This window comes from Lutjanus erythropterus, chromosome 12, assembly GCF_056507025.1.
Source record: "Lutjanus erythropterus isolate fLutEry1 chromosome 12, fLutEry1.hap2, whole genome shotgun sequence".
Taxonomy (NCBI): Eukaryota; Metazoa; Chordata; class Actinopteri; order Lutjaniformes; family Lutjanidae; genus Lutjanus; species Lutjanus erythropterus.
The window spans coordinates 17,392,603-17,457,091 of NC_139328.1; the positions used below are offsets into that span (position 1 = coordinate 17,392,603).

The window sequence follows — 64,489 nt, forward strand, 5'->3', positions numbered from 1 at the left end:
GCTGGTCTAGGACTGCCTCAATCGGTTTGTTTGTTTTTGTTACTGTGTGACTTTGGTGTTTTAAAACATTAGTTTGGATTTACTGTAGAAACACAATAACACAGATAAACTAATTGACCAAGGCAGGAATAGATGAGCAACTCCTGTGTTCTGCAAGGTAAAATTACTGATTTCACCAATGGGTTTGGTTTGTTTGGAGAGTGCAATATTGGGTTTATATAACAATGGTTTCTTGCCACAAAAGTCTGTCTGACAGCAAGGTAAACTCGTGAAAATATTCTAAATACAGCATATACTTGATTTTTTTAGGGTTTTTTTTGTAGCTAAGATACGTTTGGATGCTGACCCAAACAGGAAGTGGGCTGACCACCATCTACTGTAGATAATACACCAACTATAGATAAGTACCTCAAACAATCCCATTTCAAATAATCTGAACTATCCCTTTTAATGGTTGGCTTGGTCTGCTCAGTGAGGCGGAGCCCACTCTCTCAAGTGTGAGTATAAATAGTGAAGTGGGGTTGTTTGTTGGGGATGTTATAGGGTGCTCTGCAGCATAGGCTCAGGTGGAGGAAGTAGCCCTTACAGCCTGATGCCTGTTTCTGCCTCCTCACAGCTCATCTCCAGTGTGGCCGCGCTTGAAGGCGTCGCCCGTCAGCTTCTCCTGCGCCTCCTTCATACCAGACACAACTGAGGAGGAGGGATGGAAGCGAGACAGAAAATACATGATTATCAACTACTTTAAGAGAATGTACATATTCAGTTACCTCAAATGGTTGTTTTCTTAACGGGTAACTTTAATATTTTCCAACCTGGATGCTATTTTCCCATGTCCCAAGTTACTAACAGAGACAATCAAGTTACCTTGTTCTGCGCTGCTGTAGAAGTACTTGTAGTTTGGATTTCCATTCTTGTTAGTGATTTCAGGATGGACTTTGCCACTGGGATCTGTGAAGGTGTAAGAAATCAAAGGATTAGTGAGGTCAGTTAAAATTAAAGTTAAAATTCAAACAATATAAGCCTGAAACTCACCGTTATTTTCTGACAATTTTCCCTGAATTAATCTGACAAATATTTTCAGGACTGATTGATTATTTTGGTTGATAAAATGTCAGAAAATAGTGAAAAATGTTTCAACATCTTCAAATTCTTGTTTTGTCCGAACCAACAGTCGAAAATCCAAAATTTAATTAATTTATTATTATAGAAGACCAAGAAATCCAGCAAATATCAACATTTGAGAACCTGGAACATGTATATTTTGCACTTTAACTAAAAATTACTTAACTGTACAATTGTTGCCAATTAATTTTCTGTCTCTTAAATAATATAGTGATTTACTGACTACAGTAATCATTTCAGCTTTGAAACTATATTTGCTATGCTTGAATTGTTAGAGAAAAGTTTCAAAATGTATTAGAGCAATTTTAACAGTAATGTTCTACGTTGAGGTGTAAAATTCCTGTGATTTGTTCCTGTAACCTCTTTATACACTGTTTACTATTGTATTTATCTCAACATACAGGTGTTATTCATTCATTAGTCCATTCAAAGGTTGACTGGATCTACCTGCTATTTATTCTTCTGTTAAACACCTGTAAAGATTTGTGATGCACCTGTTGAATGATTTTTATTTGTGTTATATATAATATGCATTACAGTTAATCCTGCCTACTGAGACTTTAACAGTTATTTAGAAAGAGTAACTGTGCAACCAGGAGTCCTACGTGTGTTTACATGAAGGGTGACTCAACCCCCTCCTTACCAAGGAAAAGAATCCGAGGAATGTATCCACCGTCGGGACTGAAGGCTTCATCCTTTGGCTCCTCCTCATCCTGTTCAAATAAGAGATAACTTATCTTTTACAAGCCTGGGAGCGAACCTCAGCCACTTCATAGTATACAGTTTGTTCACACTGGCTGCTACCAGAATCATCATCGCATCACAATCAATTTGAAATAATGACCCTGATTAACTGAAATGAACAGTTTGCTTGGAAATGCCATTTCACTTGTCCTTACCTCCAGGTTGATCATAACAAAGTTGTGAGCAAGTTCAGAGATTTCCTTCGACACAGCAAACTTTGGCTTCAGCGCTGATGTAAAAACACCAAAATACAAAAATTACAACATTATCTTGTCATCAAATCCGGGACAAATCATATTGATTAATTTCATATTATGTGTCCCTGCTTCTTTGATATTAGATGATTCATCTAAAGGCGCTCGTCCACTTTCCCAGCAGTCCCTCAAGACCCAGGATCCAAGCCATTACTCCACCCAGCTTTAATTATAATTTCATGTTTGAAGTGTTTGCCCACACCACACAGATGGTGATTTGGCTCAGCGTGTAGGATAGACTTGCGAATGTTTATTCATCTGCTTATGATGTGGTTTGAGACAGATGAATGGCTCATTCTAATTCTTCTTCTCAGTGGCAAATAGTATTGTTATGTCAAAGGGATATTTTGGATTTTTTTTAATGGGTTGTACAAAGTACTTAAGCGTATTACCTACAGTAGATTTTGGTTGGCACACTGCCAGTGTCAGCATAAACCCCCCCCCCCCCATCCCCAACAATATTAGTTTAAGTGTTTGCAAAATTTAGAATCCTTTCACTGTTTTACCTTGCTGTCATACAGTCCCCTGTCCTTCCTGTCAGTTTTCTGACAGGAATCTGCAATGAGGTAAGCCAAATATAACTTTCTCCAAAGCCACCAGACTCCTTTAGCAAAATCAGGTAAATTGACTGATTTTACTGCAGTGGAGTTTGGAGTGATATTTGACTTAGATAACAGCAGTTTCCCATCAGAGAAAAATGACTGACAGCAAGGCAAAGTGGTAAAAAAAAATATTCTAAATATAACACTCATTTAAACTGATATTGTTTTTTTTTTTTAGGTGAACCTATTTTTAGGTGGCTAAAATACATTTTGCTGCTGACCCTGTCCACAGCAGTACAGCTTACAGTAAGCTTCCTACAGCAGCATTCCTGCTACTTCTGGATAAGTATCTCATGCAACCCTATAAAACTGAACCTGATTTATGCAAAAACTACATTCCCCTACTTCCCAGTTGCTTTAAGGCAGAATTAGTCATCGTGGTGTCATGTGACTGGCATACAGGAGACAAATATCAGAAAATATAGCTTATATCAAGCTAAAACATTACAAGACTGTCCCCGTTTGGTCACAGTCCTTAACCTTCAGTTCAGTAACCAACAGTACCAAAACAGCAAAATAAAGTGTCTTAACAATAAAAACAAGGGACAAATGTCTGAAATACATGACCTGAAGCTTCAGTGAGGTAGTTGAATATGTCAGGTTCATCTACGTTGATGGAGGCAGACTGAATGGACTGGGGTTTTTTTTTATGCAACAACACCGATCATTGATCAGCAAAGACATATTATAATTGTTCACCTGACTGTCCTTATGATTTGTGCTCCTTATAGCTAAACAGTGATGCAGTTTGCTTATTTTATGTTTAAGCTGGCATAGACCTCAGAATCTGTATTCAGCACCAGTCAAATTAAAGTGACTGTCTTCACCTAAAAAGGGGTGGATGCCTGACACAGGAGCAAAGTACCTGGATGGGTTGCTCTCATCCATGACAAATCAAAATTTATGCTGAGAACAATGACTAATGGTCATGACTGCTCAGTGTTTGAAGGTGTCATGAAGTGTGGGTGTAAATGACTGCTGCAAGGAAATGATTTCTGAATAACAACTTTATTGCCTCTGAATGGGAGAATGATTTGGTTCACTGCAAAGCCTGAGTCACTTTTATATAAAAGTCATGACGGCAAACTCACCAAGCTGAACCTACTCAAGCCCTTGTAATTGACTATTATTTGTCTTTAAATCACTATCACAATGCACATATAAGCTATGTGCATTGACAAGCAGTTCCTTTTATTTGTGTGTGACTTTATCTTCCTGCTCTGATCTGTACAATGTGGTTTGTTTTTGAGTGCTTTGGAAATAAATTTGACATGACTTTAGTCAGACAGGGGTTACATAATATTGCAGGGAAAATTTATTTGTTAAAGTAATATATATGTTTTTGGTCGTTTAAACAATGGGCATATCATTGATTTATTCTGACATGGCAGGGCAGTTCCTAATTTGAGGCTTTTAAAATGGAAGGGAGAAAACATTGTTTTACCTTTGCAGGCTCCACACCAGCTCTTATGGATGATAAGCATGATTGGCAGCCCGCTGTCGATGCAAGCACATGAAAAAAAACTGTCAGGATCAAAATGGAACACTGAAATCTAGTAACTCTGACTTCAGTTTGTCATGGTTTGCAACTGTAGTAAATACTAATCTACACTCAGAAACAACATCAAGTAAAGGCTGCTGGTATCAACCTGTCTGTCTCCTCCAGTCATTAGAGGAAATGTAGGTTTCTTTCAAAATTGCTTTTAGGCCTCGGGGGTAAAGGTTGTACAAAAGGTAACAGGAAGTGTGAACCCACCTGGCCTCTGCTTCTTTCTTCCCATCGTCCAGCGTCCTCCAGTGAATGTTATCTCCAAATCCTGTGAGGGGAAAGAATGAGTGAGCACACCAACATTGTGTAACTGGTCTTACGTTTCTACAACAGGGTGGGGCTGCCCCAAATACAACTTTCATACAAAAGAACTTGGAGGAAACTTTGGCAAATGCACATGAATGGTGGTAATTTAATATGAAGCTGCAAGGAAATAACTCTGTTCTGCCACCTGGAGCTACTTAAGGTAACTGGAGCTTATAGTTCTACATGATGGTGGTGGGAAAAGTAACTAATACAGCAATAGACTATATGGTGAAGTGTCCTCTTGACATGCTGAGACAAAGGTATAGCCCACATTTATTCCAGCCCTTTTATGCATTCTGATAGTTTGTTGCTTTGCTGCTGCATGCCATGTGGGTTTTATCTTGGGTAACATCTCCTGTTATGACTACTGTACAATTTACAGTATATGAAACCCAAGTTTGTAAAAAAATAAATAAATAAATAAATAAATTAAAAAATACTCATGAGAGGCATGTGTGCAAGCAATTATTTTAGAAATAATTAAATTTTCCTTCACTCAAATGTGAAATATATGGGTAAAGAATGCCAGTTTTGTGTAGTTCTTTAGTGTATAGTCATACTTTAGCAAGTAGGTTTCAATAAAACCAAAGAAATACACATAATTAATTTAAGTAATTGCAGTGAGAAAGACAGCCACTGAAGGAAAGGCCATGTTTGCGACTTGTTTCTAAAAGTAAAGGGAAAGTAAATGTCATCTTGACATTTTAATATGTTTGTCTTGCTTACAGTTCATCTCAGTTATCTAAAGAATTCTGTGAAACTGAAAGCAGTTGATAATTTAGCAGAAAGTATGACTGATTCTTTCTTAACTTCATCTTCGTTTTGAGTGTTTATTTATCTCTGCTGGTTTCACAGTGTATCAAAGATCATCTTGCATTTGATTGCATTGCATTAGATTGTCTTTTCTGATCCCTTCGCTGTTATTATAGACAACACATAATGACTAATGTGAGTGAAAAAAAAAGATTAGAAGTAGAATATGCAGCATCTGTTAGTTGCTGTTTGTAAATACACCAGAAAGATAGTTGACTGTTGAATCTCATTGCCAGGACATCAAATACAGACGTTGCACCAAACCAAAGAATCAGTATTTGGTGACTCCACATTCAACCATCTTTATCCAGAATCACTGATACCAAGAAACTTTCCAAACACTGAAAAATAATGAGAAAATAAGAAAATACAGGCAAGATCTCTACACCACTTCACATTTCTAGTGGGTCGTTGATTTAGAGGGAATATTTTTACATTAGTCACTACAGTGTTTTGAAGGAAAATCCCACAAACTTTTCAGACTTTATCCTCCCCAGATCTCATTCAGCTTGTCAGTAAATGACTGCTTTTACCAGTGGCTCCCAAAATTATTCATGTCAAGGACCCTCACAATAGATGCACATGAGACTATGGACCCTCAATTTGAGAGAATTTTGTCTTAAGGAATCCTTTTATTTACTTTAGGTTTGGAGAAAATACAGCCTTTAAATAGAGATTTTTATGTTTTGTTTGCTTTCATGACATTTTGTCTCTTATTAATGCAATGCATTTAACTCAAAGAAAATAATATGTCTGTAGTGTTGTTAGTAGTCAAACAAGACAGTTAACCTGAGAACCAGGAATTGCATAATTCATCCCTGGCTGATAAAACACACCTCGTCACCCTCATTAAACTACCTGTCCAGGACACAGACTTTGTGATCCAGGACGCTCATACAAAGAGAGCTAGCTCTCCTCTAGCGGTGGTAACACTATCAGGCTACACACAGCTATCCTTCTCATGCTAGCTTCATTTTTTATATTCACTTAAAATACAAACTCACCTCTCCCGCTGGCTGCTTCCACAACCTCCTGAAAACACGTCAAGGACAACAAAACATGTAGGGATGAAAATAAAGCTATGCTCGCAAGAGAAGTTTGCATTTTGAATGGCCTTTTTCCACACAATTACAGAAGAAGCAGAAGCTAATGGCAGTGACTGATCGTGAACCAGAGACCCGGACGTTCAACCGGTACATTTCACAATAAAAGTCTGTTCAACAGACTTGTTGTGTGTGGGCGTGCAAGCGCACGCATGTCAGTTGAGTCCTCCCCCCTTTTCCTGATTGGCCAGCAGTGACTCATTTTCCATTTTGGGAGGACGTTCACATGGCGTCACATCCACACAACCGCGTGCTCCTGTCTGCGGCTTGAAATGGTCAAGTCAAACAAGGAAATATCAGCGAAAGACCGGAAATCACAGAGGAAAGAAAAGTTTAAAAGCCTCAACATTAAAAAAAAGTGTAATACAAATTGGTATTTCACGCATTAAATTATCCTTAAATATATTAAAACCTTTATGTATTACCTTTTATCGTTAATGTATTCTTTGTATAAGTAAAAAAGACCAGTTGTGAGACGCAAGATGATTTTATTGTGAAAATTTTAATAGGAAGAATATTGTATTGATGCTGCTTCTCGTGGGTTTAAGCTGCATTGCTTCAGCCTCATTAGTAGCAAGAACAGTTCAGCGGACTGTCAGCTAATTCCTTTTAAAAGGTAAAGAAAATAATCTCATTTTGTGGCTAACATTTAAGACGATTTGTTTTATCGTTTGATTTGAAGTTGACGTCAGCTGTTTGCTTCGCTAAGAACTCAAAGGCAGGTTGTTTTAACTTGTTTCTTTAGCCACTATGCTAATATGAGCTAAATTAGCCTGGTTAGCAATCTTACCTAACTAACTGGCAATAGACATGCATGTCATGTTAATATTGGGTTCAACACGCTTTTCTTTAATTATATGTTAAATGTATGTTGGTCAGTGTTGTCAGGATGCCTTCAGTGTTACTGTCAGCTGATTTGCAAGCAGTCGGTTAGCTCAGTGCTAACGTGTGAAAATGAGAAATGAGGATTAATGTGGCTCGCTGAACTTCTGCTGTCTCCACTGCATTTCCCTAAGTAATAACATGCGCTCTACTAAACTATTCGCTGATTTTCGTTTCTACTTGTCATTCCCTATGATGTGTTAACAACATTTTTTATTTACACAGAACACTATGAATCAAGAGAAGCTTGCCAAACTTCAGGCGCAAGTCCGGATAGGTGGAAAGGTACAGTCTGTTACTATTTTTTTTTGGAAATATTATTCAATTTGTTTTTTTTTAGTGCAGTAGTGTTGCTAAATGCCAAATGCCCAATCTCAATCAGAGCTCTCAGTTTTATCACGTCGTTTGCTCAGTTGTTGTTCATTTTAAGGAGTGTGATGGCATTCGGCATCTGCCAGGTCTGTCTTCCTGACCTCAGCATTCCCTTTATGGGGGGAGAGAACTGGCCCCTTCATCTGTGGCCTCTCTGGCTTTGTTCATTTCATTGTGAGGTCGTGAGCCACACACTAGGTGGCGTTATTTGTTATTTTTGCTCTGAAAGGCCCTTTGCGTCTTTTTCAGGCTTTGTATTGCATTTTACCTAAAATAAAAAGAAGATCCCACGCGCTATCGGCCATTTGTATTCACAGAGAGAGTTACTTCTTAGACGAAAGGTTTTGATCTTGGACATTTGTCAAATAGAATTTCTAGTGTGTAAGATTTTTGTTGAAGTTGGTAATTGAGTAGTAACGTCTGTAGTTGCATAATAACAAAATATGAATTAAAATTAATGAGAAGCTATTTTAGATTGAAGTATTTATCTTACAAGTGCATCAGGCTCACCTACTTGTTGATGTAGAGCTTCCTTCACTGTTTTTCATTTTATTTATTCATCTATTTATTTATTTGACAGACTATTTAAATAGGACTTATTGGACTTCATAAGTCTAATTTAAAATTTCTGGTCCTTGTCCAGGTTTTGGCTCGTAAGGAATAAAACACGATACAACACTCTTATACGGAAAATATATAGACAGGCAACCTCTACAAACGTTAAATGAGACAAAAATGACTAAAAATGACAAAGTCAATGTTTAAGAACAAGAAAAGGAAAAATGTATATATGCTGTATAAACCCATGTGTTCACATATTTGCCTTTGTTTGAGACAGCTTTGCATTAGCATTGAAAACTTTGAAATCATTTAATGTTTTTATTTCAGCAAAGGAGGACAGACCAAATTTTGTCCTTTCAACTTATTGATAGTATTAAAAAGTAGTTAAAGTCATGATATTTTGATTATATTTAGTATAAACACTCTTTTGGTAGAGTACACTGCTAGTAAAAGTGAAATTACTGACTTAAAATACTCTTAATAAGTATGCAAAAACATTTTCAGTGCAGTAATGGGTAATTTGTTGTAACTGTTTCTAGTATTGTGTTTGAAAAGGCTTCAGCACAGCTGTTATCTAGAGATGAGTAATCAGTCCAACATAGAATGTAAAAATGGTCGTGTGTACTTAAAAAAAAGTCTGTGACCCAGTGGTATTAAACTGTGTTTGACATTTTCGTTAATTCAGCTTTCTGACATCTCCACCTGTTCTGTCCTCAGGGAACAGCCCGCAGGAAGAAAAAGGTTGTTCACAAAACGGCAACAGCTGATGACAAAAAACTCCAGGGCTCACTGAAGAAACTGGCAGTGAACAACATTGCAGGGATAGAAGAGGTGAGTTCAGATATCAAAGACAATCTACTATCAGTGTTGTACTCTAACTGCACTCTTCAATTTTTTCTTTTGTCTTGAAAGTCCTGAAATGGGAAGATAAAAGAAAGGAAGGGCCTAATAAAAGTGTTCTCCGATCATATCATCTAAGCTTATTTTTGTGTTTTTATCCAACAAAGCTCCCACAAAGTGTTTCAGATAAATTACAACACACAAAAAAAATAAAACATCAGGATAAGAGGACACTAACCTGATGCACTAAATAAATTTTGTCACTGTCATTCATGTTGTGGCTCAATTTACCTTTAGTATTTTACAGTGGAGCGGTCTGAGGATGGAGGGCGTCATGTGCTGCAAAGCCTTTCAAGGCAAATTTTTGGTTCAAAAGATGTAAAAAATGTTGAATGTCAGTAGGTTGTTGATGTCTGGGCTGTTAAAATTGAAGCACAGCTGTGTTTTCCATGTCATTGTAATCATTTTTCAGTTGATTATTTGTAATTTGAGTTGATTTTGCTGTTGTACTCATCATGTGCATCACATTTTATGTCTAAAACAGACATCAAAAGTAATTTAGGTGTTAAAACATAAAGTACTACTGACATAATGTCTTGACCAGGGGTGGATATCATTCAGAAATTTGTGATATAGATACCTTATCTTCGATACCAGTACCTGAACAATACTTACTTTGATAGCCAATTTTTTAAAATCAATTTTAACAAACAGAAAACAACATTATATCCCATTACGCTACAATTACCCACTTTAAACAAAGAAGCTGTTCAAAGACCTGGGAGCAGCTGAAGAAAATGTTTTTACTCTGAGCTTCACTCAACTTTATAACAGGACTGAAATGAGGAAATTGATGGAACATCTGTACTGTATTGGACTATACTCAAAAAAAAAAAAAAAAAACATAAAAAACAAATAGCTGTCAAAACTCCTCAGGAAAACACCACAAACAAAGCAGTTCAGTCAGTACTGTAAAAGTATTGAAGTGTGGTTTGCAAAATCTTGCATATCAGGTTTTATTGGCTCGTCCAACTATTTTTTCTTTTGTTTTTCTCAGGTGAATATGATCAAAGATGATGGGACAGTGATCCACTTCAACAACCCCAAAGTGCAGGCGTCTCTCTCTGCCAACACCTTCGCCATCACGGGCCATGCTGAGACCAAACAGCTGACAGAGATGCTGCCAGGCATCCTGAGCCAGCTGGGAGCCGACAGCCTCAGCAGCCTGCGCAAGCTGGCTGAGCAGTTCCCACGGCAATGTGAGTACACACACACACACACACACACACACACACACACACACACACACACACACACACACACACACACACACTTTATGAATACTCAGATGAGAAAGAAGGTTGGTATAGTGAGAAAAGAGACCAAGGGACCAGAGTTCAGGTCTCCACTCTCTTAAACAATATACTTAGCTAACATTTAAATGACCCAGACATTAAAAGCAGCCAATCATGATTGAACCTGCCCAGAACAGAAAGACAGTTGAATATGCTTCCTGTACCATATCAGTGTACTTAAGCAGATTGTGTGACAGCTTTGTGTACCACTGTTTTGTTTGTTTAGAATCACTTGGAGAATCAGTGGTGATTAAATGTGTAAATATGAAACTGGTTATAGCAGCTATGAAGAGTGCATGAAGACTGTGAGGAAAGAGCAAAGCGCAAAGAAAATATTAATAAAGGGCTCGGATATCCAGCACACTGTGATGATGGGTGATGACTGGGTCTGAAGCAGCTGACCTTAGTGTTTGCATGTTGATGGAAATAAACTCACCGAAGCAGACTCCGGAAATAGGAGCAGCTTTTCCACGTGGTACCACAACTAATCATTCAGAAAGTGAAGACTGATAAGCGAAGGATTCAAACAGTTCTGCAGATAAACTTATTCACACTGCTGGGGATGGGAATCGAGAACCGAAACCACTTAGAGGCATATGATTCCAATTGAGCCAACAATTTGGAACTGGTTCTAAGTTTATCATTTCCTTTTTTCAATGTCAAAGATTCAACAAAAAAAAAAGGCCAACAGTCTCATTTTCTATGCAGCTAGAAACATCCGACAGGTATGAGTCATGTGGCTTCAGTTGTAATGTCTGTAAAATGATCATTTCAGATACTGGTGGAAACACCAGCAATATGATGAAACGTCTTTTTGCACAACATGGGCTTAAGTTCCAGAAATGCCATGTATTTGACACTCTACGACCAAGTGTCACTGCTTCCCAATCAAGCAGAAAGTCTGTTACTGCGGATAAATAACCCAAGTTACGATAATGCAGGCAGATTTTTCTCTTTGACTAGAGAAACTGAAAAAACTGAAAGCTATATTAATATTTTCCTCATTTCATCCATTTCAGATAATGAGAAACTGTTGCAACAGCTTGCTCAACTGAAAGTGATCAGTGATCAGTAATGCAATTGAAGAAGAGTCAGTACCATTACGTTGGTATCAATAAAAATGTCATCACTTTCAATCTCCACACACTGCAGCATTCAAAACAAGAGCAGCACCTGGAACGGTCTGATCACGAAGACCATTTAGTAACTTTTGTTGATGTTGTCATTTTTATTTTACTGAGTATTTCACATCCATGTTTAGCAGCACCTTTTTTTAAAATGATTTTTTGCAACAGTGTCCTTTTCAGTTGGCAGGTTTCCTCAGGAGGTTTTAATAAACGGGACAGAAACAGACATTTCATGGAATTTTACAATAAGAATAAAAACTTGGACCTTTGTTAACATAATCACCTGTAATTATGACAGAATTTACTTTTGCTGATTTTAAGTTCGAGGTTTGATTCACTGATTTTATTCTTTATATATTTTACAGCAATGGACATGAAAGCAGTTAAAGAGGAAATTGCAGAGGAGGAAGACGACGACGTACCAGGTAGATAATTGCTGCTTTAATCTGAAGTGTTCGTCATCATACTTTTCAGGGCTTATAAACAGTGCATCTTAAACATCACCTTTGTAAATTCTTAAAGGGTTTGTTTCCATAATGATTCACTTCATCTGTTTGAAGCAGTGTCTATTTTGTCAATCAAGACAAAAAGGACTTTGGAGATGTTTGTGGCTTTAGATAATTTTGTCTGTGTCCCTGGTTTCAAATGGTTTATATCAGCTCTTCAGTTGCAGAATGTTAGAAATAAAGATGTTTTGACAACAAAGGATGAATCACTCACTAATCCTTTCACAAATCGTTAGTGTCACTTTTAACAAATACTGTGCGTCTTCCCCCAGAACAAAATCTCTTGTTTTCTGTCTTACAGATCTTGTCGAGAACTTTGATGAAGCATCAAAGAATGAAGCAAACTGATGAGTCCTTTTTTCCTCTGTCAGCCGTTTATTATCTTTTTCTTTACCTCCTTACGGACTCACAAAGGGCATCTCCTCTTGTGGGGAAACGGTTGTTAAAGGTGCAATGCATCATCTCTGGAGACATGAACCACTTTGGTTTAGCCTGCCACGACAACACAACAACAACATCATGCAGATACGGAAGGTTTTGATTTCAGTAGGCTGTGGACATACTGAGAAACGAGGACTCAAACTCCTTTAGACATAAGCTTTCTACATGGTTAAACATTGCTAGTATTTAAGAGATTGTATATTAAAGTGAGTGGAGAATTCACTTTATGTCCTAGTGGTGATTTATGAATTTAATAAAACATTTTTGGGCTATTAATGTTTCTCTTCATTACTTGTCAGATTCGTTTTGGCAATTAGAACAATACTTGTCAACTCAGCGCCGGTTACAAAGAAAAGAAAGCTTGAATTTTAATGTTTTCAAGGTTTGAAAAGTGCTTGGACTTTGAATAAAGAGCATGAAACTGCTTGAAATTGTAATTACATTGCTTTCACAATAGCTGAAATCTGAGAATTTGTACTCCTTTTTATCGCTCTCTTAAAAAAATGGCTCAAAACTGATCCTGTCACAATCTTGTCACTTGAAAAAATATGTCCAAACATGTGGAGCTCCAACAGGATTCACTGTCCTGTAATGATTGTTTTTCTTTATCGATTAATCTGTCAATCATTTTCTCCATTAATCGATTATTTTTTTTGTCTGTAAAATTTCAGTAAATGGTGAAGAATGTCTATCAGTGTTTCCCAAGATGACGTTCTCAAATGTCTAATTTTGTCCATAACTCAAAGATATTGAATTTACTGTCAGAGAATAGTAAAAAACAAAAATTATTAACATTTACAAAGCTGAAATCAGAGAATTTGGACTTTTTTTTCTCTTAAAAGCTTACTCACACCAACTAAGCAGCTGCCAGAATAGTTGGTGATAATTTAATTATTGATTAATAATTGGTTATGTGTACAAATGTGTCCTTTACCACAGCTGTAAGGTGCTGGAAAACCTTGAAAATGCTGGAAAAGTGCTTAAATTTGACTTCAGAAAGGGTGTATGGACCCTGCAGATAATGGGGAAACAAGAAGTCGGCAGTATTTTCTTTCACTGCATGTTTACTGTGCAGTGATGGAAAGTAACTAAGTACACTTACTTGAGTAAATGTATTCTAGTACTCTCTTTTAGTACAGTTTTGAGGTGCTTGTGTCTATTTTATCTTCCTGCTATCACTGCCAGATGTAACCAGCAGACATTAGTTAAATTTTTGTCCCAGGCTGAAAGATTTCAAACTGAAGCAGTCGATCACTTGCAGCCCCTACTGAGCGGAGTGTCAAGTCAGCTGTCAGTGGTCGTATAAATATAAATATTCTACTCTACTACATTTGCCTGACAGCTTTAGTTACTAGTTACTTTTGAGATGAAAGATTTTATAAAATTTACTAAAAATAACAAGTTTTTACAACACAACAAATTGTAAACTTGTGGTTTATAACCTTTCTGGTTTCATGTCTATGATTTGTTAAAAGCTCCACCAAATGGAGAAACCAACCTTGTTTTACTTAAATACTTACCTGAAAGATATAACTACATTTACTTAACTGAGATTGTTCATGCAGGACGTTTACTTGTAATGGTGTGTTTTATATTGCTGTATTGGTACTTTTACCTAAGTAAATGGTCTAAATACTTCATCCATTACTGCTGCTGTGATGAGCACATTTGAAGTATAGTTGTAGCCTTTATATGTAAAATATCTGTGAGTGATGCTCATTTCATAAATAGAACAGAAATGTTTTTTTAAAAAAAGCCTCACTTCCTTTACACTTCCTTGAATTCATAGATATCTGAACTGTTGCGCAACATAACAACATGGAGGGTAAATGAAAAGATAAGATTGGAAAGAATTAAGATAAAAGATGAAAATAAGATTTCTATTAGAAATAAAGTAGTTCAGGTTGATTCTACCAAACAAACAAAATAGTTCCTACATGAAACTGCTCACAACCAAGTCTGAGGATTATCTTGAGTAACCAGATCATAATTTCTGGAAAGAGACGTTGCTGTTGAATTTTTCTAATGTATTTTTGGGGGCTTTGAGCAGCACAAGTCGAATTCCATCTAGTTCCACAACAACTGCCCCTTTAAAATCAGTTGTCATTTGTCAAAGTTACATCCTTATAAGGATATTTTATCTTTGATTTGATTATTAGTTCTTGTCTCTTGGTCACAATTAAAAATTACCACCTTGGTTCAGGTAGCATTCAAATGTTACACATTATTTTTTGCTGTTCAAAAAGTAGTTAAACTCTCAATTCTCTACATCTCTCTAATAATTAGTTGTTATAACCATTATTGGCTCTGTACATAAGGAGGGGTTAACAGAGTTTGGGTGGGTGCTACACACCACTACATCCCCGCCAACACAGTCACATCCTGTTTCATTGATCACCTCTCTCTGCATCGTGCCGCGGCTGATCAATCGGCCGCAGCCACAGCGGCGGCGGTCTGCCAAGGTTACCCGGAACGAATGAGCCATTTTGGCTCAAGTGTGTCGTGCCGTGAGCGGGACGGAGCTGCGGATCCGTCCCGGGGCTGAACACACCAGCCTCAGCTCGGTTTGAGCCAAAATGTCCCTGCTGCTGCTGCTGCTGCTGGACCTCAGCACAGGAGCTGGATGGAGCTGAAGCGTTTCACAGCTGCGGAAAGACAGACAGTGACAGGTGCATCCAAACCGGAAACTCTGTCTCCTCTCTTTGAAAACAAGAGCCCATAAACAACACTTCTATTAGGCCTCATTTACCAACTGTTCTTAAGAAATGCCTTCTTAAAAGCCTCTTACGCAGTTTTCACGAAAATTATGGCATTACAAAAAAGCTAAAATGAGAAAAACGTGCTGCATTAATACATTAAAAATAATAGTTCAGAGAAACACTTATTTTACAATATTTTTATTTTTTAACATTTCTTTTTACAAAATTATTACAATCAAACACCTTCAGTAGAAAAATAAAAGCTGCTGACATTTAATTTCCAAAATGAATGAGATCCAAAAAATCTCTGTATAGTGGGCAATATTCACGTTAATTCAAATTTGAAAATTAAAATGCAATATAAACAATGTAACCTAAGCAAGCAATATTTAAGTCAAAATTGTAATGCATTATAATGCAGCCTGAAAATAAAAAAAGTGCTTGACATTTAATTTTCAAATATTTATCCTGCTCTAAAGTGGACAATATCCAGTCTAATGCATTTACATTTATATGTCACCAAGCTCTGGAAAAATTATACTTTTTACTGCTTTCTACAGCTGCAACATCAAAATGTTTAAAAAACATTGATGCATCAGTAATAAAAATGAACCAAGGCACTGGCTCAGAACTGGGTTTGGTCTGTGGGTCCTGCACACCGACTGCACACTGCTCCTAGGTTTAAGTGACAATATTGAACATTTTCAAGTTAAAGCAGATGAATGTAAAAACCTTAGTGTCAAACTGCACACACATCATTCTGCATGGTCAAGTGAAAAATCTAAATGAAATAACAGTAAGCAGAACATATTTTCATTAGCTGATCTCTCCTTAAGATTATCTCTCTGGTAATTCTGTTCCATAGTGACTTTTCCTGCAGAAGTTTCCACCATTGATTCAAACTTTGAAGCAAATGGACCTGCACATGCAGCAGCACTATTAGAACAACCAATAAGGAATGCCAGCTCTCTTAGATGACCTGTGATTGGTCAAAGTCTCCTGTCGGTCCGTTTGTCTACAGCCTGAAAACAGAGCCAAGAGGAGGTGCAGATGTCTAGTTTTCTCTCAGACCGTGTGATTTACAATATGCTGAAAGGCTATTATGGAATTATTGCTAAAGGATGTCAAAAAATGTTGCCTACCCCAGCTTTAAATACTAGTGTGGCTACACGTTTATGAAATATGAGTTTTATTTTGAAACATATAACCGGAAATACTCTATTTCCATTCTAGCTTTCTTGACGTCGCTCCTTATTTTTTCCCAATATTAAACCTTGGGGGAGGGATCCTTGAGAGCTGTCGCACAACTACGGTAGACTACAGACTGTACTTTCCGATTTGCTCTGTTTGAGTTGTGCAGGCGGCGGAGGGTCCACACGAGGTGACTCAAAAATAGCTCTCAAAGGCGATTAGGTATGACGGATACTAACGGAGGGGCTCCGCGGGACTCTACGTAAAGATGAGGATTCCTCCGGTGAGTGAGTGAATTTGTTTTCATGACATTTCACAGCTCTGTTGTTGCTCTAACGTTACAACCCGCCATTGCAACTTAAAGTGTGAACTAAGCTGAAGTCAGTGAGGATGGGTGTTGTGGTATTTTATGGTGTGTTCGGCTAGCTAAGCTGTGAGGAATACCGTTGAAGGTGGTGTTACGGTAACACTGTTTTTACGTCAATTACACAACACGGTAACGCTCTCCTCTGTAGCCTAATATTCACTATAATGATAGCAGTGCGGCGGGAGGCAAAACATTGCCAGTGACCATGACAAATGGACCAGGTTAACCTGAGGAGGAAAGCTTTTTAAATTCCTTTTAACCGTTAAAACTGGCCGTTAGCCACAAAGCCCACCGAGTCAGCGGCGGTGTGAGTGTCCGTCAGAGCAGCAAGTCGCTGCCGTCACTCGGCGCACGACTGCCCGCTGAACCGGTGGAGCAAATACTAGCTACTGCATTACAATGATAAAAAACACAGCGACATTATTTGGTCACAAATTTATATTTTTTTGCCATGTTGTTAATTCGACTTGGTGATAACTGTTTTGGAAACTTACTCGTGGCCTTTCGTGGATTTTGTGGGTCGTGGTTAAAAGGGAACCCTAGCTTTGCGCAACTCTCGCGAGATTTTTACTAGTTTCACCATTGTGCACGTTGTTCACATTATTTAACTTGTACAATGTGACAAGGCTGTGTTTAACGTGTAGGAAGAAGAAACACTTAGTTAAGTATAGGGAAAGATGATAGTTTGGGTTTAAGTAATCACTCTCGCGAGATCTCTCGTGGGTCCAGGGTTCCCATCCTGACGCGACCAATTTTGGTGTGGACGTTAAATTCAGCTAGCAGCTCTGCTAATACAACTGTCCAACTTCTGGTGCAAACTAACCTCAACTGTTGTGATTTTGTAGCTGTTCTGCATTTAATGACACTGTAGTTTTCCATGTGTTTACCCAGTCTACCTGTGAATAATATTTACCATCTGAGGCTGTGTTTGGCCTGTAGGCAGCAGGCACAGCCACAGTGCCACTTATGGTTGCATAATCCAAGCTAATGGTCATCTATCTGCTCCTGAGAGTTGGTTTGTTGGTGGCATGTCTTTTGCATTTACCTCATCATTTGGTCACAGGGCCTTAGTCAAGCCCTGGAGGTGGACTTCGGAAGACGTGGGCCCATCCCAGTGCCACCTTGAAAAGTCATCATAACCAGTAAGGAATTTGAATTTGTCACTGAGGAGAAAGTCAGATCAGATAATAATAGTGTATTTTTCTCATCACCAAATCAGTGGCTCGAACTTTTATCTCACTAATCATTCTCTTTCCTGGTCTTACTTGGTATCTCTCCAGTTTGACTTATCTAGAGTGATTGTGGACTGGGTGTAAAACACAGAGGAATTTGGGGGCTGCACAATATGATAAAAATATATATTTAAATTATTTTGACAGATATTGCCATTGTGATATAATTCATGATAAGTGGGAATGATCATCATTTGCATCACAATTCTTAATTTTTGCTAAAAAAAAAAAAAAACAACAACAACAAAAAAAAAACTTTGACATTTGTTGGGTTCTTTACCAAAGAAACATGTTTTTATCCATCTGGAGAACAAGATTGGGAGGCCAGGCATCCCTGCAGCATGGCAGTACTTCATTATAATGCTGTTTTTTTCACACATTTTTCCTTTGTCAAAAAATTGCAGCTGCTGCGATTTGGATATTGCACTGGCCATATTGCAGCTCTAATAATATTTTGATTAATTGTGCAGCCCTACAGAATGTGTGATCAGGGTTTTTACCTGTAGCAGAAGAATATGATATCTCACTACATCTTCAAGTGGTATTAAAACCCAGGGGAGGCTGATCTAACGGGCTCCCATGCAAAGACAGGCTCTCATGTGTGCAGAGACTTCCCTGATTTAGGTTACTGTATGCTTTCACAAAGTATTAGTCTCTCCCTGATGGCAGCCCAGCAGCCTGTCTCCCTTTGCTGTTTTTTCTGTCTTGTGGTGGTTAAATGTAGATCAAAACATAAGGGAGAAAAGAAAATCATAATAGCTTTTGACACTTGCTGTGAAGCAGAGCTGCTCTTTGTAACAGGAGGACAGCTACTCTCTTTTTTTTTACCTTTCCTTCTTCAAATCTCAACAGATTTATCTTTTCAACCTCTCTTGTCAAGGAAATTATCTTTGTCTTTTTTAGGAATTGTGACCTTTTGGAGGATACAAACCTGTGGCATGTTTTTCTTTTATATATTTTGCCTTTATTTCTAGCAGTACTTGAAAATTACAATAATGAAAAAAACTCACTGGAGGAGTAGACAACTCCCAGTGTACTCCCAGTCAGGGCGTTAAACATTACATAATAATGTGTCACTCAGTCATGCGATCTTGTTGTTAGAAAGTGATGTCAGTCCATTCTTAAAGAGAGGAAGCGATCATTTGAGGTTTCCTGTGCTCACCCTGAGTAGACGGCGTCTGGAGCACGGCGGTTGTGGATAGGGATCTAAAAACGGTGTTTATCAGGATGCAAGCTCACAGCCGTGGGAAGTTTTTAGCACAGGAAAAAAGGAACAGCATAGAAACTTCTATGTACAAGGTGCACAGCTATTATCACTTTCATAAAGAGAATTTACAGATTAAGAGGGTTTCCCTGAATCCAAATCCCCTGTGAAACATGCAGCTGTTTTAAATGTAGTGATTCAACTAACAGATATTTTTCTTAAAGCTTTTTTCCCTCGATGAATCATTTTGTGTATAAAATATCAGAAAGTAATATAAAAACTTCACCATGCCCTTTAAAGTGTGTGCAAGGGGATATATATTCAATTTGCTTGTTATATTTGACCAACAGTCCAAAATAAGGTTGCAACTAACAGTTATTTCCATTATTATCCATGACTAGTCTGTTGATTATATTCTTGATTAACAGGTTAATGATTTAGTTTATAAAATGTTAAAAAATAAATAAATAAATAAAAAATTAGAGCCCACAGTTTGCTTGTGTTGCCAGACCATTAGTCCAAAAGTTAAAGTTTTTAAATTTACTGTCACATGTATGAAGAAAAGCAGTTAAAACTAAAGAATTTTGGGCATTTTACTTGACAAATGATTGAACTGATTAGTCAGTTATCAAAATACTTGGCAATTAATTTTGTGTTGATTGACTAAATAGATAATGGACCAATTGTTTGAGCTGTAGTCCAAAACAAAAATTTACTCAGCCAAGTATCTGTCACATTTGAGAAGCTTCAACCAGCAAATATTTTGCATTTTTGCTTCAGAGAATGGCGGGAAAGATTATTGACAGACTTATCAATTTATCATCAAATCATTTCACCTCTGTTTATATGCACCATTGTCAAACTATCCAGCTGTTAGCAGAAGCTTATTACAACACATTAAGGAAAATAACATGTTACTACCTCCCTCCTTCATGTCCCTCAAAGTGATGTTCAGGGCCAGAAAGCAGAAAATGTACTGGTCCTATGTTTTGACATACAAGTGAAGCCATTCTTATCAAAACGGTTTTAATAAAGACATTAAAACTTAAATAAAGTCTGAGCATCATTCTCAAGTGCTGACTGAAGGACACCCAGTCCTCCAAAGGTCATGAATTACGGATGCATCACACCATTCATTATGGTTTAATGCACAAATCAACATGATTAATCCCTTTGAAAACCTCGTCACCACCACTCATTGTAACATATACTTCAATATATTTAAGATTACAAAGTACAAGTTTATGATAAACCATATTTGCGTATTAAACTAATTACCAATATATTGATAATATTAGAAATGCTAAAAATTATTTATATAAAATGAAGTGGTATTTTTAGTGTGACAATTCATTCATGACCTTTGGATCAGTATGTGTGACAAAATAATCTTAATTTAAGACCAACTTTCTAGCTGTTTAGCTTTAAACCACATCTTCTTCACCATGTCAAGCAGAGGTATAAGAAAATATTGAGTGTAATATTATGTTTTGTGATACTGTATCGATTCTTACCTCTGTATGCCATCAGCTGGTGACTCTTAACTGGTTTATGACCCACCCCCCAAATCAAAGTTACATATTTTTCATCTTATCTGTAGTGCTATTTATCCAGTTAGATGTTTTTTTGGTGTGAATTTTTGAGTTATCAGCCGTAGAGATGTCTTCTTTCTCTCAACTATAATGGAACTAAATGACACTTGACAACTCAACAGTTATGTCTTTTTTCCAGAAATCATGACATGGTTGCTCAATATAATCCACACGCCTTGGTGTGAGCAGTTTCATGTAGGAACTACTTTCTTTTTGCAGTGGAATCTACCAGAACTATTTTAGAATCTCCCAGATTTTCTAATGGAGAGAAAGTAGTTCTGCTCACAACAAGGTCTGTGGTTTATCTTGAGAAACTGAATTTTTAGAAAGAGACACTGATTTCTCACACTCACACAAAAAAATCTAGATGGATTAATAGCACTACAGGCCAGGGTAAAAAAAAAAGTACTTTGAACAGTCCCTTTAAGTACTGGGATGAGTCTGAACATGCAGGAATGTTTATGCAGGACATTTATTTGTAATTTAGTAGAAGAAAGCTCAGATCACTCTTCTGAATATAGCCATATTTAAGACAGAAATTTTAGTCTTGAATGGCTCTATTCATATTGGCGTTTTTGTTGTTTTTTGACAGGTATTGCACTTGTCACTGCAACAGAAGCACAGCTGGACAATTGTTAACATTAATGATGAGATATTTAAGGGGCCCATCTTCAGTGACGCAGCATGCACTCTACCTGAATCCTGGAAACAGTGTACTCAAATGCTGTTATATCATTATAAAGGATATTACACCTGTCATTTTCTTGCTGTGGCGTATAAAAATGTATGCTGTGAAAAGTGTCATTAACATGGAACAACATGGGAAGCTAATCATCGCTAATGTGTGAGTGTATTTGAAAACACCAACCTCATGCAGGAAGTAGACATCCAGAAAAAAAAGAAAGAAAAATTCCTAAAAGAGGAAAGTGTTATTCAACTTAACCAGATCCAAAATTGAGTACATTTCTACTGTATATATTGTAGAACTAATGATTGTAAGGGAATTCCATCTGATTGTTGAGGAAGTGAATGCATCCTCCCTCACAGGAAGCAACAACAGGAAACACAGTCTTGTTCTGACAGCGAGGACTCAATGAACTGTTTTAGCATTCTAGTTTGTCTGAGCCTCCTCACTGTTTATGCCCTTGTCTTATTTAATTTTACTGCCATGCCAGGATGTCCAGTCAGGCATGGTTTATCGTGTTAGTAGTCTGTTAGGCCATTTCATTATTAGCGTGTCTGGCTTACACCGGGGGCTGGACCATGGTTGGAGTGATCAGCTGCAGTTAAAAATAGACCCCGATCTTGTTTTCATTCATGTTTCAACATTATGCATCATACTTTTACACCAGTTCACCAGTTATGTTTTGCCTTTTTTCATGTGTTGTACTATCATTGTATTGAGATGCATAAATGTAGAAAATGAGGTAGCTCACATTTTATAATCGTCTGTGCTATGACTGATCAAATTAAACGCCACAAAAAATTGTTAGAGCTAAAAGAATTAGTTGATCAACAGATATCACTAAGAATTTTAATGTTCAATGAATTCTTGCATCCTGCTGTAAGGATTTCAAGCAGAATATCTTTATATTTTGGACTGTTGCACCATTTTGTGACATTTCACAAATCAAACAAGGAATGAAACAATTAAATTTCATGATAAACCACGATAAAATTCCAGACGATTAGTAAGTCGTGATAAAATGAACCTTACTAGAAAAACTAAATGAACATTTGAGAAGTCAGAACTGTCCTTTGTTTTTGTGTCATAGTGATTTCAGTTAGATTTGGTTCAGTCTGAGCTGTGGAATATTAACTCAACCATTTTTGCTCACCACATCTGAGCCTTTCTTACCTTCAGGTATGCATAAACCACAGGTTATATCTTTTTATGATACAAAAATGTAAAATCAGTCATCTTATTGGTATCAGACTTGAGAAGCATTTAATTAAATGTATCGGCTAAAAAAACAACCCATATCATGCATCCTTACCATAATCATGATATGAAATTTTTTGAACGTTTCATCTCTGTACCAAACACTCTCTTAAGCATCATTCTGATGGTATTAAGGTATAATTTTGTCTGTGATCATTATCTTAGTTTGGTGTGTTAACATGCTAACATTTGCTAATTAGCACTAAACAAAGTACAGCTGAGGCTGATGTGACTGTCATTAATTTTGCAGGTGCAAGATGAAAAAAGAGACTCACCAAAGTAGTGGCAAAATTATCCGGAGGGGGATATAATATGTGAAACAAATTTCATGGAAAGATTAAACTACCCGTCTTTTCATCACAAGTGTGTGTATGTGCAGGCTAGGAAGTAACCTAATTGTTCATCAATTTTATCCGATAATTGTTGAGATTTTTCACTCTCAATCATAAATGTCAACCTTGTGGTGATCACCAATAAGATTCATCCTCAACCTGGACACCATGAATATTTGTACCACATGTCTATCCATCTAGTAGTTGTTGAGATATTTCAGTCTGGACCAAAGTGGTGAATGGACCAACCAACATTACCATCCCTAGGTCTATACCACTGAATGGCTAAAAATGTAAAAATTCTATTGACTACAGCTTCAAAAATGTGAAGAATTGCTCGTTTCATATTCTAAGAAATGCTAATACTTTATCTTTTGGCTGTTTATTAGTTTCAGAAGTAATTTTAGGACAGTAATACAGGCTCTGGTAATTTGTGATGGACATAATTTTGTCATTGATAAGTATGTAACAATACCAAGAACATGGATAAAAAGTCTGTGATACAGTATTCATCATGATGTTAAAAAACATATGCTTCTTTCCCCCTATTCAGTATTGTAGACTGTAAAATAGTTTATAGACCATTAGGAATATCCATCAGGTGAGCTCCACTGTTACACACAATCTTGATAGGCTTGTTTCACTTCAGGTCACACCACATGTAATTGCTTGTGTCTACATGGTAGAAAATTTATGGTTATGAAAAAATGTTTAATTTTGTGCTTGACATGCTGTTGACTTAAGAGAACTCCACGCCCTTCACACTTGCCATGTTTTATGTAGGTTTTCTTCCACACTCTTTGATTGTTTTTGATCAGTCATTAGTTGAGGAGTTAGAGCATGTTCGTACACATTTTCGTAATATCGTGTAGCTACAGGACCATTTTTGCTTTAGTCCTACGGGCTCTCTGACTGACACACTCTCTCATGCACATATGTCTCCTTTAGAGCATCTTCCCAAGTTTACATGTCTAAAAATACAGCTCCTTCACGCACTTCAACTAAAGATGCATTATTCAATGCCTCTGCAGAGTAATTAAATCTTAATCAGGGACGGGCTCCTGTCCTCATGGAGGTGTATCTGTGTGTGTGTGTGTGTTTGTTCACATGTATTTGTGTGTGTGTTTTTGGTCTGAACTGACAGTCCTGCAGTCCATTGGAGTTTCTTGGGCTCCTCTGATGCAAGACGATTTAAGAAGTCTTTCATTTGGGATAAAGGAAAACATTTCTACTAATGTAAAAGATGCAGAGTTTGGATGAGGTTAACTTTGGTGCTGGTTCAGGTGATGTGGCTGGTTTAGGTGATGTAAGGGTTACTGGATCATCTCACACTCTTTGGTTTAGTTTTCTGCCTTTCGATTTTAAAAATGCCTGGTTGTTTTCATGCTTTGTCCTGTGGAGGCAAATTCAGTGGGACCTGACACTAGATACTGCTGCTCATGTGTCATCAAATCATGTCATCAAGGCCTGCAGTTTTAATTGATTCTTTTTCAAATGGTAGATGTCACAAGTAGGGCTGCATCAAACAATTATTTTTTTTATTATTAATCAATCTGCAGATTGAGTCATGATTAAGTGATTAATCCTTTAGTCTATTAAAATATCAAAAAAGTGAAATTGCTCATCACAGTTTCCCTGAACCCAGAGAGATGTCTTCAGATTGCTTCTTTTGTGCAACTAACTGGCCAAAACCCAAAGACTCTTCATTTACTATCATAAGTGACAAAGAAAGCAGCAAATCCTCACATTTAAGACGGTGGAACCTGACCAAATTGCTAGTGAATGTTCAGATTTAACCACAACCACTCAACATATTACTGTTGTTTTTTGTCAATGGTGAGTGAAGCAAATCTACCAGTCACTTGTATATTTTACCAGAATTTGGCTGGTAGCTGGTGCTGATTTTGAGCCCTGCCACAGACTGTATTGAGTTGTAGCTTCTGCAATAGTGGGCCAATCACACTTTGCATTACACTGAAGAATGTGTGTGGTAATTGGCTGTCAACAAAACCATACGAGTAGTCACCCAGAAAGGTTGAATCAAGGGCAACTGGACTTGGTTAAACAGATCATCTTCACAGATACCATATAAATAGTAAAAAAAAAAAAAGAAGGATTGAATGCTGGTATCATCTGACTGAAAAGGTTTTCATAGTACTTTATACTGGGTCATTTTGGTCTATACCTTCAAGGTATCGAGTATTGATACCCAACCCTAGTTGAGCTATGTAGCAATAGTTAAATGCAGTATTTCACACAAATACAAAATCATACTTGAATACATTGAAAACTCGGAATACAATTACAGCAAATAGTTGAGTGTTTGAAACATGTACAGGCTGGGGCATGTTGAATTGCACAAATTAGAAAAATTAATTTCCTAATCTGAAGTAAGGTTGTGATTGCAACATTTTGCAGGTGACTCTTGCTGGAGTTTCCCACATGCAAATAGAGGTTTCATTAATTTGTAGCAGAATAAATCACCATTACCTGCTGTATGAAATAGATGCATGAAATGTTTTAGTTTATATCTCCTTCATCAAGTTGTATTGATTGAGCATTGACATCACCTTGTGTGTGTCTCAACTGAGTCATCATACTCCCATCTGGACTGTGCCTTCCTAATGATTTGTAACATGCTCCAATTATAAAGCACTTTTTTTTTTGTTTCATTCACTCATAGATCAATAATTATGTGGATTTTCTTGTTTTTAAGAAGAGCATTTTGTAGTCAGTGTAATTGTTTTGCCTTTTTTGGCTCTGATGGCAGTGTTGTCCTCAGCCTCATGCTAGAAATGGTTTGACCCATGCTACGTACTACATGTGTATACACTCCTGTCCTGTGCCTTCACTGTTTTGTGCTGACATCGTGCCCATGCTTGCACCTTAAACTAAGCGGAAAATGTGTTGACTCTGCTCCTTTCACCGGGGTCTTCGCTCTGCGGAATATCTGGTCTCTGGTGTAATCCCTGGTCGCTCTTGTCCTTATGAGAATGACCCTGAAGTTCAGCCTGGCTGTTACTCATTTGCAGCCCTACACACACACACTTACACACACACACACACACACACACAAATGCTCATGCCCCACACCATCATATCCTCACTCCAAGGTCTCCTCATCAGCAAGGACAGACTGGGCAGGTTTACTGTGCAGTGATTCAGGCTTCAGCTGTTTTCCATTCATGACTCTTGATTGCCTTGTCGAGCTTGGATAGATAATGGCTCACTTTTTATGATAATGTGCAATACATACAATAAGCTAGATGTTATGTATTATCAACTGAAGGTGCTGTTCATGAACTAGAGTGTCCCATACTTATCTTGAGATTTGTTTTGATTTGTTTTCATTCTGATGTGTGGATGTGATTCTTTTATTTCAAAAGACATGTTTATCATATTATGCTTGAAAATAGAGCTGCAACAAATTATTATTTTCATTACCAATTAATAATTTTGGGTATAAAATGTGGATAAATGCCTTGTATCATTTCCCAGAGCTCAAGGTAAAACCTTAAAATAGCTTGTTTTATCTAACTAACAGGCCAAAACCTGAAGATAGTCAGTTTACTATCACATATTACAAAGAAAATAAGAGAAGCTGGAAATCAGTAAATGTTTGGCAACTTAGCTTGGAAAAATATCTGAAACAATTAATTGAATATCATAATAGGTGCTTATTATTTTATTCGACTTATCATTTAAGCTCTATTTGAAAATGACAAGCTTTTGTTTCATTTGAATTTGAAGGTGCCACTTTACAGTCTGATAAATTGTGATGGACATTTTGCCACAATGAAAATAATTGTTAGTTACAGCCTTATTACATGATCTGCTTGATTAATCCAATCAACAATCCAAAACCCAAAGATATTCAGTTAACTATCAAATATGATAAAGAAAAAGCTTCAAATTCTCACATTTGAGAAATGGAAATCAGAAGGCTGCAATTTTGGGGATTTTTGCTGAAAAAAAATGTTTCAAACCATTGATTTTCAAAATAGTTCTTGATTGTTTTCCTGGCTGATTATTTTACTTGACTTATCATTTAGCTTTGTTTCAGTTCTAGATATGAGGTGTGACATTGCCTTGTGCTTTAAAGGCAGTATTTTTTTATTTCCAAAGCATTTAACTGGCATTAATTTTCTGTAGGCCAATCTAAAGTTCATATACTGAAAGAATATTAGAAACCACCTAAGTGAAACTAGGATCATGTGTTGCCACACATGTTGAGAAGCAGCTCTGTACTGAATGGTGTTTCCCCTCTGTTTAAGGTGTGGGCGCTGGGCGCTTGCCAGACTGGGTGAAGTGAGAACTGAGAGGGAAACCCGCTGAGAAAAAATACTGCCTGGGACCGCTGAGGAGGACCTCTGTGCAGGTGAGGACTGACAGAGAGAGGAACATTATTTCAAGGCCAAGTATACATGCAGGATTTTCAACAGTCAGAATGTATAGAAAAGAATGCTCATTTTTCATTTATTAATTAAATGAATATTGAATTTTGTATTGAGTATTAAATTAATCGCTAACTATTTTGATAATCAGTTAATCTGTTTGTTTGTTTTTTGTTTTGTTTTTTTACAGAAAAAAGTCTTTACTCCTCTCTTACAGTAAACAGAATGTTTTTGGTTTGTGGATGTCATTTTGGGCTTTGGGAAACTCTTGTCAACATTTTTCACCTTTTTATAGATCAGACAACCAGTTGATTAATGGTGAAAGTGGTCACCAGATTGTTCAATTATAAAACTAATTGTTACAGAAATTACCTGAAAATGGGTTCAAACATGTTTGACCTATTTGTCAACTGACAAGATTGTGACAGGATTAATTTATTGAGAAAATAGTCTACAAAATAATCAAAAATGACAGTCATTGTTATTTGCAGCTGAAATCATGATAAAGTAAACAATATATGTATAAAGTTGAGTTGTAAATTCAACTCATGATATGACTTGCATACTATCTTAGGGAGTTTTATGTTGCAAGCTTAACAGCTCTCAATGTAGGAGGTTAGAGTATATGAAAAACTATGTGCTGTCAAAACAAAATTTAAATCTCAACCCCTGGCATAATCTACAAAAGAACATTTGAATTTTATGTTTGGTCATTCAAACTAGCCTCCAATGAGTGTTTCAGTAGGACAGGTTTCGATTGCAAGATCTCCAACATTACAAGCAGCCATGACTGAGGCATGGCAAGGAAACAGTCCAGTGTAGACTGGATCATGATGTCTACAAGAGTGTGTCATTTCTCCTTTCATAACCATTTCCTTTACACAAACTTTGGCTATTTAATCATGCTCTGTCATTCGGTGAGTGTGTCATCTAAAACCTAAACGATGATCGGTAGAAGCTTATCAGCAACTATTTTGATAATCAATTTATTGTTTAAATCCTTTTTTTTAATTCTCTCATTCTAGCTTCTTAAATGTGAAGATAATTTGTTAAATTGAATATTTTGGGGCTTTGGACAAAGTAAGTGAGTTAAAGATGTTACCTTTGGTCTTGATGAAACTGTTGAGAATTTTTCACTATTGTCCGTGAGTAAAAGTAAAGTAAAATAATTGACCAAAGCCTTTACTTACCTCAACAGCAGAGGATAATAGGGCTTTATTTGAAGGAAGTTTGTATTAGAGGCAGGTATTAATTTCTAATTCTCTCTGTTTGATAAGTGTAATTAAGCATGTTGTAGTAGGCAACACAGAATGAAACAACAGCAGCTCTCAGCACCATTGACCCTCCAATGACATTCAACACTGGAGACGAGCTCCAAAACACAGTTGCAACACAGCTGGGGGCAAGAAATGTAACAGCCAACTCACTAATGGTTAAAACCACAAACCTGCTCAAAAATGACAATTAGGCTACCAGCATAAACCACCATATTCCACACAGAAAAATTACAAACACTAATGAAAGGTATCATTTGTCCAGCACTATGCATGATGGGAAGTAAGGACCATCACTACAGTATTTTAGAATGAAGTTTGTTTTGATCAGCTTCCATTAAAAGCCCTCTTGCATTTCAGTTGACAGTTCAAATTTGTTGTGAGGTAGTGAGAAACTGAAGATCACACTAGGGGTGGGAATCTTTTGGCACCTTATAATTTGATCCGACTCTAATTCAGAGGGCTACGATGCAACTATAAAAGAATTATTTATGCATCTTGGTTCGTCACAATTTTAAGCTTTTAAAGCCAAGGGGTGTAATTCAGACTGCCATCCTCACCAAAACTCAAGAAGTAGCCTAGTTTAGAATAGAAACATGATGCACATGTTTATGTCTGTCAGGTTTCACCATCCAGTTGGTTTAGCCTTATGGAACATACAACCCATCTTACAAAACTGGTGCAGGTGATCATAAGCTAGAGAAGTGGCTTTTAAATTTCTATTGATTATTGACTTTTCTGTATTAAATCATTATATTCTTAGAGAATCAAGAGGCATCATATAATCAGTTATTTCCCCCACCCCTAGATTATGCACAGTAATGTACTTTTACTAGGAAATAAATACATTTCATAGACATTTTAAATTCCTGTGGTATTGGCAGTTTATAAATATAGATGTTATGGTAATTCATGTTGTATTTTTGTAAGGTAGGGTCCTGGGGAGACACCAAATTGCTCTTTTGGGTCTCAAGCTGAAAACGTTTGTGAACCTCTGGTTTATTTAATAGACCAAGCAATTAATTGATCAATAGAGCAAATAATTGGTGGATTAATAAATAGTGAAAGTAATTGTACTCTTAAAAATTGCTGGAACAAATTATTTGATGACAGAATTGCTTTTTGTAGTGGATGATCCTGGCATTTTTGGCTTAAGAAGAGAAGGCTTAAGAAGCACAGAAACACATTTCCTTAGTATGCAAAGAAATTTGATAAGTTTATATCTTGGATGTCTCCTTCTTACTGCCATATAATTCACTCTGTAACCCTCCTAATCAACAATACCCATACTTCCCTTTTATTATCTCTGTGACCCTAGAGTGAACACAGGAGAGGACTGCATGGGAGGGAAATGAGAAGTAAAAGTGAAACAGAGTTGGAGGGAATATTTCTACTTAAACAAATCATATTAAAACAAGTAGAGGATAAAGATATGAAAAAGGAGATATGATCCAGGCTGTGGGGGACATCTGCATACAGTATGGAAATGTAAACGGCCCTGGTATTAAGGACACACTCTTCCTGCTTCTAGGTTCACACAGCCATCGGCAGGGTGGAGCTTCCTGACCCATGGAGAATTACTTCCAGGCCGAGGCCTTCAACCTGGACAAGGTGCTGGACGAGTTCGAGCAGAACGAAGGTGAGCTACTGTCAGACGAGGCGAGGACAGATAGTGAGTCATTGTGCTCAAGAAAAGAGTGATGGCAGTGCCATCACTCTTTTCTTCCATCATGGCACTAGGTGTAACTGTGGTTTCAGAGGAGCTGTGGTTAGGGTGCCGTCATGAGTAAATTACCAAGGTGTCAGACAATCAGCCACCGCCCAGTGAGTTTGAGTAACATTTACAGGTGGTGATTGAGGGTGTGCAGAGAGGGAATAGGACTAATTGGATTGTCCATTTCCCCTGGGCTTGTGTGAAACTGTGTTATTGGTGCAAGAGAAGAGGGTTGTCTTTTTTTCCGTCTTCACACTTAATGCTCACATTAAAGGAGCAATATCTAACAATTGTATGTCCAAAAGTAGGGCCAGTTGGAGCCATAGACATTATATTAAATGGAATTTAAACCTATTTATGATCCATGGTTGAGGCGAGTTGTTTCCCCCCTGACCCCTCCTCCTCAGACTTGAGGACTTTCAGGCAGGTTGCAGGAATGCTGCAGGAGGGCAAGACGAGCACAAGATTAAAACTTGACAATAACAAGCAACAACATGCCCTACAGTGTAGGTTGATCAGTTTATAACTGTCAACTCTATATGAGCCCTGCGAACCAACACATGAATGACAGCGCCTCCCCCTGCCCTCATCCTCCCTAACAGTTAGTTATGAACGTACATTCAGCGACTCTCTCAGTCCAAATTAGCCCAGCAGCTCACTTCACCTCACTTCAGTTTCAACAACCCGACACAGAAGAAAAAACATACCATCCGGTCATGGTCCTCTGACTCTCGTGGCTCAAACATGTCTGGATATGTCCAAGAAAGCTGCTTGATGGACCATCCATGTTTCAGGTCATTTTCAGGTTGTAGTGGTGTTTGACACTGAGACAGTAGAACTGACACACCCACAGCATTTCAATGCAGAGAAAATGGCTATTTTTTTTGTGATTTTGAGACCTAATTTTATATACTTAGTGATTTTTTTTAAATAATTCATATTTGGCTGGATGATTTATTGTGCATGTTTCTGTGGTGTTACAACCTCAGAACCCACATTTATTGTTGCTTTACAAGCAGCAAGTATTACAACTTAGCATGTTTCCTTAATTAATGACATCACGTCCATTTTATGATTTATTACGCTAAATATATTAGAATTCTCCTTTTGATAAAGAAATTGTGTCACAGCCTTTTTTAAGTAGTGGTTCCACTGTGTTTTTTTATTGTGATTGTAATATACACGCTGCATTACTGAGCTCTGCAGTTCAAACGGTCTGTTTATGATAGTGGAAAGAGTGCTCTTCTTGGATTTATGTCAGATGACCCCAGAAAAATGCCAGTCTTCCACACACAGCATATTTTGATGGTACTGTGAGCTCAGTGTGTATTTTGGCTGTGAGCGATTATCTGTGTGTCCTCTGCCAGATCCAGCTTGGGAGATTAAGTCTGTGTGAGTGAATATGTGTGTGTGCTTGAACCCGCTACAGCACATATTAAAACAGCTTAGCATGAATTCCAGTGGAGGGAGGAGAGTACTATACAGTAGCTGACACGGCTCTGCAAGAAAGTCATTTTGAATAAATATTAAAAGAATTTCCATTCGTATTACACAGCATTCATGTGTCAGCTTGACTGATGGATCCCAGGGGTGACCGAGCCATTTGGCCCACTTCTCTCACAATTTCCCAGTCCATCTACACACTAATTTCCCACTCCATGCCAACCTCATTTCTCAATTTGTCCCCTGGTTTGTTTCTGCCATTTTTAGCTCTTTCGATCACCTGGGAGTGTGTATCTTTGTATTAGTTCTCTGTGGCAGTTCATTTGAGGCTTCCTGTCATGCTGCTGAAGGTTCATTGTTGTTAGCCACTTCTCCTTATTCTCTGTTTCATTTCTTCAATGTGACAAGAAACCTGCAAATTAGCTAAAGATATAGTTCAAATGATATGCAATTAAAGTGATAATGTGGATTATTTATTGTGGGAGGTACTTATTGATAATCAGTGTATTACCTATAATAGATGGCAGTTGACATGCCCCTAGTTTGAAGAAGTAATGTTTTGCTGTGGACAGGATCAGCAGCCAAGGTTACATTAGCTACTGAAAAAATGTCCAACTAAAAAAAAAAAAATCAATCAGTTTAAGTGTTGCTATATTTTGAATATTTTCACTGCTTTACCTTGCTGTCAGACAGCCTTTTTCCAGTGAGAGTTGTTTAGAACAGTTGTTATAAAAGCCAAATATTGCTCTCCCACTCCACCAAACTCCATGGGAAAAATCAGTCATTTGACCTCGTAGAACACAAGAGCTGCTGGTCTACCGCTGCCTCGATCAGTTAGTTTGTTCGTGTTATTGTGTTACTTCAGTGTTTTAAAAGGATAGTGTTGATTCACCAAAATCACACAATAACACAAACAAGCTAACTGATCGAGGTAGTGGTAGAACAGCAACCTCCATGCTCTGTGAGGTTTTTGCTGGCTGAGCAGGAGATGTTGCTATTTGGCTTATATAACAGCGGTTTCCTGTCGGAAAAGGATGTCTGACGGCAAGGTGAAGTGGTGAAAATATTACTTAAAATGATACAGATTTTCTTAGTTAGACCCTTGTTAAAGTGGCTAAAATATATTTTGCTGCTGACCCTGTCTACAGTAGTACATTGCTTAGCTTCCATTCTGGTACTCCTCTCTACTTCTTCAAACTGGGGGCATGCTAATTGCCATTTACTGAAGGTAATATACTACTATGGATAAGTACCTCTTACATCTCCACGTCAAGTACTCTGAACTATCACCAAAACCACCATTGAATCAAGTGATAATTTGCCTTACCTGTCATAAAACCTCAGCCTCAGGGACAAAGTGAGGTCCGTATTAATCATGTGTTTTCCTCTGTTCTTTTTTCTGCCAGATGAGACAGACAATCCCATTCTCTCGGATGCCAAGTGGACCCAGATCCTGGCCCCGCCAGCCCACCTGCTCTCTCTGAACCCCGCCCTGGCCCACGCAGACCTGAGCCCCCGGGAGAGTCCGTTGCCCTTCAAGACCCTCCCCGACTCCTCCTCCAGTGCCTCCCCGGGGGCTGACCCCAAAAGACATTCCGGTCCTGAACCATCCTGGGTAGAGGAGAGGCCGGCAGACGTCCACAGCCCACCCCTCCCCCAGCCCAACATCGGCAAACTGGTGGGCACAGACGACCTCTCGCCGCCCCCTGTGACGGCCTGTAATGCTGTGGAGAATGGCTGCCCCGCCAGCCCTGCAAGCCCACAGATAGATGGGCTCAGCAAGGAGATAAGTTCTCCTCTGGATAACCAGCCTAGTGTCCCTGACCAGGAGGCTAAACCTCATCAGGAGGAGAGAGACACCTCAGAAACAGGAGGAGGAGACTCCTCTGTCAGTCACACTCACTTTACATTTGAGGTTGGATTGGGACAGGATGAAACTCTGAATGTGGAACCAACAACTCAAAATGGGGAAAGCGTCAAAGAGGAGGACATTACAGCTGTTTTACAGGACAATGGTCAAGAAAAACAAACTGCAAACTTAAAGGAGGAGCAGATAGAAAGTCCCCTGAAAAGGGGGAGAGACATTCAGGCTTGTTGTGAGGTGGAAGAGAATGGTGTTTCTCTACCTGATGGGGCTGAAGCTAAGGAGAAGCAGAGGGAGAAGCAATGTGGTCCTGAGGGACAGATAGACCAACTACTCAGAATAACAGGCCTTCCCAATGGTTTGGAGCAGGAAAGCAGTAGTCACTCTAAGCTTAAGGAGACAGGAGAGAAAGAGGAGGAGGAGGGTTTCTCTCCCTCTCCTGTCCCCTCCAAAGAGGACTCTGTCACTGAGGAGAAAGAAATGGAGGAAAGCAAACAGGAGAATGGCGATGGAGGAGCAGTGGGGTCAGGTAGCATCCAGCCAAAACTCAACAACAATCGGCTGCAGCCGGTTAGTGTTCCCTATGGAGGGGCACGGCCAAAGCAGCCAGTCAGCCTCAAGCTCCAGATCCCTCAGCCGCTGTCGGGCCAGGTCCAAAATCAGCTCGGCCCAGCCGCCCTCAGCAAGAACAAAAACCAGGAGAACCAGAGTCGGAGAGGCACGCCCTCTGAGACTACGCTCAGTGGGACAGATCAGAGTACAGTCGGGGTGAATGGAGATGGCGGTGTCCACTCTCCTCTCCTGATGCCCTCGGAGAGCCCAGACAATGACCTCCAGGCAGGCCAGCAGGGTGCTCTGTGCAGGAAACCTACAAGCTCCTTGGGAGAGGTTGCACCTGTGTGGGTGCCTGACTCCCAGGCCCCAGTCTGCATGAAATGTGATGTCAAGTTCACCTTCACCAAGAGGAGGCACCACTGCAGGGCCTGCGGCAAGGTCAGTGTAAAACTGCTTTTAAGTGAAAGTCTAAACTTAAGACACATTAAAAACAATGATTATTACAACATCCCTGACATGTCTGGGGCAGTCTCTCAAGGAGTCTCCTCTGAGTATTTATTTTATCTTAAGTTAATAAAGTCAATCAGTGATCAGACTAGGATCACTATGAATTACAGTCAATCAAAATGTCCAACCCTATTTCTTCCATTGTTCTTTTAACTTTCTCAAAATGTCATAACAGTTTAAATATTCTATTCCTCCTTTTGCTGGGAACCCACCCAAGAACCCCCTTTGGTCCCTGGACCCCAGTTTGAAAACCACTGAAATAATAGACCAAAATGCAGTCCATCCATGTATGATGTATTAGAGTATTAGAGTAAGTTGCATGACATTGAAAATCTCTTGCTGAAAAACTTGTTTGCTGTTACTATGCTGTTACCATTATGCTTCCCCCTCCTGCTTCTTTTTCAAGGTGTTCACCTCTGCTTGGGGGTTTGTCAAAGGGCATTTTGGGAATTGCTAAATGCAGTTGGCCTTTCGAGGCAGAGAAAGCTAAACTTGCAAAACACATCAGAAGAAAACAACTCCTGGAATGCACAAAACATCACATGGTTGCAGCATATAGTAGCATTCTTTTGTTTATGACAGAATTGAGGCTTCTTCCTTTTACATTTATCCATTAGATTTGCATTTTTGGTATTTAGCCGATGCTTTTATCCTAGGTTACTTACAGCAAGTGAGTAGCCTTGTAGGTTTGGTTTATGACTGGACAATTAATTGGTTATCAAAAAGATTATGGGGTAATTTTCACTTGATAGACTAACTGATTAATCTACTAATTGTTCCATCTAAAAGACACATGCCTGAAATGATCAAACCTGTAGTGTTTGTTAGTCAAGCAGTTATCATTTTACAGGAAATCAACCAGGACATGGTCAAATAAAATGCACTAATAACCCTACTGCAAACAAAACAGGATAAATAACTGTGTACACAAAGAAAAACAACATGAGAAATGCACTGCAACTTTAAAAATGCACAACAGAGTGATATTCCATCAGTGACTTAAAAGAGCTCTGCTGGACCTGAGTAAGGAGGTAAATTAAATGTTTTGCTTTGATAGATGAGTTCCTTTTTAGGCCTCTCTTTGCATATAAACTCAGTGGGTGTCCAGGTAGCTTTCTAGAATTATGGCCACCCACATTTGCAGCAGGGTGTCCGCACAGTGCTTTAAAGTGAAGATGTGGTCGCTGACACTGCACTGGAAAATCGCCGGACTGCTACTTAATTTCCCATGGTGGTACACAAACACACTCTCTGCCACTTGAGCAGGGAGGAGCTGGCACTGCAGTAATACTGACACTAGCACTGGTGCCGCAAACAATAGAAGCAGCGGGATCCTCAGTGCATCCACCACCAGACTGGTAGATCCACAAACCAGTTTATGATGGTGCTGTGAGGCTCTGAATTTAAAAGGATCCTCCACCCTCTGTCTACTATTCTACTAAATACATGTTACTGGATAATGATGTGTAAGGAGGTGCTAATCCATTGAAAGCGAAGAGGTTGAAGAGTAGCACAGCTGCAGCTTGTTGATGTGCTGCCAAAGAACAGGAAATCAATATCCATAAAATGTTACATTTGCTGCGCACACAATCTCAACTTATTTTCAATTCTTCAACTTTAATCTTAATCTAAAATCTTCACACATAAAGTAAAATGATTTTTCATCCAGTGTACTCATCCTTTGTATGAAAGTGGTACAAATATCTTTTTTCTTTGTGTTTTTAAGGTGTTCTGTGCGACATGCTGCAGCCTGAAGTGCAGACTCATGTACATGGACAGGAAGGAGGCTCGTGTCTGTGTCACCTGTCATTCTGCTCTGACGTCTGGTGAGCATCATGGCCAGTAGGAAGTAAGAGCAGGTTCACACCTAAAGGTCTGGTTCCTGAACTGAACTAATGCCAGGATGAAACTGGCAAAACTCAAACAGTTCAGAAATTGTAAACACAAATCATGTGGTGGAAATGACATATGACTACTGGTCATACAGTCGGTGGGTAAAAAGACAACAAACCCCTCCCACTGTCTACCTGGACATCATGGAGCATCTTCAGGTTCTGTTCATGTACTACTGCTCAGTTTAACTGTTAGAAGAATCTGCCTCTTCTGTAAGATTATTAATGATTTTATTGGTGATACTCAGCATTAACTGAACTAGTTAACATGAAACAGGCAAACAGTAACACAAGTTATATCTGGAATAGAAATGTCAAAGGAGGACACTGCAGCTGTAATGTTGTTGTCAGAGAAGCCAGTATTTCATCTTAGGTATGTTTACTTCATCTCTGATGACTTATCATGGTCATTGTATGATTTAGTACAGTAAATGTATGACAGATTTCTCCTTTAAAATAGCAGCCCTTTTTGCTTATGTAGTTAAAAATAATACTGAAAGGTTCAATAGTCTCTCTTGACAGAAATGAGTGATATGTGGAATATGGTAGTGGGGCGTAGCTACTGTATAAATAGTCCTTTTTCACAGCAGATATTTGACATGTCATTGTAGTTAACGCACAGGTGTAATTAATAATATTAATTATGACTGTATTTCATTAATGTCAGCCTGCTGGCTAGCTAGAATGGCTTAGTGGGCCACTTATTGCAACAGAGCCCTCATTAAGGAAATTACTTACACCTGTGCTTGTGATGCTATAATGATTCAAAGAGTCCATTAATCTTAAGAGATTAACGGTGCATGGAATACTATTATACTGACTTTGAAAAGCAATAGACCTGTGAAAATATCTATAAATGTATCAGTCCAGTGATACTTTCACTATGAATATTTGTTAATGAAATTGGCTTTTTTCATTTTTTTCATGTAGGGTTTGACATTTTCTGCTAATTTATGTCTACACTAATGATGTTTTCTGTCTCCTTCAGCTCAGTCATGGGAGACACCAGCCGCTGTGAGCAACCAGAGTCCGAACCCCAACAACCCAGCGGAGTACTGCTCCACCATCCCCCCTCTACAGCAGGCTCAGGCCTCTGGGGTGCTCAGCTCCCCTCCTCCTACCGTCATGGTGCCTGTGGGAGTCCTGAAACAGCCTGGCAACGAGGGTACGACCTTTACCAAGAATAAAAATGCTCTTAGCACTTTATATTTCACCTTTTACATGACATTCTGTCCCCAGTACTTCAAAGTACTTTCAAAGTTTTGTTGTTGTGTTTTTTGCTGGTCCTGATAAGGGTTGCATACAATTTTCCTTCATGTAACCTTGTGTGTATCTTAAACCAAGACAATAAGGTAAAATGTAATTTTGGTTGTTATATAACCTGTAGGGTCGCTGTCTCGGGAGCAGAGGAGGGTGTGGTTTGCTGATGGGGTCCTACCTAATGGAGACACAGCAGAGTCCCCCAAGCCTCCAACCTCCAGTCCAGCCCCCTCCGAGTCTCTGGCCATCTCAAACAAATCCTCCACGTCTGAATCCTCAGAGGTAGGCTTGGCATGAGAAACATTCACCCACAGTTAATGCTATTAGGCTAGCTTGTATGGTCATATTAGCTACTCTGCAGCTAGCTTAAGGAAGTGACAAAGAACTCTTTCTGTGGGATTCTTGGTGGTTTACTGGCTAGGTCATGGACTGCAATAGACAGGCTGTAAACAGAGTTCAAAGCAAACATTCCTTGTTTGCTTAATCAGAATTAGAAATCCCAGTAGACTCAAATGCTTAAAGGAAAATAGGTTAATGTTTGCCCCACAACAAACAGGAAAACAGCAAGTTGAATGTGGTTGTTTCTGTGGTCATGCTGTTCACTTGAATGCCACATGTCAGGATGATTCATGGCCTGGTGAACAGACTGATTGTTGGAGTGTTTAAATGGCTTCATTGCATTCTAAGCAGACACGACTGGAGTATAAAACTCTTTGACATGACACCATTGTAATACTAGCATGAACTCAGTTATGTATAGATTTGAACTGACTGTTAAAGCCTCATCAGGTTCAAGGTCACCAGTAGCAGAGGCAGTGTGGTGAATCATTCATATTCAGTGGTTCCTACTAGGGCTGCATGATATGGTAAAAAAAAAAAAGTCATATTGTGATTATTTTGACTGAAATTGCAATATGTCATATGATCAATGGAAGTGATAATTTTTGCAACACATTTTTTCCTGTGCTTTTTTCTATTCATGGTGTAGTACCTCATTATGTATCAAGTAAAAGTTACTTAAACACAGAGTATGGAATTTCTGCACCTACGGGTCTCTCACATCAAAACAGTAACAGAAGACGTAGTATGATGACATGAAATAGTGTAGAATCATGGGAATTGTTAAACAAACATCATTAATGATGAAAATCTACCTGATGTGTCTCAGAAAGGCAGAAATCATCTTCACAGGTGAAGTAATATGTAAAAATTCCATTTACAATATATGAAGTCAAGTTCGCCAACTTACTGTCTCACTCTCTGATGCATCCCAAGTTTCCCCGGAAGTTATAGCAAGTGACATCATATAAGTAATCTCATTTTGGTCTTGGAGGTATAGTATACTGTAGGTATAAATAGCATAACAGAAAGCTTGACTTTAAAAACTGGTTTACGTGGAGTTTAAAAGAAGCTCACCAGGTAGGGACAGTCAACAAAAAGATACTTTCAATTTGTACACTGTGTTTGTAAACAAGTTTCACTTGTACTAGGAACTAAAAATCAGTAAATCTTTGCAGTTTTAATCTTGACCGTTCTTTTTCAGAGGCCAAAGTGTCCTGACTTAAATGATCAGTGTGTAGGATTTAGTGGCATCTAGTGGTGAGCTTAAACTTGTCACATCACCCTCCCTTTCTTAGCATATACAAGAACCTACAGTGGTGGCAAAAACCTGCCAAAAATACTATATTCCATTTCTGCTATATTCTTCCAATAGTTTCTGTAAATCTTACACTCTTACATACCCTTGTTTGGTTTTTGGTCCAAAAAGTGCATCAAATGTAAATGTAGCCTTTTCTTTTTTTAAAATATTTTTTGGACTTGTATGCCATTATTGATAAGACAGCTGAAGTGCCCCCCCCACCAACTCCCAAGAAAATATTTTGCCTCTTAAGCTGCTTAACAGCTCCATTATCGTTACCAGTTAGAAACTAACTCACCAATTCCCTGCTGCTGTTGTACAGCAGAATTGGTGAGAGTGGTGAAAGTGTAACAAAACAATAAAGCTGTGGGCCGTAAAACAGTGAGCTGAAAGATGCTATACAGCTCCGTAGAGGTTCGCTGCAAAGTCGGGTCATAATTCTCTGTGGTAGTGCAGCTTTAAGGAAGAGCAGTACCAGATGGCTAGATAGTCTTTTTAAGTACAGCAGTTCTGGGCATAAAAATATACTTGTTTCATAAATGATGGTATTAGAAGAAAATGCTTCCAAAGTTGCTGGTAATTCCTATAAATAAATGGTATGTAATTGGCCAAAAGAATCAAATAAACTAGTTTGTGATTATTCTGTTTCTTATTTTGAAGAAAAATTGTTCATATGGCACCAATTCTATGTGAGCTGTTGCACCTAGATATATACTTATAATCACAGCCATGATAATTACTTTTAACAGTAGGGATGTAACTATACCAAACACTCACAGGGAGGTAATGCCATGATTTAAAAGCCCACAATATGATATTTTTCACAATATTAAAATTAAAACTTGAAAAAATGTCCATTGTTGCATAATAAAATTCAGCTGTATTGTTTTTCTTTTCACTATGAATGTTGATGAGTAATCATTAATTGATTATTCTCTGTTAACCAATTCAACCAATTAAAAATTATTATTAATTGATAGTATACAATTAGCAATGATTCCACATCATTTGGTATTGTTCTGTCTGGCAAAGCCATTTTTTGGAATAAACGTCGACTGAAAGTGAGAAAAAATAAAATAATAATAAAAATGAGTGGGGTAAAAGGGAAAATATAAAGGCAATGCAGAAAATTTGCAATCCTTAAAGTGTTAAAGTGTTTCTACTTTCCTTATTTAATCAAATCAAATCAAATCAAATAAGCCAGCCACGATCTAAAGCATGTGCAAAAAATGAATTGTCTTTGGCAAAGAATGCTTGAACTATGTATGTACAAATTGCAAAATTGGAAATGTTTTGGCTTCCATTCGTAGTCTGATCAATCGTGTTCGAGTGCACTTTGGTTGCATGCAGATAAACAATCTGTGTGCAGAGCAAAAGAGGTGCAACATTTTGGCGGAAATGCAGTATCAGAACCCATCTGCTATCGTCTGACGACGTTTTGGCTTTTTATATTTATCTGCATTCATACTTGTGAAACAATCCGGTCGTGGACATCGTCTCTCAACTACAACTCCATTCTCGCATCTCAAGTTACTCATCAGACTGTAAGCAATGACAGGCGCACGGAAGAGGTAGCCTTGCCCTGGATATCTGTTATCCATATTCCTTATATCCGCTGGCTACATTGGAAGCCCTGAAAAAAAATAGCTGATAGCTTCAGAGATCTCAGCCATGAAAAACCTTTTGGATGCTGCCACATTTCACTGTATGCTATAACATCTAACCCCACACCCCCACCCCTCTTTCCACCCTCAGGCAGCCCATACCCCTGTTGCCCCAGTGGGCAGCCCCGTGGGTAGCTCCCTTAGCCTGATCCCGGAGGACGGGCTCCCTCCCATCCTCATCTCCACCGGAGTCAAAGGAGGTACGGGAGGCCACATCACAGGTGCTTGCCCTCATCCTCACCATTCTGCTGCCTCCTCATTGCTTTGTCAGCTGCTGTCTGTGTGCTTGTTCAGTGTGTTTTTCACATGCTTTGTATCACAGCTCATGTTTCGATCACTCATCGCCAGCGGGGGGGAGGAGAGGATCTATTCATGAAGGGTGCAGTGATGATATTTGACAGATATGGGAGGGTCTCTAGCTGTTAACTGATCATCATGTCCTTCTCTTACCTCACATGTGACTCCTTTATCATCCTCACTTCCCACCTGATTCTCACTCTGACATCTCAACCCCTCTCTCATCCTCGGCTCTCTCCTGTACGTTTATCTAATTTTACCTAAACTCCTCCCTCCACCCTCTTTTCCTTCTTCTTACTTCCAACCTGACCCTCCTGCAGACTATGCAGTGGAGGAGAGGCCGTCAGAGATCGTCCTCATGCAGCAGCTGGAGGAGGGAGGCCCAGACCCGCTGGTCTTTGTACTCAATGCTAACCTGCTTGCCATGGTCAAGCTCGTCAACTGTGAGTGACTCAGCCACTTCCTTTTTGTACCATTTAAAGCAGCCATGTAGGGCGTTCATAAGATAGAGTTCTTTGGAGAAGCAAAAATCAGTGTGTGGTCCTTCTTATAAATTATTGATTTCATAATGATCTAAGGAAAAAGGAGAATACATATTTGTACTGCATAAAATTTTAATTGACCCGTTTAAGCTTTTGTCTTGAATTAATGAGTAGCCATAACCAATCAGCTTCTTTGAGCTTTTTAAATAAAGTTTTGAAAGTCTGTCATATTTTAATGTCATATTTTATGACATCACCCTAAGAAAGTAAAAAAAAAAACAAAAAAAAAAACTCCTCAAACAAAGGACATAATATAAATATTGCATAGTAATAGTCTGTAAGTAATTCACTAAATATTATATAATAATCTGTAAATCTTCACATTATTAATTTTTAGGAGTTACATTGTAGCCTACATCTGGTAAATTACTCAAATCACATTCATTCACAAGTTACATACATTTCAATAGAATAAGTTATGCAATGGTATTATTTGTTGTTTTGTTTGTTTGTTTTTTCATTCATGCATTCATTCATTCATTTCTTTCAGTCATGTAAAATTTCCACAGTTACCACAACAGGTATTCAAAGTGTTTTACATTAACAAAAAGACCTGAGGTACAATGTTTGTATTGGTGATGTTGTAGGGTGTTCAAAGTGGAGGAAATTTCCCTCAGATAACACCACTTTAAACACGGAGCAGGGAGTACGGTTTATGTATCACTGTGCAATTGAATGCAGCTACATTGTGAATTTTGAAAATGGCCCTCTCTATATTTTTTCTATAAATTTGACTTCAGACTTTACAACACAGTGGTGTTATTGGAAGTGTTTGTATCACATGAATCAGACACAATTCTACACCTCCACCACTGGATTGTAATTCTGCATTAATTAGAAGTGTACTCTATAATATTAATAACATTAATGTAGCTAATCTCTATCTGTAACTATGCAGAGATCGGTGGTTTCCAACAGAATGAATAACCATGCAAAAGAAATCGAATGTCAGCTTAGTTGTTTTTTTTGTCATTTAGACAAAGGAGTCCATTATGTAATTTTTTAATGGCTTTATTGAGACATGACAGAACCAATGTGAGTACTGTGGAAAGAGCCATAATGAGAGCACAATAATTGGCATCTTGTGCCACTGTTGAGAACAGTGTTGAGTTGAAATGTATAGTGATATGAGGGAAGAGATGTGTTTACTGTTCTCCCACAGCTCGCATGAATGATTGATTTGAACACTTTATGTAGTCTGCAATGGTGCATGTGGATAGATTACAAGACGTTAAATTGGAACTAATACGTATTAGATCACATGCTGTATGTGAAATATTCTACTGGATATTCATCCATGCAGTTGGCATGGATGAAAATTGAAAATAAAAGGAGTACGCCAGCTTGGCTGATTTATTATTGTGGTTGTATAAAGGTAAAATTACTTTTGAAGACTGATCTGACATGAAAAGAATTTCAACTTAAGATGAACTTCATTCACAGAGTTTTTGTGGTTTATTGAAGTAGTTTTATGCACTTTGTGCAAAGAAGATGATACTTGAGCGCTAAATTCATTCAAAGGAACAAGACTAGGACTGCAAGTAATGATAGCAATGATAGGTATACAGTTTAACGTTAAAAAAAAAAAAAGAAAAGCTGGAAATTGCATTATTTGGCTGCAAGGCCAGCATTTTCTGCCATTTTGCATGAAAAATTACTTTAATAATTCATCGGTTATTTAAATATTTTAATTGTTTATTTCTTTTTTTACAATTTGCCTGATTGGGGAATTGAGTTGCCAGATTTATGTGCTCAACAGGGGAAAAGCCTCATTGTTGAGCCCTGGTTTGTAGCTACGACATAACTTGGTAATTTGATCTCCTGTGTGTCAGATATGACAGACTACTTTTCTCTTCTTTCAACCCGCAGATGTAAACAGGAAGTGTTGGTACGTGACGACTAAGGGCATGCACGCCGTAGGCCAGGCAGAGGTGGTCATTTTGCTCCAGTGTCTACCTGACGAAAAGACCATCCCTAAAGACATCTTCACCCACTTTGTGCAGCTCTACCAGGAGGCTCTCAGTGGTAAGAATACAACCAACAGCTCCATCAGGAGGCACACTTTGAAATTAGTCCACCTCCAACGTGGGCCCCTCTTGGGGGAGACAGCAGCTCATTAGTAGTTCTGTCTGGAGGCCCACAGGTGAGTCCACCTGTCTCAGTCAGGTGCTGCCCAGTTAAAAATGAGCTAACCCTAAAGAAATGTAGTATAATGTGAGGGGAAACTGTTCCAGCTCTACTTTTTGTTCCGTAGAGACAACAGGTGAACCAAGCTGTCCTCTATTTGGAAATCAGGTTACTGTCCACTGCTGCTGGACTGTCTCTCTCCCTTTTTCATGAAAAATGGTCCAAACATTAGCATCCTGCTGTCAGGTCACCTCCCGCAAGGCATTACACCTCACTCTTGCTTGTCTTGCGTTTTTTAACTCCGTATGCCACAGAGTAAAAACAGCTAATATCGGATGACTTTGACGGCTTTCTCCCCTCAGGCTGTTTCCTTTTTCATATTCACACTGGAGCCGTTTCAGGCTTGTGGACGGGAGCCATATTGTACGTGTCATTCCTGATTAACTCGCCGTCAGGCAGGTCTCAGGAAGAAGTGCTGGCTTTAGCAAGTCCCCGCCACTAAGCTTTGTCATGCCGTTACTGTTATGGTGTTATGTTGCATCTAACACCAGTGATCCCTTGTACAGATAATTAGTAACATGAGCCGTTTTGGGTAATATGAAGTTGCAGGGCAAACAGGGAGGATGCATTTTTATTAATGGCTGTAGAACTTCATACAGACTAAGCAAGGCTCCTTACTCACACAGTAATCCCAGGAATACATTGAAAGCCTCTGCTTTTCATATCTCTCCCAATTTTCAGAGGATCAGAACTCTGCTTTCTCTTTTTTCTTCTTTTGCTTCTTATTCATGCTCATTTTCATCTGTGGCCTTTTCTTCCATTTCATCTGCTTCATTTTTATTCCTGTCTTCTTCAAGTCATTGCTTGCTTTCTAGACTTTCACCCCAAACTCATATTGTTATTAATATTATCTCCACCATGTGATAGGGTGTGTGTGTGTGTGCGCGTGTGTGCGTGTGCATGCATGCCTGCACATGTTCATGTTCATGTGTGTTTGTGTGTTTGTGACCAACAGGGCTGGAGCTACAGCTACAATTACTTTTTTTTCTTTGTTTTTCTTTTCAGTTTAGTGTGCCACACTAAATTCCTCTATCAGCCTACATGTGTTTTTTTTTACCAGTAAGATTTATGTTTTAATGTCTTCTGTCATCACCAAACCAGAGTTGGCTTCTTAGAATAGTGGAAAGACAAACCAAGATGTTTTGGATAAGTATTTATTTTGTTTCCATTAAGCTTGAAGGGCGCTGGCAAGAACAATAAAACAGCATTTTCTGGTTAAACAAAACGTATGTTGTCACAAGGATTTTTTGTGTGCCAGCTAATATAAAAATATATTTATAATTCCCCTTAATTCCTCATTTGCATTTTTATAAACTTCTGTTTGCTTTATCCTCTTTTTGAAAAAAACATTTTTTTAAGATTATTTTTAGGCAATTGGCCTTAATTTTATAGTGACAGCTGAAGATATGACAGGAGAGGGGATAAGGAGAGAGGGGATGACATGCAGCAAATGGGCTGTAGGTGGGAGTCGAACCGGTGGCCGCTGCAGAGGACTGATAGCTTCAGAACATGCACTCTACTAACTGAGCTGGGCGCCCCTTTGAAAAACCCATTTGATTGACTGCTAAAAACAAGGCTTTACTGGTCTGTCCACATTTTGGACTTTGTCATGGCTCACAAACAAACACCCATACAAAGTTTTGTTTTATTTAAACTGGAGGATCTACAGATTAATTCCATACCTGATATGTTATGATTCACTAAAGTTAGGCATGATACAAGATGAATACATCCCTGTTTTTTAGCTTTGCTGCTGTCTCCACTATCATGAGAAATTGAGCAATATACTGGTTACTTGTTGGAATTCATTTCAGTGACTGTGGGTGCTTTAATCAGCTCTGTGCCAAAATATTAACCTTTGATGGCCACAATTTCCACTGGGACATACAGGCTTCGACCTTTGAATCAGCAACATCAAGTATAAATCATTTAGAATTTTAGCTTTTATGAGGTTCTCCAAAAATGTATATTTCTTAATCTATTATATTGTCGAAAATATTCTTAATAAATAACAATATTTAACTTGAAGTTTGGTCTTTGTCATCATGCTATTTATTGTTTCCTTATTAACATGATACAGTTAGGTGAACCCAGGAGGCTTGGTTACAGTTACATTATACAATACTACGCATCTTAAGGAAAACTGAGACTGTGCTATACAAAAACACTCAATTTAAAAGTTTGTCTACATCTAGATTAGAAAACTTGCACTATATGATACAAGTATTCAAAACTTCATGTAAATTTCTGTTGGTTGCATCTGGCAGCTGTGGTGGTTTTGGCAGATCTGCGCTCTACTGACTGCAGACTCTTCTAGTATTACTCCTCTTTTTCTCCCCACCTTCTCCCCCACTACCCTGCTGTGCCTTCCCCTCTCCTATTTCACCAATCCCTCCTCCACCTCCTCCTCACATCTCCTGTATCACTAACAGCCTCTCTCTTCTCCTCTTCCCCTCCCCTCCTTCCTAAAGGCAACGTGCTGAGCCACCTGAGTCACTCATTCTTCACGCAGAGCTTCCTAGGCAGTAAGGAGCATGGTGGCTTCCTCTACATCAGCCCCTCCTTCCAGTCGCTGCAGGACCTGCTGCTGCCCAACCCGCCCTACCTCTTCGGCATCCTGATACAGAAGTGGGAAACGCCCTGGGCCAAAGTCTTCCCCATCCGCCTCATGCTGCGGCTGGGCGCAGAGTACCGATGTGAGTTAAAACCACTGGGGCTCACACTATGTAGTAATAGTGATAAGCCAGTAAGAATAATTTGATTATGTATTTTAAAGTTTTAAGTTCACATTTGGTTTCAGTTTTCAGTTTGTTCATCTCACTTCAGTCATTTTTATTGTAGAAAAATTGAAGCAAAGCAACAGACTGTCATAAAAACCTACAAACCCCACTGAGCATGACCTCTGCTGACCTCACCAGAAAAAAACTGCAACATCTAGTGGATTAAAAAAATCAATTGATTCTATTATTCCAGCACCAAAAAGTTGAATTCGCATTTATAATATGATTTATTTATATAATAGAACATTGATACTTTTTGTACGATTTCTGTCAGTCACTTCTACCTCCCAGTTGTCGATCCACAAACTAGGACACATTTTTGTCAGTACCAAGACAGTAGGGTCACATTAGTGTACCACTGCAGTAGGAGTATCTCCGTGCACATAATCCAAAAAAGGATGTGTAAATATTGATCTGCAGTCACAAATGGTAAAAAGTCTGTGAGAGTGATGTTGCAGTTTGTAGTCTGGCAGTGTATTATTGCACTAAACACAATAATAAATGGGCTAAACTAATAAGTTGTGCATCAGTGTTTTCTATTGGCTGACTGTGCACAACCACAAAACTTTGACCTGTCTCCTGGCTGGAGACCAAAACAGGAAATGCACGCTTGTGTTGTGGGATTCAACTGATGTGACTGGAGGGAAGAGCGAATTTTAGGAGTGGTGACCAGCAGGATAGAGCCTCACATGTTAGGCTGATTAGCAAATTGTGTCAGATTGTTAACTTGAAATACAAAAGAATTCAGCCAAAGATTATATGTTTCTGTCAAGCGCTTTCAAATGTTTCAAATCAGAGAATATACAGTATCTTCACAGGCAATAGGCTATAGATATTATTATTACTGTATATCTCTGGTTCTCAGCCTGCTTCACAGGGGGTCGTAAGATTTTCTTCATTTTATGGGTTGTAAGAAAACTTTAAAGAAAAAGTGTATATCTCAGCATTTCATTCAATTATGTGAGGAAAACTAAATGAAATTGTTATTTTTTAAAGTTTAGACTGTAAACAAGCTTAACACAAGCTGTACTGACAAATCCTTCACTTTCTGCTAAATAACCTCATCCTTCTTTAGAAAAGTACACCGTTAAAACAACCAAAGATCTAATACAACAATGGCTTAGTGTCAATCAACTTTAAAATTAAATTATAATGTTAACTTATAAACTTTTGAAAATAGACAAACACATTCTTCCTCTTACAAATGAAGCTCAACATTGTGGTTCTGAAAGAGAAAATCCTATTCATTTTCTGCATATAGGATTTAGATTCTTGGTCATAATGTCGTAACCATCCAATGTGGACTTAGCACGAGCTGCGTGATTGTCAAATGATTGTTTATGCTCTTGTAGATGCATGTCCGTGTGATATCAGCCTTGTTAAGAAAAATATATTTTATTCGCAATGTAAGTACACAGGAGTTGCTTGTCTAACGCTGCCTCTATCGATTAGTTTCTCTGTTATTGTGTGACGTCATATGTTTTAAGACGTCCTTGCAGATTCACGGAAGTTACACAATAACAAACAAACAGATCAAGGCAGCTGTAGATAAGCATGTCTCATGTTCTGTGAGATAAAAGAATGTGATATTTAGCTTATATAACATTGGTTTCCTGTCAGAAAAGGCTTTCTGATGGCATGGTAAAGCTGTGAAAATATTTTAAATATACACTTAAACTAATATATTTTTTTTTTTGTTTGTTTGTTTTTTAAGGTGTGGCTTTTTTAATTGTCTAAAATGTGTTTTTTTATGTTAAGTCCAAAGCAGTACATTGTTGAGCTTCTGTGGTGGTTCTGTTCTCTGTGTCTCCAAACTGGGAGCGTGTAGACTGGCATCGACTGTAGATAACTAACTGTCAACAAGTACCTCACATAACCCCACTTCAAAAAAATCTGAATTACATTGAATTGAATCTGAATTATCTCTTTAAGATCCACACTGATCGAGAAAGCTTAACATGTCAGTTGTCAGAAGAAGCCTGTGGACATCATACCAGTCTGCTCTCATATGTTTCTCACGGCTTCCCATGTGAATGAAGAAGTCTTGTGAGGGGTTTTCATCGAAGAGCCTCCTCTCCACCAAATCCCCTTCTCTTGCAGCCAGACCTGCCAGCATGGAGCACCGCCTGGCTCCGCTAAGCCTCTTGCCTGCTTCCAGCGAGTACGGATAGAATACATTAACAAAGCCACATACAGTGGAGGCTCTCAAACACAAATTGTTAGCATCACCATGAAATTAATCCGCCACACAAACAGCGTAGTTCTCTACGCTCTCACTTCTTACCTCAAGCAGTGACCAGCAGAAGGTCTGAGGAGCTCGTCAGCTTACGGATCCACACTGAACTGCAGATGGTAGCTGAGATTGTTTTTTATTGCTAATGAGAGTTTGTGGCAAGATCTTATTTCCAGCTGTTTGCTGAGATAAGGCTAAAAATAGTCATCTAAGGAGCTTTGGTTGCTGGAGAAAAAGCAGCCTTATTTTTCACTTGTGGATTAGGAGCGTTCCTCCTAACTGCAGGCACAGTTTACTGTATTTGATGTGTTTGTGGGGTCTCTTGTTCAGCCCATTTGCATTTATGAGTGAAGAGGATAGAAAACACTGGAAACACAAGTTGTGCAGTTAAAAAAACCTGGAAACATCTTAGCTGAGAAATAAAAATGGTTATAGAACTGATAAAAGGAATAGTTTGGATTATTTGAAGTGTACATGTGTATGAGGTACTTACCCTTATTCAGATATTCATGCCCCAGTTTGGACAACCTTCACTGCTGGATAAACACTTTTATATACACCAATTATTGCTGTGTCTTGCTCAACCAGACTTCATTGGCAAAATCAGTTATTTTACTTCACAGAAAACAGATCGAAGCAGCCATAGACCAGAAACTCCTGTTAATTTGTTTGTGTTATTGGGTGACTTTTGTATTTTAAAAGTTTAGCTTGGATTCAACAAAGTCACACAAAAGCACAAACAAACTAAATAATCAAGGCAGTGGAAGCGCAGCAGCTTCCATGTTCTGCACGGTAAAATGAGTGATTTTCGCCAGTGGAGTCTGGTTGAGTGTAAAGAGTGGTATTTGGCTTATATAACTAATGTAATAAATCAGACAAGGAGAAATGTTCTAACAGAACCAAAGAATCCACATCTGTGAACACATTTCTGTAACCTTTTAGACCTGAGTCTGAACCTTCAATGTTAAAAATATTTCCAAACTCGCATCATTTTGTTGAGGGACTCGACATATTTCCATGACAACCGAATGAGACACTTGATGAATGAAAAAAAAAAGTAGCCTTGGCATTAAAAATCACAGGGAACAATAATGACATGTTTCTATTGTTGATTCAGTGACATTAGTGACGAGATATGATTTTGTTTTGCAGTTTATCCGTGTCCGCTGTTCAGTGTTCGGTTCAGAAAACCGCTTTTTGGAGAGACCGGTCACACAATCATGAATCTGCTCGCAGTGAGTGCTTTGTTTTTCTCTTCCTGTGCTTGTGTTATTATTTATTTCCAAGGTTGCAGATCTCTGTCACACATTCTTTGTGTAGAGGGATGAGTTTGTCAAACAAGGATGTAATTTAATGATACCAAGTGTCCTACTCTGAGTGCATTGATTTTTTTTTTTTTTTAACTATTGGTTATGCTGTAAGACTGTTCATTGTACTTAAATCGCAGATACATGATTTTTAAAAAACCTTTCCCATTCTCATCCTTTTTTCCGTCCATATTGTAGGACTTTCGTAACTACCAGTACACGCTACCAGTGGTGAAAGGTCTAGTTGTGGACATGGAGGTGAGGAAGACGAGCATTAAGATCCCCAGTAATCGTTACAGTGAGGTGAGTGTCATCACACACTGGTTTAAAATAATGTGTCACACCTGTAGTTTGATTCTATATATATCTATACGTCTATATGTTTTTGCATTTATATAACGAAGAACTTGATTTAGTGAGGTATTTAAGTCACTGGATTACCCTACAACAGACATCCCTATTTGGTTATTCTATACATATAATGCCATGTAATTACATACTATATATAAAGCAGGTTGTAAATTTAAAAAGACTATAATAAAGGATTTGATCTGTGTTGCTCACTGCTAGCTGCAGCCACTAAGTATTTCTCATTAATTGTTTAAGCCAAAAAGGGGTCAGAGAATTTAGTTTTAAAAAAAAGAAATACCAATTGCAATTTGCCAGAGCAAACATAATTAAATTGTTTTTGTTCAAAATCCAAAGATATTCAGTTTAATATGATATAAAACAGAGAAAAGCAGGACTAAGGTTGGATCAAAACATTGCAAAGGGACAAAAAAAAATTTCTTGCAAATATGTGACTATCTCAGAGAATCTAATCTCAGAGAATACCCTTTTTTTTTCTCAGAAATCTAACACTTTCATTTTGAAATAATATCCCCCTCACTCGGCTCCTACCTACCTAATAGCCCAAACATGCCGTCATAAAAATCACATGTATACCATCAGAAAAAAGTCCTGTTGTTGGCCAGCTTTTTTTTCACATTACTCTACATTTACATTACTCTAGTGCGGTTTGGGACTACAGTCTGATTGGAGGCGCTGTGAAATCCACCTTTCACTTTATCCTATTCCGGTTGTTTAGTTTAATTGACACCAACCTAAATGATCCAAACCAAACAGGCAAACACCTCAGAGTTTGTCTGAACCACAACAAACTTGTTTGGCAAAAGCACCCAAAAACTACAAAATCTTCCAATTTAAACATTAGGAAATAACAAGATTCAGATTCTAGGCATGCAGAGAAAACAGAGCCATGTCTCATATGTTGCACATTTGAGCCCCACCCCCACCCCCCATTTCATACATACATCATTTGTGCAACAAAATGAAACTCTGCACCAGATTAATGACATCAGTGGAGGAGGCTCCTATTAAACCGCCTGAGCATCAACACACACATGTTCCCTCTGTGTAGGTGATGTGTGACAAACTCTCCAGGGTCCCTGCAGCTGAACATTAGGCGTGGGCTTGTTATAACGCTGCTGCTGCCTCGAGGGTGTGAATGAATGTCCAAGCAGAAGAAGTGATACGTACAAAGTGCCATTTGGCCGACAAAGAAAGCCACGATGGAGAGAGTGATGCCGGTTGTAGTGTTTGGCTGCTGATGCAGTAACAGATGGGAGCCCAGTAATGTGAAGTGGGGAGCGTTTCTCAACAGCTTGCAGGCAAGCCTTTAGCGCAGCAAGTGGTTAAAGCCCTCCAGATTTTCAGTTTTATTTCTGATTTGCAAAGGACGGCTTCAAAGAGACACAGAGGCAGGGGATTTAGCAGAATTAATGTGTGGGATCTCTCAACTATTGATATCCACCCATGTCAGTGTCTTTTTCCACAATCTGTCATCTCAGCACCATCCCGAAGACTTGAGGACTTTACCCACAAGCCCACTGCAATTAGGCTTAACCAGGCAGTCCCTGTTAAGCCCATTTTCCTCAGCACACACACCCAAAGGGCAGCTTAATTAGACATGGATATTATGTGTCCTTGCAGCTGATGAAGGCCATGAACAAGTCCAACGAACATGTGCTGGCCATGGGGGCGTGTTTCAACGACCGGGCTGACTCCCACCTGGTGTGCGTCCAAAACGATGACGGGAACTACCAGACTCAGGCCATCAGCATCCATCACCAGCCACGCAAAGGTGCTGACACAAGACACAGATTCATCAGACTTCCTTTATCTCTCCCTCCGTCTGGTTTTCATGTGCGGAGAGCTCTGTTTGTCTGAAAAGCCTCCTCCTGACTGTCTGTTATTATTTCTCTTATCCTCTCTGTTGGCCTGAAAATAATTTGACATCGGTCAGTGGTCGATTCATGAAGCTGAACTTATTATTTTTCCTCTTTTCTCTTTGCGTTTCTACAGTAACTGGAGCCTGCTTCTTTGTGTTCAGTGGTGCTTTGAAAGCCTCGTCGGGCTTCTTAGCCAAGACCAGCATCGTGGAAGGTGAGAACTGTGACAACAAACTACATGTTGGCTGTAAAAATACTGAAATATCAGTCGAGTATATTTGTATGAAGCTTACACACAAAGAATATTTGTACATGTTGGCACAAATTCATAATTAGTGCTGAAACTGGGGGTTGGAGTTGCAAATATGAAGAAATAAAGTCCAACTATTAAATATTTTGCTACAACATTTGTAGCATGTTGCTGTTTCCCACATTTCTGGGTTTGTTTGTCAGCTGTAGGATATATTGCAGGTATTTAATCCACTGGAATACCTAAAACACAAACATCCCAATCTCTTTGTTTTATCTATAAGTACTTTCTTATTAGATTTCGTAAAGAACTAACTAGATCATGATATACTATAACTATTGTACATCACAATATAAAGCCAGTCATTAATGTAACTAAGTACCATTTCCACAAGTACTGTACTTAAGTATCTATACTTGCATTACATGTTACTTCTGTTCCACTGTTTCAGTGGGAAATATTGTACTTTTTACTTCACCTTATCCAACAGCGTAGGTTACTTTACAAATCCAGATTTTAAAACATGATGCATTCATATTACCTTGCAGTATGTGAAAATTAAGTTTAGATGATCAGTTGTGTGTTGTTGTTTTTTTTAAACTTGAGTCAAGGGTCTGAATATTTCTTCCAACACTATATAATTACATATACTGTAATTTTTGTCCAGATTTCTCACTGATGACTACAATGACTATCAATGATATTATTCTACTGATAAAATGTCTGAGAATAGTTAAAATTACCCATCACAAAGCCCAAAGTAAAAATATTGAATTTACAATATAAAACAGAGACATTCAGCAAGTCCTCATGTTTGAAAATCTAAAACCAGTCAATGTTTTGTTTGATGAACGACTGAAAGAAGTTCTGCATTGATTTAGTTTTGAACTTCCAAACAGCTGTGAGTCTAAAAAGAGATTTTTAAAAAATGGTCAAAATATGTGCAGCAGAGTTTGACTTTTGGTTCCTACTGTGGTTCAAACTCCAAAAATTCTGAATGTTGCACAAACTAGAATTCCACAAAGAACATTTCTTTCATTTGCGTGGTAAAGTCTCACCTCAATCCAGCTGCTCACTTCCAGTTTTTAACTAGCTCTCTATAAAGGTTTCAAGCCCAACCCTGAAAGCAACTTCACACTCTGGAGTTTCCTCCTTTTAATTGTTCATTTTCTTGCACTCAACCTATACGTTAATATTCTATTTGTTTTAGCACTAGTCGTGATAATTCTTCTTTTATCTCCGCCCTCAGACGGTGTGATGATCCAGATCACAGCTGAGACCATGGACTCCCTACGGCAAGCCCTGAGGGACATGAAGGACTTCACCATCACTTGTGGTAAAGCCGACCAGGAGGAGAACCAGGAGCTCGTCCACATCCAGTGGACAGAGGACGACCACAACTTCAACAAGGGGTGAGACAGAGCAGAGGAGAAGGTGGAGGAGGCGCAGGGGAAGCTGGAGGAGACACATTTATGTCACGGACAATTGAACTGATAGGTTCCCAACCGCTGCATTTACTACTTTGCTATAAAAACTCATTATGCATGCTCGGGGAAGCCCTCTGGAGGAAAGTCTTAGCAGGGTGGAATGATTTGGTTTGATGTGTCTCTGAGATTCAGACCAAGGCAATCAATTTTACAGCAGCTGATAAAATCTGCACACTTAAATCTGACTTTTCACTATTAAATATAATTGAGGCCTTTCACCAGATACTCTGTCACTTCATTAGCAGAATGTTCTCTGTACAGACACTGATTTAACTCTTATTTCACCTGATAGTCAGTTCAGTCTGCTGTCATGCTGATAGTTACATGCAGTTTTTAACTGCCTGCATTAGTTACCTATATTAAACACTATGGTCATTTGTTCATTAACCTTCATTCTCCTCAGGCCTCCCCTTTAGTTTTGTTCTGAATGGAGTAAAATAAAAATGAAAACATTTCCTATCAGACAAGAACATCATCTTAAACTCTCCTGCACATTCAAAGCAGCATAAGAAGAACATGCAGCACATAAAACAAATCTAGGAACAAGTCTTTCCTCTACTTCTTTGCACTTATTTGTGTGTTCTGTTTCTAAATTTGTCTTTGTTTAATTTGGTGCTGTTGTTTTGTGTTTGGTTTTTCAGTGTCATCAGTCCCATCGATGGGAAGTCTATGGAGTCCATCACCAGCGTCAAGATCTTCCACGGCTCGGAGTTCAAAGCCAACGGCAAAGTCATCCGCTGGACAGAGGTACAACACACCTCACACTTGTACTGCTCAGTAGTAAAATCCAGCCACCACACAAGAGTTTTTTTTTTAAAAACTTAAAATACTGCAGGTTTGAATGTCTTGTCTCTTTTAACTGAGACCAAATTAAATTCTCATGTGACACATTATATGTTGCTTTTAAGTTCACTTTACAGTATGTGGATACTGAGTCAGTACTCAATGTTTATAAAATAACACTGTGCTGTGTTACCTTGTACTGTTCAGCTGTAATTTCAGAAAGTTTGCAACCAGACAGCCAATTTTCTTCCCTGTTTAAAAACAGACTAGGCACCACCCAGCTTGCATGTGTCACACTGTGTGCTACAGCACAAGATTCGTTGTTCTAATTAGTTGTAAGTGTATCCATGCACCCATTGATAATGTTCCTTGGAAATCGAAAATGAACTGAGAGTTAAAGTCTGGTGATTCCAGGCTACGTGCCATTATAAAATTAATTATTAAAAGTCCAGTGATCTCTTTGAGTAAGTCATGTACTATGTACTCCATACATCGTACTATTCAAAGCCAGCTTTATTTTGCAATTTCACCATATGTACAGGATGTATAGAGGATCACAATGCTGTTTCTCTCAGACCTTGTTGTATGTAAAAGAACTAAAATAGGTTAAAAAATACGAGGATAGAAACAAAAACCTAAAAACATTACAGATGACTAAAAAAGTCTAAACAATATGAATATAAGAGATATGCAAGAGTTCAGGTTGGACAATAACAAGGCGCAGAATAGGGCTGCAACTGATGACTATTTTCATCATTGATTATTATGTTGATTATTTTCTCAATTAATTGCTCAAGACGTCCTGAAATATCTTGTTTTGTTCTGAAATCAGGATTTTCACTTTTTTGTTAATTGATTAACAGGTTTAAATAATTATTTATCAAAATATTTGGCAATTAATTTAATAATTGATTAATAATCGATGAATCGTTGCAGCTCTATAATGATATGAACTGTAATGAATAACTATAATGCAAATAGAACAAATAGATCTTAACTAAAGACCGTATTTCTGTGATCCCTTCAGGTGTTTTTCCTGCAGAGTGAAGATCAACCCAACGGTCTGAGTGACCCGGCCGACCACAGCCGGCTGACAGAGAATGTGGCGAGGGCGTTCTGCATGGCCCTTTGTCCACACCTGAAGCTGCTCAAGGAGGATGGGATGGCCAAACTGGGACTGAGGGTCACACTGGACTCTGACCAGGTAGGTTCAGATTTTACAGGGATATTATTGTCTTGTTAATTTAGACTGTAGAGAAACTTGGACAATAATTATTAATTTTAGTTTATTTTAGTTTATCATTTACTTAACCTATCTTACTTTTATTAAATAAGGTACTGGTATTTGCATTTACTTCTTCTATACTTTATGTTTATTACTCTTTTATTTTTATTCTTATGTTACTGTCATTTTTTTAATAATCTCTGGCACAGTAGTTTACTCTGGGATTAATAAAATGTCATCAAAATCAGCAGCTGGGGAGAATTATAGACAAGCCAGGAGGGTATTTCTTTGAGATTAAACTTGTTTTTGTCCTGATCTAATTTTTATATTGATTAGTTGTTCGGCACAAAATGCAACTATTCTAATTAAGATGATCAATCGAGTACAGAAATGTTCTACTTTTTAAAATAATTATCTCTGCAGGTTAAAGTAAAGAAAAGGAACCGATGAGAGACAGAAGACAATATATAAACAAGGACAATTATGTGTATAAGCCCCAAAATATAGTTACAAAATCAAGAGAAGGAAGAATACAATAATCAGTTGTGCCTCAGTAAAGAAAAAACAAATATGTTGGTTTTAGCAGAGCTGACTCTTTTTTCTTTTTTTTTTTGCATCAATAAAAATTTAATACTGTGGGTTTTGTGGCTCCTGTCTTTATTTTTTGACATATTCTATAGATACATAATAATTAAATCTCCAAAAATACACTATTCTTTTCTTCATATATAGAAATGCTGCTGTCTGAAAGGTGGCTGGATTTTAGAGGCCAGATCCACTCAATCTAGTTCCCTGTACACTGAGAACAGCAAAGATCTAGTCTAACACCCGTGTCCATTCTTGCAGGTTGGTTACCTGGCAGGAAGTAACGGTCAGCCTCTGCTGCCTCAGTACCTGAGCGACCTGGACAGCGCTCTGATCCCCGTCATCCACGGCGGGGCGTGTCAGCTGAGCGAGGGCCCAGTGGTCATGGAGCTGGTCTTCTACATCCTGGAGATCATCTCCTAGGAGTCTTTGGAGCTTCATCTTTCTTTGACCTTCTGACGTCATCTCACAGCCTGTTCCTCTGTCATCTCCCTCCAACCGTTTGCACTTCGAAAAGAGCCCGAAAACTGTGCCGTGCCAGGCGGGGTAGCATTCCTCCAGTCGAACCTATGCATCCAAACACCTTCTGTTCTGCTCCAGAGGCTGCCTGAGGAAGCTCTGAGCAAGATCACGTGTCCTGTGTAGTGACGCTCATCTGACAGGTACACCAACCAGATCAAACTGTCTGACCCCAGTGTGGTGTTACAGTGTCTGTAACAACTAGTAACCTGCCTTCAAAGTTTATTCTTTTTTGTACTGTAACATGGAATCAAGTAGATTTTATGTGGCTTTTTGACACAGACCAACAGAAAAGACCCTCTCTACTGATCTCTACAAAGTAATATATATGATATAAGTTAATTATTAATATGAAATGAAAATAATACATTTGCAAGTATTTACCCCCATTAACAGAGTGCTGCAGGAATGAGTCCTAAAACCCAAGAATGAGTTTGCATGTTAGCGCCTCTGGTTCCCTCATCTTGAAGTGAAGATCATCTTAGGTGTTTGTTTAGATGACTGGAATAAGGTCAGTAAATAACAATTGTGAAGCTTTTACATGTCTTAAAAAATGTGGTTGCTAACAAGTGGCTAAATGAGACTGCAGGGGTTGCAGGGACAACGTCATGTGACCTTGGTGTAGTTTGTTTATAGCCCAATGTTAGCTTTTTACTACAGAAATTATAAAAGTGGTGTTAGTGAAGATTTTCTTGCTGAACAAAACCTGTTAAGTATCAAACTTGTTTGACATAGAGCTGAGTTACTGCACTAATCCAAAATTCAATGGAAAAATTTGCTTTTTGTTAAGGGGACCAGAGTGACACTAACTTCTGGGTCTGGGACACACAAATCATCACTGGTTTTTAGAGATTGCAGTAACCCCTTTGTAAATGTCCAGCTGTGTCATTTTCATTTGCCCAAAGAAACTATCCTTACACCTTAATGCCTTAATTTACCCAGAATTCATAGCAAATTAGTTCTGTTTACCAGTAACTTAGTCAAACTAACCAGCTTCAGGCCATAGATGAATTAAGATATGCATCTTAAGAAACTTGTCCCATGTCTCATTTCAGATGAGAATTTGTGGCTGGACTTGTGAAAAAGGTGCAGGTTGGAGGGGGTCAGTGCTTACACAATCAAGTTATATATAATTAATTAGATCAATCTGTAGACATCCATTTCCACTTTAAAGGATCATTTGCAAGTGGCGTTGTATGATGTTCTGATGCAGTCTGTCTATTACCTACATGATGGTTTACACTCCCCCAGTGTGGAGGAGCAGCATGAGTGTAGGAAGCTAAGCAGCATACTGCTGTGGACAGGGTCAGCAGAGAAATGTATTTAGGGCCCACCTAAGCAAATGAATTTAGAATATTTTCACCCCTTTACCTTTCTGTCAGACAACCTTTTCCAAAAGGAAACCACAGGTATGTAAGCCAAATGTCAGTTTTTCCAAAGCAACCAGACTCCACTGACAAAACACTAATTTTTCCTTGCAGAAGATTGGAGTTGTTGGTCACCAACTGCCTCGATCTGTTAGTTTGTTTGTGTTATTTTGTGACTTTGGTGAACCTGAACTATTTAGAACACCAAAGTCACAATAACACAGACTAACTAACAAATCTTTTGTCAGTGGAGTCTGGTTGCTTTGGAGAGAGCAATATTTGACTTGTTTAACAGCGGTTGCCAATTGCAAAAGGCTTTCTGCTAGCAAGGTCAAGTTGTAAAATATTCTATTTATGGCATACCCTTAAACTGATAGATTTTTTTTTTTTATTATTGGCTAAAATACCTTTTGTTGCTCACTTTATTCACAGCAGTACATTGCTTAGCTTTCTACACCAGCACTTCTGCTGCTTCTTCAAACTTGGGGGCCTGTCGACCACCATCTAATTCAGCTCCTACACTGACTATGGAAGTACCTCATACAACCCCACTTAATCCAAACTATCCCTTAAATAGTTCTTTAGGTCAGTGTAAAAAATCCATATTAAATCTACATTTGATCCAAAGTTGTACAACAATTAAACATGAACACTTCCAAGGAGGTTGAATACTTGTCATAGACACTGTATGTAGCTCCTCGGGTTCCTTCTCACCCGTCACTCCAATGTCACTGTGGCAGCCGGGGGTCCCGAAGCACTGAACTCTGATTAATATCTGCAAAGGCCTCTGTGTAGCACGGATGCTCTTAAACAAGGGAGACTCATATCCACCACTGAAACGTCTGGACTGTTCCTGTGAACTTAAAAAGGAAAGCTACGAATCGTCAGAGGAGGAGCTGGAAGGTGCGTCTGTGTGGTGATTTTGTTTTGGTTTTTTGCACCATGGTGCTCAGTGCCTGCAGCAGCGATTCATCAAGTGAGAAAAAAAACAAACATTTCGTCTTCACTTCTTAAGCTTTACTCATCAGTCACCAGATGCTTTACTTCATGGACAAACACACTGACCCGTTGTACATATTTTTGTAGGTGTAACAACTTCTTCTTCTCCATTATAACTCTGCATCTGTAGCCTCCAGAGGTCCCACTTAAAGACAGTATTACTGCAGTGACCGTCACAGATTTCTCTGAGTGATGCTCTGTGAAATAAGATTCCATTTACACTCGGAAAGCCCCTTTTCTCCTACAGTAGACAGCTGATTAAAAAAGGTTCCAATGCTTTATTGATAAACTCAAACAATCTGTACATAAAGCTGAAAAAAAGCAGAACAGAGGAGGGAAAAATCAGTTTTTAATCTCATCGATCATTGTCATCAGAGCTTGTTGTTTGTCTGTCAGTGGCTGGGAAAGCCACTGAGTTATTTTGGTCTTTTTAATCATACAAAGAGAATAACTGTCGAAGATGTAAAGATATATATATATATATATATACAGTATATATAAATAAATATATAAGAACTGTATTAAATTGCAGAAGCAGTGCACTGGATTCTAAGCCATTTACAGGAGAGTTAAAGCGTGCGTCAGGGTGCCCACTGTGTCCTGGAAGACGTCCATTTTTTTCAGCAGCAGAGGAGAAAAATTGTGTTTGTAAAGATCCAGGGTTCCTGCAGAAACTAGAGTTTGATTGACCTGAAGCTGAATGTATTTCATCTCACATTTCCTGCATATTATCGTCCTTACAATCGCCCTGAAATCATGAACATAGCGCTCCAGACTGTGCAGACTTGCTTAGGAACCCTGTAGATCGCTGATGTGTCGTCTTCAAAGGCCTCAACTGTTTTAGTGTATCTATAAACAGATCGCTGCTCTGCTCTGGACTGTGCTCTCCTTCAGCAACATGGACCTGGAAAAAATATAAGAATGTATTCCTCCTGTTTCTGTTAAAATCTGCAAAGTGTGTTTATTTTGTTTCTGGCTAGACTACTCACCAAAAACCATACGTCATGTCAAAAATGCTCTGTACAGTAATCATCCTGCATTACGGCAATTTCTCCATCTTTAATCATGCTAATATAAAACCAGAAGGGGCTACACAAACAGTACTGTTCACGCAGTACGAGAGGTTTTGTTGAAGCATTTTATCGGAGAAAAACAATCTTGTCATATAAGTGAGAATCAGACAATCACATGAAAATCTGCAGAAGAGCCGACGCTTCGATGAGTTTAAATTAGACCTGTAGCTACTCTGTATTCATTTATTATTCAATTTGAAGTATTTTAGGAGCTACCGTAGCAACATAATGTTAGCGAAGCTGATTAAAATGTTCAGTAAAGACTGAATGAGAGGTCAAAGGTCACCAGTTCTGGGTTTATTTACTGTGATCATACCAGAGTTGGTGTATCTCAATCACTGTGTCTTCACTGTGTGATGTTCATCAGCCGCCGCCGCTGCCGGCAGTTCTGTTTTTATAAATTAGCATACTGAAGAGGAGGAGACGTGGGGATTCATTTTTCTGACTTCCTGGTTTCTGTTACATTTTATTTTGGCATTATCTGATGTGTGCAATATGTCCTAAATCCAAAACAGGTGCAATTTGTTTGACTGAAAAAGTAGCATTTCTTTTTTTTTTTTGTATTCAGTTGTAAGATGTTACTATCCAAACTATAAACACTGCATGCAAACAGAAACAAGCTTGAAACGGTGAAGAGAGCAAATCAACTCTGCATTTTAACAGTTAAATCTTCTAGTTTGTGGATGGAACTAAAAAAAACATTCAGTTCTGTCATTGACTGGGTTTTGTTTAAATAATTTTCTTTTTTTTAAATAAACATCAGTCAAAAATGTTTGAAAAGCCAAAAAACCCTGTACATCTTTTTTTCTTTACACTACAAATGTCAAGAAAAGTGGTCTTTATCAAAAAAAACCCTGTAGTATATGTAAAATAAAAACTTATAGAAAACTGAAATGACTTCTTAGTTTTTGTTTTCTGTTCAGGGTCAACACTAAGGCTGAATGATTTTGAAAACATATCTAATTGCAATTATTTTGATTGATACTGCAATTGTGATATAATGTGTAATTTTAGAGGAAATTATAATTTTACATGATTCTCATTTTCATTGAAAAACATTAATGGTTATGATGTGATTTTTTGTTTTGCTGGGATCTCCACCAAAGAGATTTTTTTTTCAGTCTGTGGAATGTGACATATAGGCCACAACATCTCTGCAGCATGTTAATATTTAATTTAAAATGGTATTTTAACACACAATCTTGCCTTAAACACATATTGCGCAAATTTTGATTAATGTTTCAGCCCTAGTCAACGTACCAAATGGTTTAGTAAGATGGGAAAAATTAAAGTATTTTGAGGCAACACAAAAGTATTGTGAAAGAATGCAAAATATTTTGTGAGAGAACTTAAAACACTGTAGGGGACCCCAAAAGCAGTCTGCAGGGGTTTTTTTGTACTGAAAAAACAAACAAACTTGACAATGCAAAATTAAAAGTTTTTTTTTTTTAATTGGTACATTTTTAGGCAGGATAGGCAAATTCAGTCCACAATTAAGAACAAAATATAGCCTTAATTCTGTTTTAGAGATTATTATTTTGTAGCATTTTGTAAATATAAACATCATGACATCATTTATCTTTGTAAACAAGTAGGTGATCAAAATGTTAGAATGGAGAATGAAATGTGTAACAGTGTGTTTTAATTACTTGGGCCAATAAAGTAAACTTCAAGGGATAGTTGGGATTTTTCTGAAGTGGGGCCATACCCATAGTCAGTATATTACCAACAGTACATGGTGGTGGCATCCTCCCAGTTTGTAGAAGCAGCAGGAGTACCAGTGTAGGAAGCTAAGCATTGAACTGCTGTGGACAGGGTCAGCAGCAAAACATATTTTAACCACAGCCAAAAGTATCAGTTTCAGTGTACTCTATCTTTAGTTTACCTTGCCAAATATGACTCTCCAAAGCAACCAGACTCTTTTGACAAAAACAGTAATTTTACCTTGCCAAACACAGGAGTTAAACTTTTTTTTTTTTGGTGGCTAAAAAACATTTACAACCCCACTTCAAAAAATTTGAACTAATCCTTTAATGTTATTAGTTGGTTACATTGATTCATGATGCTAAAACCCACGAACAAAAAAGAGAAATGTTGTGACCACAGTTACGTTTGGCAACTAAATAATGTTGCAGACAGTGTTGAGGTAAACCTGTTGGAAATGGTATCAGTGTGGTTGGCTCAGTATGTTTGTTTATGGCTTCTTGTGTAGCATTTATTACAATGCAACAGTTGAAACTGTTGAAAGGTTCAGTTCACTCAAATTACTAGAAAGAAACTTTTTAAAAAACTAAACAGCAGCACGTCTTTTCAGAAACACTGTCCTGCTTACTCTTTATAACTCAAATCAACAGTGTTTACTTACAGTACGACTAAAATAAAAGTTATTCCAAAGAAACTGCTTACATGGGATGCTTTTGTCTTGGAATTATACAGTAGATGTTCAAATTTCCTTTTTTTCTAGGCACTCTGAAGACTTCTTGTCCATGTTGGCTTAAAGTTTTGTATTAGTTGGTTATTGTCCTTGAAAAGGACCAGATGCTATTTCAAAGGTCAAAAATCAAATTTCAGTCTGAAAGGATCAGTGTGGTGGTTTTGGTGGTATCTAGCGTTGAGCTTGCAGATTGCAAACACGCATCCTCTCACCTTGTATGCATGTAGCAGAACCTACAGTTGGTCTGAAAATGCAAAAGGCTGTGGCCGGTGTTTGGTTTGAACATGATGGTGCAACATGACGCAGTCAGTGAAGAGGAACCCTCTGAAGATATAACGTCTCCTTCTAAGGTAATGAAAACATAACGGTTCTCATTTTCAGGTGATAAAACACTAATGAAAACATACTTATGAATATTTTTTGCCATTTCAGCCATATTCTGACAATAAATCCCTGTAAGATCTCACACACTTAAACATTGAAGTATTTCACATATTTTTCAAAGCTTTCCTTTACATCTGCATGGGTTTGTATCACAACAGATAAAAACATAAATCCTTCTGTAATTTGGGTGAACTGCCCCTTAAAAAAAAGATCAATCCAAATATTCAGTAAATGCTGCATGAGAAATCTGATGCATAGTTCTATAAAATAATTACATTTCAAGAAATATTTGGAAATATGCTTATTCGCTGACAACACTGTCACTCTCCTGTGAAGTGTGGATCAGGAATCGGGGGTAATTAGCTTAGCATAAAGACTGGAAGCAGAGGGAAACTGCTAGCCTGGGTCTGTCCAGCATTTAAAATAACACCTGCCAGTACCTTTAGAGCTGACTAATTGGAGAC

The 64,489-nt window shown here is 38.3% G+C and overlaps 3 protein-coding genes across 6 annotated transcripts; 2 read left to right on the forward strand and 1 right to left on the reverse strand.

Annotated features, from left to right (window-relative positions):
* Nucleotides 1–381: 381 nt before the first annotated feature.
* On the reverse strand, nt 382–6,592 carry txndc12 (thioredoxin domain containing 12 (endoplasmic reticulum)). The gene is made up of 7 exons (XM_084733023.1): nt 6,395–6,592; nt 4,479–4,539; nt 4,167–4,219; nt 2,022–2,095; nt 1,766–1,835; nt 865–948; nt 382–690 (listed from the first exon to the last, which is right to left on the reverse strand). Exons 1-7 carry the CDS (start codon nt 6,492–6,494, stop codon nt 611–613), a joined length of 522 nt encoding a protein of 173 aa, XP_084589149.1. The 5' UTR covers nt 6,495–6,592; the 3' UTR covers nt 382–610.
* A 418-nt stretch (nt 6,593–7,010) lies between these two features.
* On the forward strand, nt 7,011–12,849 carry LOC146317840 (transcription factor BTF3 homolog 4-like). 2 transcript variants are annotated; one of them, XM_084733021.1, is made up of 5 exons: nt 7,011–7,109; nt 7,601–7,660; nt 9,026–9,139; nt 10,206–10,407; nt 11,996–12,849. In XM_084733021.1, the coding sequence occupies exons 2-5, from the start codon at nt 7,607–7,609 to the stop codon at nt 12,061–12,063; spliced, it is 438 nt and encodes a 145-aa protein (XP_084589147.1). In that variant the 5' UTR covers nt 7,011–7,109; nt 7,601–7,606; the 3' UTR covers nt 12,064–12,849. The 2 variants fall into 2 exon arrangements, with proteins under 2 accessions (XP_084589147.1, XP_084589148.1); XM_084733022.1 differs by having other exon boundaries at nt 7,084–7,211.
* Nucleotides 12,850–16,380: 3,531 nt separating this feature from the next.
* zfyve9a (zinc finger, FYVE domain containing 9a) lies at nt 16,381–58,129 on the forward strand. 3 transcript variants are annotated; one of them, XM_084731498.1, is made up of 19 exons: nt 16,381–16,750; nt 27,411–27,514; nt 30,336–30,443; nt 33,368–34,818; nt 36,614–36,713; nt 37,768–37,944; nt 38,167–38,321; nt 41,434–41,542; nt 41,960–42,082; nt 44,051–44,206; nt 46,840–47,064; nt 50,534–50,616; nt 50,887–50,991; nt 52,681–52,831; nt 53,053–53,133; nt 54,419–54,581; nt 55,298–55,403; nt 56,467–56,643; nt 57,511–58,129. In XM_084731498.1, the coding sequence occupies exons 3-19, from the start codon at nt 30,374–30,376 to the stop codon at nt 57,670–57,672; spliced, it is 3,594 nt and encodes a 1,197-aa protein (XP_084587624.1). In that variant the 5' UTR covers nt 16,381–16,750; nt 27,411–27,514; nt 30,336–30,373; the 3' UTR covers nt 57,673–58,129. The 3 variants fall into 3 exon arrangements, with proteins under 3 accessions (XP_084587624.1, XP_084587623.1, XP_084587622.1); XM_084731497.1 differs by having other exon boundaries at nt 16,386–16,754; nt 41,434–41,563; XM_084731496.1 differs by having other exon boundaries at nt 16,386–16,750; nt 41,434–41,563.
* Nucleotides 58,130–64,489: the final 6,360 nt, after the last annotated feature.

What these genes read in the sequence shown, in the direction of transcription:
- zfyve9a (XM_084731497.1), top strand. Translation starts at nt 30,374, where the DNA reads ATGGAGAATTACTTCCAGGCCGAGGCCTTCAACCTGGACAAGGTGCTG. An exon ending in CAAGACCAGCATCGTGGAAG is followed by an intron (nt 53,134 to 54,418) that starts GTGAGAACTGTG and finishes CTCCGCCCTCAG; the next exon opens with ACGGTGTGATGATCCAGATC. An exon ending in GACCACAACTTCAACAAGGG is followed by an intron (nt 54,582 to 55,297) that starts GTGAGACAGAGC and finishes TTGGTTTTTCAG; the next exon opens with TGTCATCAGTCCCATCGATG.
- LOC146317840 (XM_084733021.1), top strand. Translation starts at nt 7,607, where the DNA reads ATGAATCAAGAGAAGCTTGCCAAACTTCAGGCGCAAGTCCGGATAGGT. An exon ending in ACATTGCAGGGATAGAAGAG is followed by an intron (nt 9,140 to 10,205) that starts GTGAGTTCAGAT and finishes TGTTTTTCTCAG; the next exon opens with GTGAATATGATCAAAGATGA. An exon ending in TGAGCAGTTCCCACGGCAAT is followed by an intron (nt 10,408 to 11,995) that starts GTGAGTACACAC and finishes TATATTTTACAG; the next exon opens with CAATGGACATGAAAGCAGTT.
- txndc12 (XM_084733023.1), bottom strand. Translation starts at nt 6,494, where the DNA reads ATGCAAACTTCTCTTGCGAGCATAGCTTTATTTTCATCCCTACATGTT. An exon ending in TTGTTATGATCAACCTGGAG is followed by an intron (nt 1,836 to 2,021) that starts GTAAGGACAAGT and finishes TTATTTGAACAG; the next exon opens with GATGAGGAGGAGCCAAAGGA. An exon ending in TCCTCGGATTCTTTTCCTTG is followed by an intron (nt 949 to 1,765) that starts GTAAGGAGGGGG and finishes ACACCTTCACAG; the next exon opens with ATCCCAGTGGCAAAGTCCAT.